Below are 72,089 nucleotides of genomic sequence, written 5' to 3'. Positions count from 1 at the left end.
CAAAACAACCATGTCAACCAACCTCTGTGAGACTTCCAGGACAACCACCTGTTTCAGTCATGGCCTCCATTTCGCTGAACCCTTCAAAGAGCTCTTTTTGCTTCTTATAGTACTCTGTAACCCTGGATCGTTTCCCTGAGATCAAGAATAAATGAAAAAAATAAGTAAATCAATGAACGAGATTAGTTGGGAGATTCTTCAGCAAGGCTCACAGACAGATGGAAATAACCCAAATTATCATTTATGAAGCCATTTTTATAAATAAATTAAACATCAGGCAAGAAAAGCATTAGGAAAAATTAAGAGCATTAACAAATTAATTTCAAACTGCTGTCTTAAGAAGAAAATATTCTCTTAAGGGCAGAAGAGCAATGCAAGTATATAGACTATAGTGATTCAACTGATATATGCAATACAAAACAAGTTGGAAATGATCTTTCTTCTAGCAATAAAATAATGAATATCCAATCAGTTATTCATTTAAGGCTCTGCTACCTCAGGATCAGGCTAGCCATTCAAGGCTGAAAGCATTGGATACAATGGAAATCATACTTCTTTTTACAGCAATCTTAATGGCAATAATGTCACCTAGAGTTTCTTCATTAAATTAAATAAACTACCAATTTTGTATGCTTCTGTGGTAGAGACACAATTCCATTCTTAGACCATTTCGGATCAAAGGAAAATAGATTAGCATACTAGATGTAAACAACCTTGAAGATTGTTCACCAAATTGAACTTTGTGACAAAAAATTCAAAGACAACAAATTTTAACAACTGGCATTTCTCATTTTCTGAGATAAACAAAAAGCTTGACTAGAAAAACCTTGTCATAACTCATAACAGGCCTTGCATCACTACTCTTTCTTCTCATTATTCCATCTTTACCAAATATGAGTAGAAAGTGCATCACTCTAAAATTGTATACCCTCTTTCTTAACTTTTGATCATATAATAATAATAATAAAAATAATAATAATAATAATTTTTTCTGGAAGGGTATATGTTTATGTATGCACTTTCCATTCCTAATATGTGTTTATTTTGTAATCAACTTTTACACTGCTGAATCAAACCCAACTCAAATTCCAATGGAATCTTGTTAATGACCTCATCTATGCATATTTAAAACTCACCTTAGATATTTTAAAGCCTGGACCGAATGGATAGTTTTAGCCACTACGGACCAGATGCTAGAGTTCAAATCCAACTGTTTAAAAAAAAATTACAAAAAATGGAAAGCATTTCTGGGAACATACTTGTTGATGTCAAACTAAGTCACCTGAGCTAAAATCAAAATCACATTGAAAGATACGGTACCAGCCATGGAAAGGACAAAAAAAGAAGAATCATGTCTATACAAATATCATTGACAAATGAATTAAAAAGTGAAAATAGCTAAAATTATACCAGCAATTATATGTGCAAAATCTATCTGACACTCCCTTATTTGAAATTTCCATGAAAGGGAAGCATTTAAAGGACCTAAAAATAATGAATAACAAATAATGACATCATTTAGCAAACTCTAATATTTGGGACCAGAGGTTATTGTTGATGGTACAACTTTTCTTTGGGACTAGGAGGCAGGGGTGGGAGTTTTTCAGGGGAAACAAAAATGCCATGGCAATGTTAGTAGTTATTGATACAAGTCTTTTTGTAAAGCATAACAATTTACATGAACACAGTCACTTCCTTTAATTGTGAAGCTGTTTTCTGTGTGTCCCTTACCCGTTTGGTGAAACGGTTTCAAACCACACGTTTTCAAAGTACAATTTTTTAAATTCGATTTTTTTCAAGGTACAATTTTTCAAGCTACCTAGTTTTCAAAAAAGCTGAAAATTAAGCTGTATCAAACAGTCTATAAGTCTTTCAAATATATCATCTGCATCATAGAAAGCTTATCACTTTGTTAATTTTCTTACTTCAATTCTTTTATGCCTCACCCCTATAATAAATTTCCAGTGATTTTGTATACAGTGGAAAGCCCCTCTAAATTAATCCTAGTTAATTTTATACAATTGTTCACTTTATATTTCTGGTCACACAAGCCATGTTTTCATAAGGGTTCTGCTATATCTGAGTTTTGACAATAATGGTGATAGTCCTCTATAGAGTGTATATGTATAATATGAGTTTCATCCTCACATTCTTTGGTCTTCAATTTGCTATATCCGATTACCAAAAGTTTGTTTCATTTAGTGATAAACATATTAATAGCTCTACAGCCAATGATAACAAGGAACTAAGTTAGAAAGAGTTTGTTTGAGATAGAAACAAAAACAAAAGGCGATGAGAATGAAGAAGAGAAGGCTTACTAGCACAAAAAAGCTGTGGGAAAGTACTATGATGATGGTCATCATCATCTACGTTTTGCTGTGGCAGACAAAACTCCTTAATATTGAGTCTCCATGAAGATGTTGTCTGGCTTGACACTCTGGTACTTGTGTCAACTTCTGATGACCAAAAAGGCTCAATTCTGCCATTTTCACCTATCACAGTTCCACTCTCACCCATTAAATCTCTCTCAAAAACTCTCTTATTTGTATTTGAGCATTTTCTGAACCAATAATGCCTTGCAAAGTTTCCTTATATATAGAGCACAATCAACTACTACAACTACTGCTGCAAAGTTTGTAACTGCCCTTGCTTAATATGTGGAAGGACAGAGACAGATGAATCACTGTATATACTTATACCATTTTGCATGGCATTATGTGGTTTAGGACAGAAAATCTAGGACCACAACTAACCTTTTTGGCCACAACTTTACCTCAACTTGGTGAAAAAAAAAAAAAAAGTGGTGGGTCCATATAGTGTTAAAACAGCCAATTATAGTATGCCATATAAGATAGTTGCAGGAAAGAATTTGGTCTTAGAATAGCTCTTTTGAACATCAAGAATTCTAAATACACACTAAATTAGTAAATTTCACAACATGTCGAATTTGAGTGGATGACACTTTCCATCCACTCCTGTTTACACAAACTCATCACTTTTTGTCAATTACTTACAATCGACTACATCAACGTCGTGAGATTTGGTGTGTTCATACCATTGTTGTTTAACGTTCAACAAATGTTAGCCACATTACATTAATTGTAATCGATAAAAACAAGTAACGTCTTTGTTTCATATTGGATTTGAACAAGTATATATTGTCTCCTCATTCAACAAGGTTACAAGGTCGTAGAAGCAGTCAGCAACTGATATTAAGATTTAAGATGAGTACTATAAGTTAAAACTATTACCTATTAATTTTTTTAGCGATGTTTTTCTAACTAATAGTCAATTTATTTTTAGTTTTATTTTTGGGGTTGTTTTCTTTATGCATGGTTGTCTTACCATCAGTTTTTTTTTTTTTTTTCTTTAAAATTTGACCTTTGCTTTTAATCATACGGCAATAATACTACCTTTTCAGGGATAGTAACTAGTAAATATAATATTACACATATAGAACCATTTTTTGATTCATAAATTTTAAAAAATAATAATAAAAAAAGTGTACAGTTATTTTATTTTTTTAGCAAAAAGTTAACAAACTATATAACATTTCTTTTTCTTGATTTTTATTCCATAATTGCTTTATAATCACCTTTTTTTTGTTTTTTTTTTTTTTTGGTGGGGTGGCTGATTCCAGAGTTTGCAACAATGAATTTTGAGCATCTTTGGATTTATATTCTGAATGTGGACCTCCTTATTGCCTCCTTTCATGTAAATAATATTCCTTTTGATCATGCGGTTATGGTACTACCTTTCCCAAATAGTTTATTTATATAATTCAATTCATATAGAAAAAAGTCTAGTTCATCCCCTAAAAATAAAAAAAATAAATATCTCCGTGTTGAATAATTTTACATAATAGATATAAGAACAAGATAGTAAAGAGCCAAGAACCCAAAGAAAGCATCAAAAGCCATTGTTATTGTTTATTACAAATCAAAGATTTAGTTAAATCTTAATTGACTTTTATCCTTTAATGACTTAATCATGCTAATTTGGAAAGTGAAATACAATTTTTTTTCCTTGATTTTTATTAAAAAAAGCTTTATGATCATTGGTTTTTAATTTTATTTTATGGGTTGTTTAAGTGACACATTAACCCACATGCCCCATATGTTGTTGATTCTAGAGCTTTTATTCTTTTCTAGAATAATAAGTAGGTAGATTCCACAGCTTGCAGCAATGCATTTTTAGCACCTTTGAATTTTTATGTTTAATGGAATGGAATTAATGGAACTGCCCCTCCTGCCTCTTTTCTTCTATGTAATATATTCCTTTTGATCATACGGTAATAGTATTATTGAAAGTTCAAAAACGTGTAAAAACACCTTTGAACGTTTAGACCCCCAAATTAAAACTTAATCAATTCAAGCAATATGTCAAACAACAAGTGTGCGGAAACTTAACATATGCTAACATACGAAATTGATTAAATACTATCTAAGCCATAACAAATTAAAATCCACAGCAGATAATTTAAAGGCAGAGATAGAGGAAGGAAGATGCAAACACAAAGACAACACGCGATGTGTTATCGAAGAGGAAACCGAAGTCCTCGGCGAAAAACCTCTCCGCCGCCCTCCAAGCGGTAATCAATCCACTAGAAAATATAGTTGGGATACAAGGACAGCAATAGACCCTCCAAGCCTAATCTACCCAGTGCACCTAAGCCCTCCAAGCTTCTTGCTCCAACGAGGTTGCGCCGAACCTTTTTCTTTTCTAGCTTCCCGGATTCCGCTACTACACCGTAGCATCAACCAATGAAGATTGGCTCCTTCCTAACTGCTTCCCAGAAATCCAAACGACTGTCTCACACTGAAGATGATGGTGAGAACCAGGTCTGGTATAATGCCTCTCAAGGATTTTAACAATGGAGAGGAAGAGAGATGAGGAATTTGAAGAGATTCTAAGGTAGAGATTGTGGGTGAAACAATCTGGTTTTTCTTTAGGGTTTCTCTCTCAAAATTCTCTCTGGAAGCTCTCTTTCAATCGTGGGTAATAGGGGTATTTATACTGGAGTGGAGAGGAATGTGAAACGTCAGAATTCTACAAAACAGGGGTGGCTCGCGGCTTGACCTCGCGGCTTGACTGAGTCGCGAGATCCAGTCGCGAGATAACCGTATGCCAGTTGTCCTGTTTTGTCCTGTAGTGCACCAGCTAGCAGACTGTTCACCTTCCAGCATGCTTGGCACGTGAGGTTGCTTCTGGCGGCTTGAAGCCGCGAGTCACCCGCGAGACCCAGCCGCGAGACTCTGTTTTCTTGCACACTCTAGAGCAAACTTCACTCTATCTCACTCACTACCCTTACATCAAACCCACCTAAATACAGGGTTACTAAATGCTGAATTACAAGCAAATTTGGCACGGAATAAAGCCAATTAGATGGTTGAATAAATTCAACCTTACAATTATCTTTCTTGAATAACTTCATAAGGGAAAAATGTATTTTTCACTTTCTTGCCCCTTCATGATTTAAAATATACCCATTTAGTCATGTCTATTTTTCTTTTTTTATGTGACTAATAGAATATAGATGCATCCTCTTTTTTTTTTTTTTTTGGAAATGAAAACGTACGATAGAGAATTAATTTTATTCAATGTCACGACTTACAAAGAGAAAGAGACAGGATGGACCATTAATTCTTTAAACCAAACATTGGTTTAATTACTCATTCTATTTAGAAGCTAAATTAGCTCTAATACATATACTAGCTAGGAACACTAACAAAATAAAAAAGTCTAAAACCTAAAGTTTCGCATTTATTTTTTTGCTAATGATGACATTCTTATTTTCTGTGGAGCCACAAAAGAAGAGTGTTCTACTTTAATAACAATTTTGGAGAAGTATGAACAAGCCTTTGGGCATCAACTAAATCGTGAGAAAATTTCCCTCTTCTTCAATCAAAATACTCATCAAGCTATTTAAGATGATGTCAAAATTAGGTTTGGAGCAGAAATAATAAAGTAACATGAGAAGTATCTTAGACTACCATCTTTGGTTGGAAAAAATAAACATAATACTTTCCACAAATTACTTGAGCGATTGAACAATAAATTGTCTAGATGGAAGGAAAAATTGTTATCCAATGTCAGAAAGGAGATTCTTATAAAGACTGTTGCATAGGCAGTTCCAACATATACTATGAGTGTTTTTAAATTACCTAATACTCTTTGCGATGAAATGATGAGCATGGTGCGTCGCTTTTGGTGGGGTCAAGCTAATGAAAAAAAAAAGATGGCATTGCTAAGCTGGGATAAGATGTGTATGCCTAAAGAGGAAGGAGGCTTGGGGTTTCGTGAGTTAAAGGCTTTCAACTTAGCATTATTAGCAAAGCAAGGGTGGAGACTTCAGAATGAATCAAACTCTTTAGTGCACAGGGTCTTCAAAGCTCATTATTTTCTAGATGGGGATTTCTTATCAGCTTAAATGGGCAATCGCCTTTCTTATGCATGGCGAAGGATCATGGCGGCACAACATATTGTTCAACAAGGCTACCGGTGGCAGGTGGAGAACGGCCAAGCCACCACCATAGTAAAGGATAAATGGATCCCCAAGCCCTCTACTTTCAAACTTACTTCTAGACATCCCGAAATACCCACAGATGCGAAGGTCACTCTTCTCATTGATCCATGTACTCAAGCTTGGTAGTTTGATATGATCCATCAATTTTTTTTCCCCAGATGACGCTAAAGCTATATTAAGCATCCCTTTAAGTACTAAACTGCCTGGCAACCGATTAGTGTGGGCCTATACACCAAGGGGTAATTTCATAGTTCGCAGAGCATATAGACTGGCAGCGGCTTCGAGAATAGGTAACACCTTTGGGGGAGCATCGAAAGAAGAGAATGGAAAAATATTTTGGAAGACAATATGGAGGCTACAAAGGCGAATCTATGTCGAAGGAAAGTTCTGGTTAATCCAGTTTGTGAGGCCTGTGACACTGGAATTGAAAATAGTGCACATCTCTTTTGGGAATGTGATAAGGCTCGTGAGGTCTAGCAACGTTTTGGACTCACATTTGATACCCATGGTTTGGTCTTCCATGAGTTTGTTGACTTATTGTGGCACCTGAAATTTTCACAGCATGTGGGGGGATGATACTCTGGAATTAATACTCATGATAGCATGGAATATTTGGTATAACCGTAACCAGGTACAACATGGCAAAGCTCGACAACTTAGCAGGGCAATATTACACAAAGCACGAGTTTTGTTAGAAGAATTTCAAACAGCCAACTTCAGCATGCCTCACTTTGTGTCCGACTAGGCGACCCACTAGGTGGCTTCGCTTAGTCCTGGGTATAAGGTTAATGTCGACAGTGCAACTTTTACTAATTCTCAGTCATCCGGAATAGGGGTTATTATTCGGGACATTGTAGGTCAAGTGGAAGCAGCTATGTCTAGAAGGCTCCCTATTCCTTTGGGAACTTTTGAATCCGAAGCCAAAGCATTAGAGGAGGGAGACCTCTTTGCTTGGGATGTGGGGCCGTAGGGGTAAGGGAGGTAGTCTTTAAAAGTGACTCAAAGATAATCATTGATGCTTTACGGGAAGTCAGTGAAACACTTACTACAATTTGCAATATCATTGAGGGGATTTAGCAAAAGTTAATTACAAGACTTCGTAAGCATGCAAGTGAACCATGTCAAGTAGGAAGCAATCGTCTAGCACACAACTTGACACAACATGTCAATGATGATTGTTTTTGACTAACTTAGACAGAGGAAAATCCTAATATAGTTGAGTCTTCTTTGCCTCAAGATGTATTTTTTTTAATCTTCTTCTTAATAAAAGTTATAACTTTCTTATTATTTAAAAAAAAAAAAAAGTCTAAAACTTTCACAAATTATTGAAACATTCTCTACGAGTTCCAGAGGATATATCTAGTTCGAAGTCATTATATTGCCACAAGCTCACTGCAAGTACGTACATTGATTCAACAACTATATCTCTGAAAATCCACACTCTAAACATAACACTAAAGCTTCAAACATTCAACTCCTCGAGGGACCAAAACCGAACTGACCCTATATTTAAAGGACTAAAACCAAAAAAAAAAAAAAAAAATACAAACATATTAAATTATTATATTTTAAAATTTTAAATATCAAAATTGAACGATTTACAATCGAGGGACAAAAATCAAATAAACCCTATATTCGAAGGACAAAAAATCACATACCATTTATTTATATAGAAAAACAATTTCTACTCACCCATTAAAAGAAAAACCTTTTTTTGGATAATTAATATAGAAAAAAACTAATGAATTGATTTTATTGAAAATTTTTTTATTGTCATGGTTTATTTTTTAATTACTTATATTTATCCTATAAGTAGGGACAAAGTTTAGCTAAATTCGTAGCTAAATTTTGTTGTTATTTATATTTGTTTTGGGTAAGTGGTTGATTCCAGAACTTGTTGCAACATATTTTAAGCATCTTTGAATTTGTATGTTATTAATGTGAAGCTTCCTGCCTCCTTTTTATTGCAACTTACATTCCTTTTACTATTGTTTATTTTATGCTTCCTCCGATTGTGTCGATTTTTCATTAGATTTAGTAATGGGTGAAAGTGAAACCTTTGTCTAGGGACCAACATAAGATATTAAAGATTAAAGAAAAGCATCTTTGTATATCATACTCAATTTTGTAGAAGTTTGATTGTGTCATAAAAAAATAGCTAATTGTTGGCATCTCACGATCATTTTTATGAAAAGATGACCAGGACGTCAGTCATTATCTTACACGCTTTGTACACACGGCATCGAATGGTGATGAAACCAACGACTACCTAAATAACTTCAATCAAATATTCAAAAACAGGAAAGGTTTATTATATTTGTTTGTAATTTCCAATGGGAACAAAGTTCTCACGACTCCAACAATGGCTTTATTAGGTTGTTTCTCACAAGTTTCCAATGGCAACAAAATTGCTTTGACTCAAAGATGATGGCATTATTAGCTAGCTAGGCTCTTAATCCAGAGCCTGTGTTAATGTAATATTTTAGTGTCATGACTCATGAACCCTAACTCTAATACCATTAATCATGATTGGAAGATGTGCTACTTACATATGCGCTTTATTCTAGAAAGGCAAGACCTTCTCCTCTTTCTCCGTGTGTGTTAAAAATATTTAGTATTCTTAAAAAAAAAAAAAAAAAAAAAAGAGTAGTATTGAATAAGAAAAAAAACTTCAACAATAGCTGATTATTAGGCATGGCATATGGCTGTAGTTTCAGGGAAAATCTTGGCAATACTATACAAGAAAGTATGGTGGTACACTTTGTGGTTCAGATGAAGCATAAAATTTACCGTATAAGTTGGAGGCGTTTAGATGTGATACAATATAAGCATGCATCAAAATATACCAATTTTAAGACATAATAGTGAATGGAGCTTTAGTTTTGCTGAGGCATGCTACTTTGAATGGTGACTCCATTGGAGACGCATGGATATTGATCTGAGTCTGAGTGTACAATTTCCTTTTACCAATTCCGCAGCTCTGAGGCATGTTTTTTTTATATATAATTTAAGAGCCCAATAGTCTTTTATTTATTGTTTAAAAGTGAAGCGATTTAGGTATTTAATGACTTAATGGTCCTAAACCTAAATGAAAGAAACATAGAGGAGATTTCAAGTTTTCGACAGTAAAAACTGAGTCTAAATCTTTTATCCCACTTTTCCTGTTCCACTTTATACTCCATCAATAAAAACTTGCAACATGTTCACCTAATTAATTAAATACTACTATTAATTAATAATGGTAATATTAATAAGTTAATAATTATAACATTTAATTGATTAGGCGAACATGTGGTAAGTTTTTATTGATAGAGTATAGAATGGAGTAGGAAAAGTGGGACAGAAGATTTGGACTCGTAAAAACTGGGTCATATGAGAGAGCCAAGTCCTGGAAAATTTTGTTGATTATATGATAAAAATTCAAACTTATGGTGTCTACAACATAATAATTGTATTTTATCAATTGAGCTACTGGAACCCACGTGACATGGATGAAACTTTGATAATGATAAAGACAGACGTCTAAGCAAAATGGAAATACCGTGCAACATATATTCATAAACAAAGAAATCTTCCACCTTAGGGAAAAGTAGGGATTTAGTAAAGTGCAGCTAATATACTATACCTTGATCCTTATCTCACCTACATCACTAGAGAGGAAAAGCCACTTTTAAATTTTTAATCGTTCAAACAAGATTAAATTATAGAAATATCAGTTTGTTCACTTATACTTTCTCAAACATGGTCAACCCACTAGTCACCTTGGAGGATATATTAATGTAAATAAGATTTGATGGGGTATGTATTGTGGCATGCAAGGCATCTCTAACCAAATCAAATGCTTTACTCTTTCAGATACATCCTACAATTAGCTAAACTTTTAAGACTTATTCATGAAGAAAAGTGAGGACGACAAAAGTCCAATCCAGTCAAGGATGATAGCTTAAGGCAGTCAATTAGGTATCCAAGTAATAAGAAATAAGAAAATAAAGTGTTTTGGTGCAAAGGGAAATAAAATATATCAGAAAAGTTACATAATTAAGTAGCCTTTACAAAGGCAACAACGATTTTAATTTAAGACACTATCTCTAACAAGATATTTGCAAGTGCTTGGGATTAATAAGCTCAAGATATAAGTTCCTAATCACTGCATATGAGCCACTATTTCTAACAAAATATATAAATGCAAGTGTTTGGGATTACTAAGCTCAAGATATAAGTTCCTAATCACTACATTAATAGAAAAGAGTATGGAGCCCCGGGTTGTAGGGGTTGGAGGGATGCATCTATATATAAGAAGAAGAAAAAAAAAAAAGAGAATAAAAATATGTCCAGAAATTACCTGATTAGAAATAGTCTTTCTAGTGATACAACAAACATTCACAATAATTCTAAATTAGCCTATTATCTCACACATGGACTATTAAAAATTTTTAAATTACAGATTATAGTGACTCCATTATGTGTGAAGTGATAGGCTAATTTAAAAATATTATGAGATTATTGTCATGTCCAGAATTTTATCGTTAATATAATAATCAGCGGTGTCGATATTAATTGCCGCACTCAATACACCACTGTATCATTTGGATGAGTTGATACTTCTCCAAGCCTTAGCTTGCGGGGGAGCTGGGAAGGGTGTGAATTTGAACTGCAAGGATAGCATATTTTTGAAAGAGTAAGTGCTAAGTACGTATTGAAGTTGGAATCCAACTAATTATGTAAAAATTGATAACAAATTCATTATTGTACTAAGGAACAACAAATATTTCCACTTAAAAAAAAAAAAAAAAAAGAAGCAAAAAACAAATATTGAGGTGTCAATAACATCCCATAACACCTCAATAATTGTTGAATTATCACATAAGTACCTTCATCATCATGCCTTTTGCATGTTCCTCAAAAAAAGAAAATCATGCCTTTTGCTTTGCTGACGAATTTTAATAGGGATCGAAGACACAAAAAGTCTGCAATTCAACATCTTATTGCGTATCTGAGTCACTATTGATAGAGAAAGCATGCAGCACCAGCTCGATTAGATCATTTGAGGCTTAAGACAACAGCTTTAAAGCAAGTTATTCTTTGTATTTAAGTTTGGCTTACATCTTCCTTTCAATGCATAACATTATTAATTCGCTTAATATTTCTTATAACATACTTTATTTTAATTAGGATTTTATCAATTATAATTAGATCTTTGTCTTTTTTTTTTTCTTTTTTTTTTTAATTTAATTTTTTACAGAAACAATTGATTGATTGATTGATTTTTTTTTTCATAAAACTTCTTTTAAACCTTTTGATTTTAAAATAAAATTATCAATATTAAAATATAAAAAAAAAAGCCTTTATGTATAGGGGTTAATTTAGAAAATATCAATCATTTAGCAAAAATAATACATATATCATGTGATTATATCCATTAAACCCTTTGTTTTTAATCTAATGGAATGGTTAGTTTATCACAAACCTTATATCTGAAGGTTAATTTTTTTTTTTTTTTAAAATGAATTAAAGTCACGTCCAAGTTAACTTAGTTAAATGCTTAAATATTTAATTATTGATGGTTCTTCCTGAAGAAATTAATCCAAATTCCAGAGTCAGCAAGTAGTGAGGAGCTTAATTCATGATCACAATGGACTTTGGTAGTAGGTTCTCCAGACCCAATTACTTGGGCAATCAGTGTTTTAGTTGCATTATGGACTTGTGAGCAATTATAGATGATCTTCAATTAGCTTTCTCGCCCATTTGTTAGTTGAACCTATGCTAAACTTGTTATACACTTTCTGACTAATAGTGCCGGTTTATTAGGATCCTCTAAATTTGAAATGGATCCATTTCATGTTTCAGATTAACTATTATAAATAAGATGGTGTATCTAGTGTCATCTTATTTAAGATTAACATCATTTAAAATTTTAAATGACATGACATTTGGTACGGTTTTTAACTTAAAAAAAAAAAAAAAAAAAAGACTATTTCCATTTCAAGTGAAATGGAAAAGGCATCTTGTCTGTTCATGATTTCTATGCTTCTATTGTTATGGATTGCAAATCTCTCATGAGCTTGATATCTTATCTAGGGCTACTTCATTCCTAACATGAAAAAAATCAAACAACTGATTTCCTAGCAAAACTTGGTTACTCATAAGGCTTGTCTTTTGTTGTTCATAGCACTCCTCCAATACACAGATAAGAACGTAATATTTGTAACTAGCTACAACAAGTCTTTTGTTTAGTTTTTGGTTAAAATTTGATTCACTCCCTTGAATTTTACTTTAATTCTCAAATTAGTTTCAAAATTTTAATTTTTATCAATTTAGCCTCAGTCAAAATGAAGTCAATCTGGTTCTTTTGTGATGAATATTATTTCTATTAAAAAAAAAGTTGAAACATTAATTGTATTTGCTAAATGATTTGGATAGAAGAACCATACCTGCTTAATTTAACAAAGTGAAGGATTAAATTAACAAAAATCAACCATTAAGGATTAATTTGACAATTGACGTGAGAGTTAAGGGACTAAAGAATAATTCTAGAATAATTCTAAGACGAAATAATTCTAGATAAAAAGGTTCAACCACTAGTACTCATCATACACAGCACCTACATATGTAGAAACAAAGAAATGTAGGTAGTAAAGGAACATAATTTGACTTATGTAATCATGAGTTCCAATTACCTCAATCATCAAAATCTTAACATTAAAGGAAAAAAAGAAAAAAGAAAAAAAAAGAATAGCGTTTACTTGAATATTATAGAACAATAGGATTTGATTTGTTACATCCCTCATTCGTAGGGTTTTAGAGAGAGAAATTGATTGGAGAAAATATCTGAATCTTGTGTATTGAATTGATTATGTATACATTAACACTAACATTACTTATAGAAAGCTAACTAACTTAAACCAATTAGTTATAACACGTGTGAACTCATTCCACTTGTATGTACATGTGTGAAATACTCGAGCACTAAGCTACGTGAAGTTTACATCAGCTGCTGCACTACTCCTGTCGTTTAGTTGCTGCGTGTGTCGTTTAGGCTCGAATACGGTCTTCAACATCAGTTCTTGTTTCTGATCTTCTTTTCTTCTCTTATTCTAATGTTTAGAGCTTTGATACCCCCCCCCCCTCTCTCTCAAGATGAGGACCAGATCTGTGTATGTTAATAACACTCATCTTGGAAAGTAAAGAAGAAAATTGGTGAAAGCTAAGAGCCTTAGTGAACAAGTCTGCTAGTTGTGAATGTGTTGATGTGTAGAATAGTTTGATGGTATTGTCTTGTACTCTATCTTGAATCACATGACAATCTACCTCTATATGCTTAGTTCTCTCATGAAACATAAGATTTTCACCCATGTGCATTGCTGCTTGATTATCACAGAAAACAACACTGGTCTAGAATGAGAAACCTCTAAATCTTTGAGCATAGCTAGGAACCAAGCCACATCACGCACAGTTGCTACCATAGCTCTATATTCTGCCTCTGCAGATGACCTTGATACAATGGACTGCTTCTTAGACTTCCATGAGATCAATGAATCTCCCAAGAAAATGCAGTAACCAGTAGTGGACCTCCTAGTGTCCACACAAGCTGCCCAATCTGAGTCTGCGTAAGCCTTTAGATGAAGATCTGACTTAAAAGATAGGAAAACACCTTGACCTGGATTGCCTTTTATGTACTGTGGAACTTTGTGAGCTGCACCTAGATAAGGTTGCATTGGCTTATCCATATATTGGCTGAGCTTATGGACTGAGTAAGCTATATCAGGTCTAGTGATTGTGAGGTACAATAATCTGCCAACTAATCTTTTATACACACTGGGATCAGGTAAAATCTGCCAACATTAATATTTTTATTCATAGCAATATGGGAGGTCACTTAATATAAGATGGTTCTTTCCTTTTCACGGATTGGTAATTTGTTGAAGCTATATGTAAGTGAATGGTCTAATATTTTATAATGTACATTTGATAGATTAAGATACTGAATTGGAATGTAATTTCCTAATGTTCAATTTTAGATATTATGCAAAAGAAAATTAAAAGTATTTTAGAGTTGCTCTCTAATTTTTAAGGGCTCTTTTTGCAGATTCAAGAATTTTTGAAGTATTGACAAAATCTGTCATATGAAGGTCATCAAATATAGAAATATTATTTAATTATGTATTTTAAAATTGTTGAACTATAATTTAATACAGAAAAATACTGACAAAGTTTAGTGGTATATAATTTTACATATCATACAATTTAAACAAACAATAAAAACAATATTATTAACTTTTTACATGTTATTATATGGTATAATTTAGTTATATATCAATAATAATCCTACATATTGCATTAGAGCCATGCACATAATATATATATATATATATATATATATATATATATATAATAATGCAATAAAATTCAAATTTTAGATGATACTTAATATATTTCGTGGGATATACTTATTATGAAAAGTGTATTTCTGGGATTAAACTTGCAATATCTTTTCTGGTTAAGTTGGAGAGGCTTATTAATTCTTCGCTTTTGTACCTATTGGTTGAGTAACATTCTTCAATTTGTTCACGTTATTCTTCCTCTATCCTCACACTATCTGCTTCAGAAGCCTCATGCTTTCCCGCTGCTTCCATCAACGCCGTCCACGGCCACTCAAATCAGGCCCTACAAAGGAATTTGAATTATATTTTTGGATGGTCATATGAATTTGGTGATGGCATGTGCTTCTGCTAAGCATTTCTATAGTGGTTGTTTTCGTTTTACTTTAATTTAATGAATAGTAAAATACATTGGGGTTAGTATCCTAGATCAGGACCAAGACTAGGGTGCTTAAGTATGATCAAATAGTTGCTTTATATGAAGTTTTCAAGAAATGCATCATTTTAATCTCCCTAAAAGTTCTTAGGCGATCAGATAAGGCTTCTGTGGGTTTTTCATGTGTTTTTCATCATGTGGTTGCAGGTGTTTGCTGTTCTTTCGTGGTTGAGCTAAAGTTTTTATATGAATTATTTTTGTGACATTGACCTGCAACAACGTTATCTTTATGGTAGTAGTATTATAGTTTTTTGTATTTCAATATTCATATATATATTGAATTGTCAACCTTTAGGATTTGTTCTTGATTCTCTGGAAAAAGAAGATAATAATGATTTGATTCTCAATGTTTCGAACTTGAAGTTACCTATAAATAATAAATGATTTTTTTTTTTTCAAAACTTGAAGTTTCTTTATCTAGGGGGTCCTATTGCATCATCAAGTTTTAGTCTGTTGATATGCCGCGAATATAATGTCAGCATTGTGACCTTGAACATACTTTGATGCTTTTTCAGGTCACAAATACCCATTAGATATTGGATTCAAACCGATTGCATATAGTAAGAAGAGCATCCACTCAAATGGTACTTAACAAGAAGAGGATAGAATAATTAGTTGCGTGCTGCTATTGGAAGTCATGTATCTGCCGATTCTTGAAATTTCTTCTAGAAAGAAGAAACCAATAATGATACTTGTAGGCATGTTTCATCTAAAAACAGCAAGGAGTGTTTTTGGAAGTGAATTTTGGGAAATATTCACTTAGTTTTTGAATGCGCTTATGTCATCACTATTGAACATGTATTTGATGAAGTGTCTCATTTGTAAAACTTGAGAGTAATAAGATTACTTTTTTTTTCTGAATAGAATGGTATGTTTATTTCTTTTTGTTTTTGTTTTAATACAGGAGAGTTTCACTAACACAACCGGTAAGATAATGAAAACTTCAAAAGATAAAATTTGTTAAAATTTATTGTATAATTTGGAACTTACTCCCACATTGCGCAGGTTTGCAACTGGTTACAATAGAATCACATCACATATTAACTAAATCAGCAACTCACCCCTTTACTCTGGAAAGGCTTAGCTCTGATCGTTACTACTGTCATCATCATCATTGTCATCAAACCCCAATCTTGTGTTCAGGCCTATGAGAATACTCAAAATCTATATGTACAAAAGCTCGCTCAATTTCAGGGAGTTGCTCAAGTTTTTCTTGCAGCGACTCACCAATATCATGAGCTTTGTTCAAAAGCATGTCTTGTGGCAAAACTATGTCAACCTCCACAAAATAATTTGAACCAAAAGTGTATGCTCTTACTGTGTCAATGTGCTTGATATCTTCATGGTGGTTCCATATCAGATATGTTAGCTTTGCCAAAAATTCAGGCGGTGCTGTCCTTCCAATCAGTGCCCAGACATTCTCAATGACTATCTTCGTCCATGTATTCATTGTATATAGTGCTATCTGCATCACAGGTTCAACAAATCATTATGAAAAGATAGATTAAGACCAACTCCAAGAGGCCAATCACAAATAGTGGGCATTTCACTTAAAACATGAGAGATATAGAGTGAATGCCAATATTTGGACACGCAAAACATGGCTGCTAGTTATTTTGATAATTTTAGGAAAAGAAAGGAAACTAATGACTTGCAAAGTAGCTGAATTCAATTATCATTATTACTTTTGGATGAATAAAAACAACAAATGAACCCAATTATCGAAAGTATAGTAAACAAGAAGAAGAAAAAAGAGCTGCTTATGAACTCACCATAACAGCTCCAGTAGGATCAATCCACCAATAAAATCGAATGGCTAAGATGGCTGCTGCCAAACCAATTGAATTAGTAATAACATCGAAAAAATGATCTTGAGCATAGGCTCTAATGATATCATTTTTAAACCTTCGACAATAGACCACAAGCATAAACTTCACTATGGTTACACAGACCATTATCCCAATCATCCATTTCTCCTTCTCAGGATCCCTTTCAGGCTGGGTCTGTAATCAACACAAAAAACAAAAAACAATATTAAAGGACTCGCTGATACAGTAAATGACTACGGAAAATGAAAATATAGAACAGTCATGTTCAAATTTTGCATCCACCAACTCAGAATGTGATCTAACAAGGATCTCATACATTTAGGTAGTAGCTTTTCATGAAGTACAAAGAACCAAGGTCACACTGAACCTCAGACATTAAGAAGGGAGCTGATTTCAAATCCTTCTCAAAGCCAACTTTGATTAAAATATGTCTGTGTCGAGCCACGCTCACTGCCATCTACATCCTTAACTTAGATTGGAGCATGTGAAATAAAAACTGCATACCTTCGCCATGAATTGTCGACCAGACTCAAGCAGAATTTGTAATCCAAGAGTTGCCATTACCGAAGCAAAAACAATGATTCCCTGCAATCTCAAGCTAAATTAGTAAAACATTTGTTGCATTGAAGAATAAGTTGGGTCCACATCCCTGTAAGTCATAATCACTCTTGAAACTACACTCAAAATTCTATGCTCAAGAGTCAAAACCAATACTATTTATTCCCAAGAGTAGATTGTTTGATTACCTTTCCATTTGATCCCTGAAGTTTTTTATTCCTAAGACTAGATTGTGTCTATTCAATGCAGTTTCTAATTAAAATTTTTTTCCCAGAACCAATGCTACTTGTTTATAAACTCAGTAGACCCTAAGCTCAACATTTCGATAACAAAATGAGAGCCTAAAGCATGGACCTGATGAAATATTTAGTCTTGTATTGCATTAACATCAAACTTCTTGTAATAGAATAAACTGTGGCATGACATCATGAAATGTCTATCTATTGCCTTTGCCTCTAGCATTTGTGGAATAAGACATAGCTGAGCCAATAGAAGCAATGATGGAATAGCATTTCAGTTTATTTCTCTCATTGATTGCAGAAAGGATTGATGAAATCATGAAATGGAAAATAAAAACATAAAATCCGGACTTCTTTGGGGTTAACTTTTTTAATTAGTATAAGATGAATAATTTTCACTCCACCAACTTCTGAACAACCAAATGATCCACAGATGCAACACAAACCAAGTACACATATGAATGCTGATTATCAGCTTCAACAACTTCAATCCACCAGAATCTGAGTTTTCAAAGAATTATTTGATTGGATGACTTACCACTGGCTGCATACGGTTTTTTCCAATTGGATAACGATACTGGTTTGGGTTTCTCATGGCATGGGATGTGAACCACAATATAAACCCTGACAAGAGATCTAAGAGTGAATCCAATGTTGAGGCAATAACCGCCAATGATCTGCTTTGAATAGAAACATAGAGTTTTGCCGCAAAGAGCACAATGTTAGCTATGTTTGACAAATAGATAGCCATCCTCTCACTCTTCGCAAGCTGCTGCATCTCATCCTGAGAATAATAATTTGCAAAACAATTAACAATGAAAATATTATGGGTTTTTCTTTTTCTTTTTGGTTTGTGTGTACGTTTTGGGGGGGGGGGGGGGTTGTGCTTGTTCACCAGATGGTATATAATGGAAAATTGAACTTTTCATTAACTATTTTATATTGTCAAAAAAGAGAAATTATTCTCCTACTTTGTTCCACAAGTTGTCATTCAAAATCATCAAGTTGAACACAACCAACCTCTGTTAGACTTCCAGGCATACCACCATTTTCAGTCATGGTCTCAATCTCAGTAAACCCTTCAAGGAGTCTTTCTTGTTTCTTATAATAATCAGAAACCTTTCTTCGCTTCCCTATACAGTCAAAAGTACCAACTTTCGCATTATGTTCATCACTAGTCATGCATAAGAAGGTAATTGAAAGCATTCAAAGTCATCAAATATTGATGTTTCATTTTCCAAAAGAACCTAATATCATTCAAGTATGTTAACGAGTAACAATCCGTCGGATAATTATGCTATTAGAACTCCAAGCATAACATGAAAGGCCATATATATGTGAAGTCTATAGTTACTCTCTTTATGTATCATCTCCAAAGAATGTGAAAGGAGTAATTCCTTAAAGCCTTATGACTCCATCATTCACAAATTTTAAGTGCAAGAATTATAAGATGTCCCTTGCTGGTAATTGAGAGTTTCCAAAAAGCATCTAACAAGAATAAATTCTCTTCAAAATTCAAGGCCAAAAGATCAATGGATTATATTTTTTCTCCAGCTATTTATTTCTTGTTTGGTTGTTGCGGTAACAAAGTTGGGATGTCAAAATTCAACAATCAATTCATATGCATCAATAGAATGTCAATAATTGCCCCTTTTTTTTCACAAAATAAAGTAACAAACCATTGGATCAATAACTCGGTTGAGTCAACTTAGTTGTTAAGCCCAAAATCAGATTATAAGCTTGAAAAAATAAAAATAAAAATAAAAAAAGCTTTGAAATTTGTAGAAAGAAAACAGTAACTTGGCCGAGTCAACTCAGTTACCAAGCTAAATATCAAATTATACACCGAAAATAAAAGCACATCTTTGAAGTTTGTACTTTGTACAAAGAAATTAGTAACTCGTCTGAGTCAACTCAGTTATCAAGCCAACGTCTGTGTAGTAACTCAGCTGAGCGAGTCAACTCAGATATGAAGCGCAAAATCAGATTACATATTTTACATTAACAAAGAACATCTGTGTCCTCTTTTATTTTTATGGTAAATAGTTCTAGAATCTTGCTAAGAAAAGAAAGATTTATGGAATTAAAAAAAAAAAAATTCATTCTAGTATTGGCATTTCCTGGTCATTATTAAACTGTAGGTGCATCATAACTTTAACATAATATCATATTATATAATATAATTCATGCTAACATCCGTACATACATTTATATTGATAGATAAGGTTTTATCTTTTTCTTTTTTTTCTTTTTTCAAGTACCATTAAATTCAATTATATGACCAATTGGTCAAAACAACCACATGATTGAGCTAAATTATATGAGTAAAGAATTGTGTATATGCAATATATGTATGTTCATGAAAGAATACTTACTTGGGGCATGAAGAAAGCTGCTGAGAGTGAAGAAACCATGCTGATGATCACCACCTCTACTTTCACTAAGTGCTGGAAACTCTCGCACACTCAGCCTCCAAGACCCAGATGACATTTCACTTCTCGATGCTGATTCAACATCTTGTGGCACCAAATTCTCTCTTCTGCTCTCATGGGTCACTTCCATGATGAGCTTTCTCTCTCTCTCTCTCTCAAACAAGACTGTGTGGCCTTCTATGTTGAGCTTGAGCTTTTGCTAATGAAAAGCTGAAAACATAAACATGGCAAAGTCTTTGATAAATAATATATTATGTATAACAAGTCTAGTACTTTTCCGTACCACTAATAAGTCTTCACTGCAAAGACTGAGAATTTCTAAAGAAATGGACTGGATGGATCATAATAAAAGAAAAGAATAGCATAAAAGAGAGAGGAATAAGACTATAAAGTTAAAGTTATCACAGTTGTTTGTTGACATCTTCGAACTTGCAAAGAAATTTCCTAGAACAATTAATGCAAAGCTAAAAGCAACTTCCACGTATAAAGGTTTGGGTGCATAATAGAGTTTTTCCTTTCGGTAGGTCGAGTTCATATCTTGACTCGTATACATATTAATATTGCTATCATAGCTTCCTAGGGGCGAAGAAAAACCGGATTCTTTTAAGGGTGAGGGAAGTTTGTACGAAGCATAGCGGGAAAGGTGGATCAACCAAAACATGCATTTTATTTTTCAACAAATTTTCTCACATACTTTTTAATGTATTTCGATAATTTCATACATATGATATACCATTTTTTTTTAAATAAAAAAGAAAATAGTTTTGAGAAAAAAAAAAAAAATTAAGAACCATAAAAAAAAAAGAGAAATTAATAATATGACTATAAGAAAAAAAAAAAAATCTAACTTTTGAGAAGATGCAAAAACCAAACAATTTGACATGAAAGAAAGGCATACGAAAAAAGAAAAAGAAAATATGATTTACAAAACATAATATGTTCTCCATTCTCTTTGTTATATCAACACCCATAATATATAAACATGATTAGTCTATTTTTTAAATCCTAAAGTTTAGGCGTTTTCAATCAAATCAAGAAAACAAAAATATTACTAAGGTTGATCAAAAAAATATTCTTCATTCTTTTAAAAAATTAATTTCAAAAAGAGAGAGAGAGAGGGAGAGGAGGAGGAACCAATATTATCAATAACATTAAGGATCTCTAGGTATAGTGGTTTAAGAATAAGTTGACTATACTTCTTGGGATGCTTAACACTAAGGGTGTCCACAAGTTAATTAGGTTTATGCCCAACTTGCAACCAACTTGACCAAATAGGGTGGAGAAACTTCAAACCTGCCATCGGCCGAAGAGAGAATCAAATCAAACTGGTAAAAACCGTCAACAACAAAGAAACAACTAAAAATGTCTTCAAATCCAATAGATGTTTCACTTAATCTTGTGAAATCTCATCAAATCTGATGAGATCTCCACCAAATTTTTAGCATACCAACTTAAACTTAAAGTTTAAGTAAGTAAAGTTTAATTAAGTATGCTAAAAATTAATATTTTAGTTTCTATTTTAAAATAATAAAAGTAATTAATTAATTAAAAAGAAACCTTGCTAGTATATGTATTATTAAGAAAAAAAATTGGTGGGGGTGTCTCATAGTGGCTTTGTCTTTACATGTGTACTGTTGATTTTTTTTTTTTTTTTTTCAAGTTTACAAATTGATATATATGATGTGGGGACGAAAGAATACTAAAAGTACAATCAATTTTGTTTTATTATTAAAAGTTAATATTAATTAAGTTTTATATGACAATTGTTTTTTCTTTATTATTTTTGTAAGGACTCAATTTGTAACAATTCCAAATTGGTGTTGGGTTCGAACATTAAAGGCCCAAACAATAAATTTTGTAGACAGTGGGCTGAAAGGCTAGACCTTGGTTACTGGACAATGGTTAGTCATGGTGTTTATGGTGGACGCACAAAGGTGAACTAAGTTTGTCCATGGACCTTCTCCATTGAGCTTAATGTTCTTATTATTCCTTTCACTATTTGGGTACAATTGTTTCAGCCCCCACTTTTTTGGCGCATGAATCCTTACATTATATAGCCCTTCTCAGTTGATCCTGGCCTTCCATCTGTCGATCAGGCAGGTAACTACTCAAGTGTCTGTCCCATTAGCTACCTCCCCCCACTTTCTGTTAGTTGCAATAACCGAAGCCACACTATTCAAGGGTCTTTTCCTATCAATGTGGCCAGTTGGCGCATTCAATGCGGAGGTGATGTCTTTTCCTTGAACCACTCCCACACTGTACCCCCATGCGAGTCCCATTCTACTTGCCTTTTCTTTTGGGAGCGCTTTGGAAACTGCCTTTGATGACATGTCGTTCTTCCCTTTTAGACCTTGGGATGCCGAGGACAGGGTCATTCTCGGCTGCACCTCTAGGCCATTTGGACTTCCACTACTTGTCCTTGACAACTACTCTCCTCAGCGCGGGCCTTGGGCCCTAACAGAAAGTGGACCGGGACCACAAATTCTCTGGCCCCACAATAGCCCCTCAAAATCCTGCTATCCAGTCCCTCGGACGGAGAGGAGGGTTTTGGTGACGTCGGGCCTATGTCACGGCTTGCCAAACCTCGTCCTTCATCAACGCTAGTGCCTCTTCATTTGCTTGGGACATGCTCTTGGTTATGAGATATTCCCCTAGCTTTACTCACGCCGCGTTCTTGCCGTTTCGATGCACGAGACGCATCTTTAATAAATTCCCTTTACAAGGTGATGCAAATCCAATGGCTGAAGACGGCATTGGGAGTTGGGTGGGACTTATATCGTTTGTAGCTTTTCTTAGAGATTTGTACAGAGTAAATGCCACCAGGCTTGCCCCCCATATAAGAAGCGCGGTGGGAGGTCATTTTCTTTATTCGCAGACCCTTTAAGCCTTCTAAATCCCTAACTTTCCAGTTGTGCCCGTAGCCCTCGTTACCAGTGTGACTGAGCCCTAGGGAGTGATATGGTCAAGTCTGGGATGAGGGCAAAGGGACCACACCCTCTTCAGAAGCATTGGGTTTCCCCGAGACTCGAGATGGCCCGGTCAGGACAAGGGAGACAAAGACTCAAGACACTTCTTCCTCTTGACAAGGCAAGAAAGGAGCCTCTTCTTCCTTCAGCCAAAATCCGAAGCAGGTGGAGGTCGCATAAGATTTTTGGTGCAATAGCACTGAGGTTTCTCATCGTCAGTACCATACGCTCTCTCTTGAGTGCTGCTAATATGATACCTGCTTGATTGTAGTCAGAGCTGGTATGGGGGTTAGGCTCAACTACTTCTTCCTCTCTTCCATCACTAGGGCCACTTAGGTGCCTTCGCTTCTTCTTCTCTTCCATCATTGGTGCCACCTAGGTGCCTCTGCTTCTTCTTCTCTTCCATCAGTAGTACCATCCTGATGCGCTTAGTTGCTGCTAGGGAAAAATTTTGAAGGATTTATCGTTTCCTTGTATTCTTTTTCTTTTTGCTTTTCTTTTTTACTTCTGTATTTAGCTTCTGGTATAGGCTTGTTTAAGCCCCTTATTATACGTTGTACTACTTCTTTGTCTAATAAAAGATGACTTTATCTCATTTTGCGTGTTCTTTCATTTCTTCCATAATTATTTTGTGAATGGATGTGTTGGTATCCTTTTTTTTTTTTTTTTTTTTTAACAATACTTAGGGCCGAAACCCTTGTTAACAAAAAACTATCGCTTTGAACTTATTAAAACTGACAAACACAATAATGCTAACTAGAAGTAGGTTAGCCATATGAGACTGACCGAAATAACCGCTGAATGCTCTGTATTGCATATGGGGTGATCACCCGAGGATGAGTCACCTAAAATGAACCATCTGAGAGGATCGTCGAGCACTAGGAGGCTTTGCCACGAACAGTATTCATAGCCCCTATAGGTTTGAGTCTGATTGGTTTCCCCATAGGTTTGAGTCCGAGGAACATGCAATAACTTGGTTCTGTCCAAAATTTATAGTTTTTGCTTAAAGTAGTTGGTTTCCCCATAGGTTTGAGTTCGAGGACCATGCAATACCTTAGTTCTATCCAACACTTATAGTTTTTGCTTAAAGTAGTTGGTTTCCCCATAAGTTTGAGTCCGAGGACCATACAAGACCTTGGTTCTGTCCAAAACTTGTAGTTTCTTAAAGTAGTTGGTTTTCCCATAGGTTTGAGTCCGAGGACCATACAAGACCTTGGTTCTGTTCAAAACTTATATTTTCTTTAAAGTAGTTAGTTTCCCTATAGGTTTGAGTCCGAGGACCATGCAAGATCTTAGTTCTATCCAAAACTTATAGTTTCTCTTTAAGTAGTTGGTTTCCCTATAAGTTTGAGTCTTAAAACCATGCAAGACCTTAGTTCTCTCCAAAACTTATAGCTTTTCTCAAAGTAGTTGGTTTCCCCATAGGTTTGAGTCCGAGGACCATACAAGACCTTGGTTTTGTCAAAAACTTATAGTTTCTTAAAGTAGTTGGTTTCCCCAGAGGTTTGAGTCCGAGGACCATACAAGACCTTGGTTTTGTCCAAAACTTATATTTTCTTTAAAGTAGTTGGTTTCCCCATAGGTTTGAGTCTGAGAACCATGCAAGACTTTGGTTCTGTCCAAAACTTATATTTTCTTTAAGTTTCAAGGATTAGCCCCTCAACCAAGGTGTGGGGCGTTGACATGATGTTGGAAGCCCCTAGAACTGCCTGTGCCACTGGCGCTTCGAAGCATAGCCCCTAGTGGAACTTTATATTAGAGCAACAACGACGGGCTGTTGGTCATGATAGAAGGGCTTTCGCAGACCCTTGTTTGACAAGGGCTTGATCCTACCACCGCTTGTGCCAACACACAAGCCCTTCCCACAGACGGCGTCAATTGTAAAGACTCAATTTGTAACGATCTCAAATTAGTGTTGGGTTCGAATGTTAAAGGCCCAAATAATAAATTTTGTAAACAGTGGGCTGAAAGGCTAAGCCTTGGTCACCGGATAGTGGTTAGTCATGGTGTTCATGGTGGACGCATAGAGGTGAACTAAGTTTGTCCATGGACCTTCTCCATTGAGCTTAATGTTCTTATTATTCCTTTCACTTTTTTGGTGCAATTGTTTCAGCCCCTTTTTTTTTGGTGCATGAATCCTTACATTATATAGTCCTTCTTAGTTGATCCTGACCTTCCATCTGTCGATCAGGCAGGTAACTACTCGAGTGTTTGTCCCATTAGCTGCCTCCCCCCACTTTCTGTTAGTTGTAATAACTGAAGTCACACTATTCAAGGTTCTTTTCCCATCAATGTGGCCAGGACGTTTGTTGGCGCATTCAATGCGGAGGTGACGTCTTTTCCTTAAGCCACTCCCACACTGTACCCCCATGAGAGTCCCATTCTACTCGCCTTTTCTTTTGGGAGCACTTTGGAAGCTGCCTTTGATAACATGTCGTTTTTCCCTTTTAGGCCTTGGGATGCCGAGGACAAGGTCAACCTCGGCTGCACCTCTAGGCCATTTGGACTTCTGTTGCTTGTTTTCGGCAACTACTCTCCTCAACGCGGGCCTTGGGCTCTAATAAAAAGTGGGCCGGGACCACAAATTCTCTGGCCCCACAATTTTTTATATATGACAATTGTTGGGCTCTACAGGAGGAACCTTGTCAAGCCTAACTAACTGACAGTAGATACTATTCATGACGTGGTTGACCGTTGATGTCGTTTGTTAAAGACCAACTCAAAAGGCATCAATTCCCACCTTAAAACATAAATAAATAAATAAATAACCCTCAGCATCAATTGCATTTTTTTAAGACTTCGTTTAACGGGCATACATTAATAGTCTATTTTAATAAATTGTTAATGAAAAATTGAAAAAATTACTAAAAAATTTATATTTTCTTTTTTCATAATAAATTTCTTAAAATTTTTTACTAACATATTTCCCAAGGCATACATTAGTTTTCCTTTTTTAAATGCCGATATATACCAAACAAGGTGGCCGACTATTTTACAATTTATTTTATATATTTACAATATAAATTTTTTTTTTTTTAAATGAGTGAAAAGTTAACTACGCCTTTTCACTCAAAAAGTAATTGATTTTATGCCCAAATTGGCCTAACCCACTCGCTAGATCGAGCTCGGTAAAAACGACATATTGAACAGCTTTTACAGCTCTAATTGTTGGAGTGAATATCATGTCAATAACTAAATAAGTAAATTTGATATATATATATATATATATATGTGTGTGTGTGTGTGTGTGTGTGTGTGTGTGTGTGTGTGTGTATAAGTTTATAGAGGCTATGTAGTAAAATTTTATGTGGTTTATCTAACGTCAGAACTTATTTTTAGTTAACATGTAATTTATGCAAATGTCAAATCAATATTCAATATATATATATATATATATATATATATATATATATATAAAAGCAGAGACCTCATCTTAGAAAGCATGAGGTTGTGCCATGTAGAGCATTCTTTGAAGTTCTCTTTATTTAAGGTTCTAAATCAACAAAGTTTGCATTTATATCGAAAAATTAGTTCATTAAATTAGCCAATAGAGTAAATGCTTATATTAATTATCTATAGTTATGCATTAATTATTTATATCAAATAAATTTATATGATTATTTTTATAAATTCTATCTAAGAGAAAATTTTTAGTTGGAATAATAATAATAAATTTAGAATATGACATTCTTACTCATGTTTAGTTGCTTCGGCAACAATTGACACAAGAGCCATAAAAAAATGAAATATTTGTGAATTCACTTAAATAAATCTTAGTCCTTTAAATTTTCTAACTCCTTTCGGTCACATGTAATCTATATATCTATATAAAACCGAAGCTTTTAAAGTTCTCACAATTTTCCACATTAGCACAATATTTTTTTAAAAAAACATAAAAGCAAAATAAAGCTTTTTAAAAACCCGATAAAATTTTCTCCCCCAATCCTCCTTCCTCAGTCCCATGAAACCCAATAAACTTTTCTCCCCCAAGCAAAGCCCACCTTCCATCCAAACACACACAGCTTCTTCCATCAAAAACACAAATTCCTCAATCAAAACCCACCATACCCACAAAAAGTACGCTCTTCTCTCCCTCTCACTCTCTCTGAAATTATTTTTCTGTCCACAACTTTGAAACATTTCTTTGGTAGTCCAAGGCCAATTTACTCCAAACCACAAATCTCCATAACTTCCATTACCGAATGGCTTAACTAATTGAAGAGAACACAAGAGAAGGATAACAAAGAGCAATACTACAAGAGAAGGATCAATGTAGAAAAAAGCACTACTACAAGAGAGGGATAACAAAGGATTTAATTGTGTAGAAAAGAAAAAGAAAAATAAAGAGGCAAGAAGAGATAGTACAGAAGATACAGTGAGAAAGAGATGGAATTTTTAATACTGGTACCTTGACATTGTCCTGCCCTTCTTCTTCTTCTTTCTTTTTTTTTTTCTTCCTCTTTGTGTTGCTTTACCCAGATGTGTAGTTTGGGTTTCTTTTTTTAACTTTTTTAGTATGATGTTTTGTTAAACGTGCCCATACCTGTTTGACACACCATGTGAATTGATTCTAATTCAATTTTTTGCACATTACCAATGTTAATAGCATCTGGAAACAAGTGCTTTTAGCCTTTTGGTTTATAATGATAATAATTACAATTGTACATAAATTTTTATTGATAATATTGAAGTATATCAAGTATAATAAATCTTAAAGTTTTTAACAATTTATTTAAGTTTTGCCTAATAAACACATAAATGCATAAATAAATATTTATATCTATTTATTTATATATAAAATTAGCGGTTACTTCAAAACAATTCAAAGGTATTATCAAAATGTGTTTCTATTCAGTATTGACTCTCTTGAAATAGTCCCGTGGGTAGTGGTATACTTTTGCAAAAGTGAAAAATGAAGCTTTTGGGAAGGTGCTTGGTTTACAAACACCATTCCATACTTATTTACAAAGGTACCTTTTCATTCAATAAACACATTTTTAGTTAATAAGTACATTTTCATTCAATATGCACCTTTTGGTATATCTAATACTAAGAGTTATGACATTTCAATAAGCACCTTTTAGTATATATATTACAATATATATTTTATATACCTATATATACAACGCAAATTAAATTAGAGATTCAACATTCTCTCTCTTATTCCTTCCCATAAAAAACTAATAAATAAAACAACATTTCTTTCTTTTGTCTAACTAATAAAACTTTGAGCTATTTCTTTCAATATATATATATATATATATATATATATATATATATATATATTTTTTTTTTTTTAAAAAAAATTTATGCATTTTTGCTTGGTAATCCAACTCAAAAATAATGATTTTTTTCCCTAAAACTTATCCAAAATCTATTCCTGTGCATCGCACGGGTTAGCGACTAGTAGATATATATGTGTGTGTGTGTGTTTAATATAATTTTTCTACATTTATATGAGAAACAATAATTGAAGGATATATACATTTTTTTAGTAGGCATGAAACATGCTAATCTATATTAACCACTATATCATGTAATTTTCAATTTGAACACACATATATATAGTATGATTTCTATTTTGTCTATAAAATAACTAAAGACTACAATTTTTTACAATGAAATTTATTCAAAATTTATTTTATACATCGATAGTTTGGAGATATGAATCATAAATATCTCTATTGGAAATTGAGATGCCAACCAATTAACCAACAATATTCTTGACAAACTTATTGAAATATTAGAAAAAACTAATAATAAATTACACCGCACATCGTGCAAGAATTGAGGGCCATCAATTTTCGCTTCAATTTTAGAATAGTATAATCTAATCATCCAATTAAAATATATAGATTTGATAGGTTTTCCTTACATAAAAGCAAGTCACATTGTTTTTTTCTTTAATAGAATTAACTTGAAGCAACATTTTAGGCTTGCCTTGCTTTTTGGTATTGTTAGGATGGAGCATTGATGCTACTAACTCTGATGAGTGTTTTGATTAGCCCTCATAATGCATTTTTTGCGATGACGACTTCCAGGTTCTACTCCCTACAATGGAGGCCGTGGGGAGCCTGTTTTATCCAAGTAGCTTGGCACCGGTATTGTAAGAGAAAGCTTGATAAGTCTTTGCATGAAGTAGAAGACAGACTGCAAGATGCTTTGGCAAATGAAGCTGGGACCTCACCGAGTCTTGGTGCTACTATTTATGCATCAAGGTTTTTTGCAAATGCACTTCGAACCTTACGACAAAATGGTGTACGCAAGACTAGAGTGCCACAAAGATTGCTACCACTGCTGCCACAGAAGCCCGCTGAACCCAATTTTGATGCTGAAAAGCATTAGTAGCATGGCGTTTCAAGTGAATTATACTATAAGTTTGTGTTATACATGCACAGTTCATATGTGAGAGTTTTCTGTACATAGATATAGCACGTGTAACATGTTTTATAAGCAAAAATGATTTATAAGCTGGCATCAATAATTCTCTGTTCTCAATAGACAATGAAAGGCACCCGTTATCAACAATGATTCTCCAAACTTTAAAATCCTATTGGTGCCTTAAGAACTTTAAAGTTTGAAGAGATGTTTAGAGATAAGTATGTGTGACATAATCTCACACTATCATCTTCATAAAAAAGAAGTCAGCAAAAAAACAAAAACTACATATAAAGAGAATAGTGATTCAATAGACTATTTGAAAGCTGGATTCCACAAAGTAGGCCAGAGCATATGATATTTTTGCTAGTTAAAACTAGTTTGTTGTGATAACATGCATATGAGAAAACTAAAATTAAAATAAATAAAAAAATTAATCTTGGAAGGGATGTGTGTTTTAAAATTTTGAGTTTGGAAGGGATGTAGTTTGCTGCGACAATATGTATTTTATTGTCAGCTAGCTTGATTTTGTGGTTTACTAAACACTTTCCTATAACTCACTGTTTTTTAAAGAAAGCAAGCATTTTCCTAGTGATTTCTAATTCATACGACAATATCTCGCCTTGTAAGAATTAGATGAGGAGTTATTCTATAATTACAACTTTTATTGGACTCTTTTCCACAATTATTTTGTAGCAAATTGTGAGTAGCTGTCTATCACTTTCACATTTACTTACTATTTTTTCTCCACTGCTCACAATTAGCCACAAATGATAATTGTAACAAATGGTGTGGAAAACGGTATATGGTCTTAGAATTTTTGTGAGATAAAAAAATATGATAGTTTTTCATCTTGAAACAACAAGATAGATTGGATGTTTTGTAGATGGATAAGACTTTAGATCCTCTTATTCTATAATAATTGCTACTTATTATTAGGACAAGACAGCAATCAGTTCTTTACTTTATAAGATAATTTATTAGTTAAGCTAACACAAACCCAAAAGATTTATTAGATTCAAAATCTATTAAATGTGTGTTAGGTTCTAAAGTTTAGGATTCTATGTATTTAGAACTCTAATGTGTATTGTTGGCAAACCATGATCAAAACAATGTGTTTAGAAGTATTTAAAGCTAGTTCAAAGTTGTATGTCAATGTAAAGTTGGAATCGAGTTTAAAGCAGGAAGCACTGTGGCTTTCGACCTGGCTCGATCGATCGAAGCTTAGGCTCAACTGATCGAAGCTCGGGTAGATTGCTTTTCTGCAGATTCGTCCAACTCAGCCCTAGTTGTTTTAAAACATTTTTAGGGTTTCTTATTTGTCCTAAGTATAAAAGGCAAACCCTAGCCACGTTTTAGTGCTGCTCATATTTGCGGTTTGTGTAAATCTCTTGTGAGATCTAGAGGAGCTTTCCTTTACACAAATTTAGGGTTTTCAAGGAGAAGATATTCTCTACAACTTGATGATCAATTCAGTTGCTGCCATTGAAACTTAAAGAATACACAAACGGGTGTGCTTGTAGCTGGTGGGAATCCAAGAAAGAAGGAGTCCGTGGATTCGGAGCTTGCATGTGGTCGTGTCAGTAAGTTCTACTGGTTGGTAGCATTAGGAAGTCAAGCGGGGGTGCTTGTAAGTCCTTTTGTATGAACTTCGATTCTTTCAAGATAGTGGATTCAAGTTTACCTTAAGGATAGCTAAGTCAAATCCTCCCTAGGTTTTTACTGGTTTGGTTTCCTAGGTGATCATATCTTGTGTTATTTATTTTCCGCTGCTTTGCATAATTTGATCTTGTTATTGTGATAACCTAGACTTGTTTAATTGGACTAAGTAACAACTTGGCTAATTACCTAGGTTAAATCAATTGTTTAAGGGGTCTAAAAACTGTCAAGTGGTATCAAAGCAGGTAGCTCTTTTGTTGTTAATCCTTTGATCACTGAGTTGATCATTGACCCCTGTTGTCATGGAACACGGACACTCTCTAGTTATTCCTCCTCACTTTGATGAGAATAATTATGCTTACTAGAAAGTAAGGATGAAAGCTTTCCTGAAATCCATTGATGAGAGAGTGTGGAACTCCGTTGAACACAGATGGGAGAAGCCCACTACTCCGGTTAGTGAGTAGGAAACTTCTCAGAAAGAAGCAGCTTCGTTTAATAGCAAAGCTATGAATGCAGTTTTTAACGCTGTTTTTATGGAGGAATTTAAGAGAATCTCGAATGTTGAGAGCGCTCATACTGCTTGGAATATCCTTCAGATTGTGCATGAAGGCACAAAGGCTATCAAAATAAATAAATTGCAGCAATTGACTTCTAAATTTGAAAGCATTAGGATGTCTGACAATGAACCTTTTGATGAATTCTATACTAAACTGAATGACATTGTTAATTCTGCTTTTAACTTGGGTGAAATTTATAATCAACCTAAAATTGTTAGGAAGATTCTTAGATCTTTGATTGAAAACTTTAGACCCAAGGTGACAGCCATTACTGAAAGCAAGGATGTTGACTCCATCCCTATTGATGAGCTTGTAGGATCTCTTCAATCTTATGAGTTGGATCTACCCAAAACTACCAAATCCAAATCAATGGCTCTTAAGTCAGTTGATGATGTTGATAGTGGTGGATTTGATGATAAGCTCTCTGCTACAGCGATTGCCTATCTTGCCAAGAACTTTAGAAACTTTCTCAAGAATAACAATAGAAAGGCAAGAGGCACAAGCACTGCTGAACCTAGAAATTTTAGGAAGTATGATCTCACTAAGGTTAACAACAATGATAAGCCTAGAGAAAGAGTAGGTCAAGCTTCTAATAATTCCTTGGGCTCTCAGTGTTTTGGGTGTCAAGGGTATGGACACATGAAATCTGAATGTCCAACCTATTTGAAGTCTAAGGGTAAGGCTATGGCTATAACCCTTAGTGATGGTAAAGTTTCTGATCATGAGTCTGATTGTGATGAGGATGGAAACTTCATTACTTTCATTGCTACTGCTGTAGTTGATGAGAGCATATCTGTTGAAGAGAACCCTTCTGATGGGGAACTCTCTAAAGATGCAGATCTTCAAGAGGCCTATAACAAACTTTGCAAAGTTGCTGCAAAGGATGCTATGAATGTTGAACTTGGCCTGAAGAAAATTGAATCTCTTGAGCTTGAAAAGAAAAATTTGCTTATTAAATTTTTTGATGCTAATGATCTTTTTAACAATGTGAAAACTGAAAACATGCTTTTGCTTGATAAAGTTAAATTTTTGGAACTTGATTTATCTGTTGCTAGATCTACTAGTTCTAAACTTGATCAAATGCTGAGTGTTCAAAAGTCATCTTCTGACAAAACTGGTTTAGGTTATGTTGATAGCATCTTTGTATCCGCTCCCCATTCCACTAAGTTTGTTTCTTCATCTTCATCTTCTGAACCTTCAGTGAGTGAAACTATCAAACCCTCTGTGAGTGAGATTGCTAAACCCTTAGAAGGTTCATCATCTAGGAAGATTAGGGTTGATCTGAAAGAATCTAAGCCTAAGAAGCCTACCCTATCTAAGGACAAGACATATGATAAACCTGCATGGGTTTGTTATTTTTGTGGAAAGACTGGACACATCCATCCAAATTGCTACAAGCTGCAAACTGCAAAGAGAGCAAACAAACCAAAAGTACCTGTGCCTCAAGCACTTGATCCTATGGTACTTATTGGTGATTTGGTAAAAGCTTTAAACCTTTATTCCAATCCTGGAGTTGGTAATCATTCTCAAGTGAATAAAAACTCCAATACTCGTGGTGTATCTAAAAAGTTTTGGATGCAAAAGACTCGATCTAACTGAGTCTTTTTGACATGGTCCTTATGCTTCATTGTTCTATCATTTGTAACCATTGTTCTTTTTTTCCTCCTTGTTTCTAGGATTTGCATAGCATAATATTCATGCATTTCATTCTAGGTGTTTTTTTTTTATTAAAAAAAAGGGGGAAAAGGAAGCACATTTTGTTTTGCACTATTCTTCTTGGTTTTTGAAAACAAGGTTAGTCAATTTATTTTCACATAACATGTCTTTTGTACCTTGTTTAGCTTTGATGAGCTTATTAATTGCACTCTACTAGTTGAAGATTTGTAGTGCATGTTATGTGGGAAAGCTGTTTATGGTTTTTGATTACTATGTCTTAATCTTAAAGTCACATGTTTTTTAAATGTTGGACTTGAACTTTTAGAGAAAGGCATAAATAACCATCTCACCATTGTTCACTATCCAATCATGAACACCTTAGTGCATATCATAAGATTTTGTGCTCGAGAAAGTGTAACACATGTACAAAAAGATCATAAGGTGAAGCCTCGGTTAAAGTGGTAAATTCTTAAAATCAAATTGGTGTGTATTATTAGGCTTGATGCCAAACTCACATAACTTAAAATTGGTATGTATATTATGAGGCATAAATACAAGAAATTTACATGATTGCAAGCTTATGATCTAGGAGATGTGGGAGTTATATGATGTAACTCTTTAGGTGATAGTCTCTTTTAAAATTCTTTGTAATGAATTTTGTAGACTTTGTGATTGATTGCTATTCACATATCACCTCACATGTATCTCAAGTTTTTGCTAGTTGCACACACTACACAAATTATTCTTTGCTAAACTTCGTACATGTTATTGTGTGTGTTCATGGTCTGACCAACCACGTTTTTGCAATTACTTTGAATTATGTGTAAACTAAATTTGTTGCTTGAAAAATTTGTCAAGAATGCAAAATTTTGTTTTTGGGAATTTTGGGCTTAAAATTCTTGATTTGAAAAACATACCATCTCATACTCATGCATTTTTGTTCTTAAAATTAAATGCTTTGAGTCAAATCATCTCGTTTTTTTTCAAAACTTGGTTTTTTTTTTCAAAAGATGGTGAGCCACTGCCTGATTCGATCGGTCCATTCTGTTTTTCGACTGATCGAAATTTTTAAAAATTTTTAAATTTTGAGAGAGGGAGTCTCTGTCTATTTCGACCGGTCGAGGCTGATTTTCGACCGATCGAAACTCGTATATCAGGTTTTTTAAAAAGCTGAACTGGACTTTTTCAAAGTCATTATTCAAACTTTTTCAAGTTTTTCTCTCTCTCCGCGTTGGCTTAAGGCTCCACCACTCAAGTTTTTGTCGTTTTCCTTCAAATTCTTTACTAGGTTTTTGTCCTTGGAAGTTGGTAAGTCCATTTTGCCCTTCTTTTTCAAGTTTTGTTCTCTTTTTCATGCATTCTCATGGCTATTTTTGGCATCTTCACACTTATTGGGGTTTTTGATGATTCAAGCCTATTCTTGTGAAATTGATCAATGGGTTTTTGTGCCATGATGTTGTATTGATGTTCCCTATAATTTAATTTGATCAATTTTGTGGTTTTTGAAAAATTGAAAATTCTAGGGTTTTGAATTTGATCCGAATTGGGGATTTTGTCAAATTGGCTCAAATTGATGAAATTGGCTTATCCAATTAATGTAATTGGTCATTATTGTTGTTATTATATCATGTGTCATGATCAATTCATCAATTTTTTTTAAAAATTGATCAAGTGGTTTCTAAAATTTTGGGGTTTTGTGTTAAAACTCTTAATGTTCAAGCCAATTTGTGTAATTTGAACCTCTTTTGGACTTAATTCACTGCATTAGAACATGCATCATGCAATTTACACTTGTTCATGCATCATATAAATTTTTGTTCTATATTTTGTTTTTGTGCTAACTTGCAGTCTGCCCTTGGTTTTTGTTTGTTTTTTTTTGTTGTTCTTTCGCTCTGTGTTTTGATCCTTATCTTAGCACCATGCCTAGGAAAACTAGAGCTCATAAGACCACTTCCACTTCCTCTGAGTCTCCACCTAGGGTTGAGCTGTTTAAAAATGATAAGTGTAGAAAAGCCTATGACTCTTTGAACTGTAAGCGTAAAATATGGTCTGAGCGAGCAGTTATTTTAGATCAACTTGATCCGGCCATTAGGGCCAATTTTGAGTCTAGAGGTTGGTTGCCTCTCTTAGAGATAGATCATCCACCCCCGACCACCCTGATTAGAGAGTTCTACTCGACCCTCTCTTGTCACGTCTATGATTCCAAAACTCTTGTTAGGAGTTGGATATGAGGTGTAAAGTTCACCATTACCCCTCGGGTAGTGGCTGAGGCTCTTAGGGTGCCGGTTGTTCGGGATGCTAACTATCCCTATGATGAGTCACCCTCTTTAGATGTTGTCATGTCTTACATCACTGGGTTATCTATCCAGTGGGGTACTGATCCTCGGATCACGTCCGCTGAGCTTACTGAGACCACCTATCTCCTATTTAGGATAGCGTGTCACTCTGTGTGGCCTATCTCTTACTTCCACACCATCCCTTTAGAGCGATGTGTGTTTTTGTACGCTTTTGCTTTTGGAGCGTCCATCAGTTTTCCTCACTTGTTCCTTTATTATTTGAACGAGGTTCATAGGAGTTCTGCCGTAGGGCATGTGTTGATTCATCCTATTTTTATTCATAGGATTCTGCTCTACTTAGGTCTAGATGGTTTTCCGTCGGGTGAGCCTGTTTATGTGATAGCTCCCATAGGTGCCACCTTCCTTCATCAGAGGGCTGCTCAGTTGAGAGTTGCTCTTCCTCATACTAGAGGTGTGTCATCTAGTAGTGTTTCCCTTCCTCCCTTTTCTACAAGTACAGCTGCTGCTGAGACTTTCGGTACTGCTGTTGCTGCTGAGGCTGATGTTCCTCCACCGACTGGTTTGGATGATTCAGACATTCGTTGCACGTTGGATCATGTCTTGACCGTTTAGGCGGCTCAATGACAGATTTTGGTGGACATACTTGATGAGATCCGTGCTTTGCGTGCAGAGTTGGCGCAGTTTATACCACCTCCTTTTTTATAATGGATATCTTGTTTGCCCTTTGACATTTCGTCACAAAAAGGGGGAGTACTTGTAGGATTTTTGTTTTCAGGGGGAGTTTATTTGATTTTGGTTGGAGCTTGTGGAGTGTTTAGATTGTATCTAGGTGCTTCGCTGTGTACTTAACATTTTTAGCTCTTACCTTGTTTTTGATGGGATATTCATGTTAGGGGGAGTTTTATGTTTTGTTGGTACTCTATTTGTTTCTTGTTTCAAACTGCTTACTGATTTATATTTTTGAGGTATTCATTGATATATGTCTTTATTTGTGTGTTGTTTGAAATCAAGAAGTTATTTTGTTTACTTGTATTATTTCCACACATGCGGTTATGCATTTTGTTTAGTGTTTCAGGAAATATACAGGTTGATTCAATTGAGCTGTTGTCTATACTTGCAACTGATGGATAGTAGTTAGGATTGAATTTGGTTTATGAGCATTATTTTTTAAAGGGCTTTTCATTTTGTAAACTTTGAGCTTTTAAGTTGTGTTTTGTCACGGATTGCCAAAGGGGGAGTTTGTTAGGTTCTAAAGTTTAGGATTCTATATATTTAGAACTCTAATGTGTATTGTTGGCAAACCATGATCAAAACAATGTGTTTAGAAGTATTTAAAACTAGCTCAAAATTGTATGTCAATGTAAAGTTGGAATCGAGTTTAAAGCAGGAAGCACTGTGGCTTTCGGCCTAGCTCGATCGATCAAAGCTTAGGCTCGACCGATCGAAGCTCGGGCAGATTGCTTTTCTGCAGATTCGTCCAACTCAGCCCTAGTTGTTTTAAAACGTTTTTAGGGTTTCTTATTTGTCCTAAGTATAAAAGGCAAACCCTAGCCATGTTTTAGTGTTGCTCATATTTGCGGTTTGTGTAAATCTCTTGTGAGATCTAGAGGAGCTTTCCTTTACACAAACTTAGGGTTTTCAAGGAGAAAATATTCTCTACACCTCAATGATCAATTCAGTTGCTGCCATTGAAGCTTAAAGAATACACAAGCGGGTGTGCTTGTAGCTGGTAGGAATCCCAAAAAGAAGGAGTCCATGGATTCGGAGCTTGCATGTGGTCGTATCAATAAGTTCTACTGGTTGGTAGCATTAGGAAGTCAAGTGGGGGTGCTTGTAAGTCCTTTTGTATGAATTTCGATTCTTTCAAGAAAGTGGATTCAAGTTTACCTTGAGGATAGTTAGGTCAAATCCTCCCCAGGTTTTTACCAGTTTGGTTTCCTGGTGATCATATCTTGTGTTATTTATTTTCCGATGCTTTGCATGATTTGATCTTGTTATTGTGATAACCTAGACTTGTTTAATTGGACTAAGTAACAACTTGGCTAATTACCTAGATTAAATCAATTGTTTAAGGGGTCTAAAAACTGTCAATGTGTATTAAAATAAAATACATATAAATATATATATATATATATATATATATATATATATATATATTGCTGAAATAATAATACCAACTACTCGTCAAAGGTAATAAATATTGCTGAAATAATACTCATAAGCACCAAACTTTCTCGTACCATGATGTCTGGTGTGGGGTGTGTTGCTGCCATTGCCAACAAGGTCAAACGTTGGATTGCATGATATGAGTGCTCAATTATAATTATTCTCTTAGACTTCATCCTTAAAATAAAAAATTATCTTAGACTTAAAAAATAAAAAAGGCCAAGTTTTGTAAGGTTTGAATCATATTAAATTTATAGAGCAGATATATAAAACTATTAAAAAAAAAAATCTAAGATAACAGTACTCCAACAAAAGGTGTCTGTATATCTGTGTCAAATTGTATTTAACACAATAAGATTTGCCCCTTTGTAAAGGAATTAGGAATTTTTGGCCTGGTGGTGACTACTAGTGAGGACTTTGCTTGGTATCTCGTCTATATTTTGCACCACCTGATAATGACTGGTGGGCGTTTGGACCTTATCTACAATGGTGATGGAGATATTTCAACTTTATAGACGTATATATCTTGGTAAAGATATTCAAACCAATTTCTAGATTCTTATTAAGGAGAAGGCATACCTTGTTACGAGTATATGTATCTTCTCATTCACAGAAGATACATATAACCGTAACAAGTTGTATTTTTCCGTTATTAAGACCTCTGTATAACTTCTTCAACATATGTTAGAATATGTTTCTCAAGTTCTAAAGTTTCTTCTCAAAGAAAAAATATATATAAAATTGTTAGAAAAATTTATCATTGGCCATGTGGTGTTAGTTAAGCTGGTAGGGTTTTTGTTTTTGTTTTTTTTTTTTTTTAATGAATAAGAAGAGATGGTCTTCAATGTGAATTCATCAATCCTATGTCATGTGATAGTAAAGGCAATACCATGTAAAACATCGAGGCCTTTGTGAAGATATTGTTGTGAGCACAACACATTAGTTGAAGAGTCAGTATTTGAACCAATCAACTTCTGCAAGCATCATATGAAACAATACAAGAACTCGTACCACCAAGTGAGCTACTCATGCCTTGTGTCTGTTTCCCAAAGTTCATGCATTTCACTCCTCATAGCTATCTCTTTTTATGTGGGTATGAGACAGCTCATATGAACCATTAAAGTAAGATAACACACCCACCACCCAAAAAAAAAAAAAAAATCTTTAAACCTTTGAAAAATCTAGGACCACACATTTTTGGGCCACAACTTTAATGTGTTAGGTTGTAAGTGATGGAGAAAAAATTGTAAATTTATGTGAAAGTAACAAATAGTCAGTCACATAAAATAGTTGTGAAATGTGTGGTTTTAGAATTTCTCTAAACCTTCACATTCCCTTTATAATAAAAAAACCAAAATTATACCACACCACCACTCCACCAAGTAGCCTTACAAGTACTAAAAGTTACCAATCACACTTTTTTTTTTTTTTAATATATGAACCAATCACATTCTTTGTTACATAATTTGTAAATTTTATGTAATATAACTTGTAATATTTTTAGCATTTTCCATTTACCTTAATTAATTCCATTAAACTAAAATAAATGATGAAAGGAAAGAAGTCAAAGAATCCCAAAAAAAAAAAAAAAAAAAAAACCTCGTCTCCCCCATCCTACGGCTAATCTCCGACTCCCTAATCATAGTGACCACTGGAAGGAAGAAGCAAAAAAAAAAAAAAAAAAAAATCTCACTAGAAAAAGAAACCAAATAGTTAATATTATGCATTTAAATCAATACCCACCTGGAAAACTTTCAGAATATGAAATACCCACTATGAATTATTTGGACTAGCTCAATTGTGACTATTGTTTGTTAATCAAACTCTCTTCTTTTTTGGGTTCCAGTTAACCTAATTAGTAAAGTTTCTAAGAATTGAATAAGAGATTTAGGATTCAATCCCTGCATACACCAAAAATTGATTAGTGTCTTTGTCTGATGACAAAAAACTATCATTAAAAGTGGAAACTACAAAATTAGTTTTGTCCTTCAGAAAATATCAATCATTTAGCAAAAATCATTTATCACAAACCTTATATCTGGAGGTTAATTTTTTAAAATGAATTAAAGTCACGTCCAAGTTAACTGAGTTAAATGCTCATATATTTAATTATTGATGGTTCTTCCTGAAAAAATCCAGACTCCAGAGCCAGCAAGTAGTGAGGAGCTTAATTCATGATCACAATGGACGTTGCATTAAGGACTTATGAGCAGTTATAGATGATCTTCAATTAGCTTTCTAGCCCATTTGTTAGTTGAACCTCTGCTAAACTTGTTATACACTTTTTGACTAATAGTACCAATCTATTAGGATCCTCCCCATATGAAATTGATTCATTTCGTGGTTCAGATTAACTATTATAAATAAGATAGTGAATCCAGTGTCATATCATTTAAGATTAACATCATTTAAAATTTTAAATGACGTGACATTCGGTACGGTTTTTTACCATTAAAAAAAAAAAAAAAAGACTATTACCATTTCAAGTGAAATGGAAAATGCATCTTGTCTGCTCATGATTTCTATTCCTCTATTGTTATAGATTGCAAATCTCTCATGAGCTTGATATATTATCTAGAGCTACTTCATTCCTACCATGAAGGAAATCAAACAACTGATTTCCTAGCAAAACTTGGTTACTCATAAGGCTTGTCTTTTGTTGTTCATTCTTCATAGCACTCCTCCAATACACAGCTAAGAACTTTCTAAGATTTTGATATGTCAAAATTCGTATTCAACCTGTTATGTAATATTTGTAACTACAACAAGTCTTTTGTTTAGTTTTTGGTTAAAATTTGATTCACTCCCTTGAGTTTTACTTTAATTCTCAAATTGTTTTCAAAATTTTAATTTTTATCAGTTTAGCCTCACTCATACGCAGTCAAAATGAAGTCAATCTGGTTCTTCTGTGGAAATCTTGTCGTTCGATGAATATTATTTCTATTAAAAAAAAAAAGTTGAAACTATTGTATTTGCTAAATGATTTTTATAGAAGAACCATATCTGCTTACTTTTACAAAGTGAAGGACTAAATTAACAAAAATCAAACATTAAGGATTAATTTGACAATTGACGTGAAAGTTAAGGGATTAAAGAATAATTCTAGAGTAATTCTAAGACGAAATAATTCTAGATATAAAGGTTCAACCACTAGTACTCATCATCATACACTGCACCTACATATGTAGGAACAAAGAAATGTAGGTAGTAAAGGAACATAATTTGACTTATGCAATCATGAGTTCCAATCAGCTCAATTATTAAAATCTTAACATTAAAAGAAAAGAAAAAAGAATAGCGTTTACTTGAATATTTATAGAACAATAGGATTTGATTTGTTACATCCCTCATCTGTAGGGTTTCAAATGTAATTTTTCCTTTTTATAATTGTGAATAATTTGCTGGTTATTTTTTCAATTTAGATCAGTTGTGGAATTCAAAATGCAATTAAGTTATCCACAAGTACGTAGAGCCACAGAGAAAGAGAGTTGGACAAGGACGCACCCCCTCTATTCATTCATATTTTGTGAGTGAATATTAAGAGTAATAAACTCTCACTTCCAATTAAGGGATAAACTCTAGCACACTTTTTAGACAATCAATTGATATTGATACCCCAGAAAAGATGAAATTTGTAGAAAAGATATTAAAAAAAAGAAAAAAAAAAAAAGAAAAGACAACACAAACACAAAACACAAAACAAAATAAAACAAAACAAAGCTTTTGTCCTAATCTCATAATCGCTTTTGTCCTAATCTCATAATCTGTTTGTTTTTGCTGCACAACTTCTGTTTCACTGTTAACATGAACATACTTGCTACCAAATCATACAATGCTTCATATACTTCATGCCAAAAAAGACTTTTTCCAGGTGTAATATCTACCTGCAGCCAAAGTCAAAATGACATTTTTTGGTGTTTTTAACAAAGACATCAAGGGTTCGAATCACTCTCTGCCACTTAAAATTTGTGTTGTGTGTGTGTATAAAACATGTGATTTTTCATGTCTTTGCTCAGTTTTCAATGTACCCTTTTGGTATGTGCGTGTGAGAATACCATAAGCTAGACTTCGTCACTGCATTTCATCAAATACCCATTGTATGTGAAGTTATCTGCATTGTAGTTACACTAAAATTTTGTATGAAATAGAACAATGGATTAACAATTGTGAAGAAGATAAGAGTTAAGATCTTGAACTTATGAATCTGGCAGCCTAAATGGATGTTGTTAGACTAATAAATTGGAAGAAGATTGGAGGGAACTGAAAGATAGGTAGTCTAGACTAAGTCATGCTAGAACAAACACTGTTGGCAGCCACAAGTGGAGAATCAGTAGTGACACCATAGTAAAGAAAATGCCTCAAGTAAAGCTAGAGGTTATTGCTTCCATAACTTTCATAATTAAATTGACAAGAAAAATAAATGACAAATTTTGTACTTGTCATTACAAAATGGTTGCATATTAAGGACAAAATCAACTGTTTAATGAATCTCCATCTACTAAATAAATAAGAGGGATACTTCATGATTAGTGGAGTTAAGCCATCAGATGGTAAATTTTGTACTTGTCATCACAAAAATATTGCATCACATGTTAACTAAATCAGCAACCCATTTGAATTTTGAAGGCCCTTGTGCTCTGGCAAGGCTGAGCTCTGACATTTCAATTGCCATCATCATCATCGTTGAAGGCTGAGCTCTGATCAGTACAATTGTCATCGTCATCAAACTGTGGTCTTGTGTTCAGGCCTAGCAAATAAATAAGAGGGATAGTTCATGATTAGTGGAGTTAAGCCATCAGCAACCCATTTGAATTTTGAAGGCCCTTGTGCTCTGGCAAGGCTGAGCTCCGATCATTACAATTGTCATCGTCATCATTGTCGAAGGCTGAGCTCTGATCAGTACAATTGTCATCTTCATAAAACCGTGGTCTTGTGTTCAGGCCAACTAAATAAATAAGAGAGATACTTCATGATTAGTGGATTTAAGCCATCAGATGGTAAATTGTATACTTGTCATTACAATAAAATATTGCATCTCATATTAATTAAATCAGCAACTCATGTGAAGGCCCTTGTGCTCTACCAAGGCTGAGCTCTGATCATTGCACTTGTCATCATCATCTTTGTCATCAAACCATGGTCTTGTGTTCAGGCCTGTGAGTATACTCGGAATCTATATGCACAAAAGCTCTCGCAACTTCAGGGAGTTGCTCCAGCTTCTCTTGCAGTGTCTCACCAATGTCATGCGTTTTGCTCAGAACCATGTCCTGTGGCAAAACTATGTCAACCTCCACAAAATAATGATCAGAACCAAATGTGTATGCTCTTACCGTATCAATTTTCTTGACATCTTCATGGTGGTTCCATATCAGATATGTTAGCTTTCCCAAAAATTCAGGTGGTGCTGTCCTTCCAATTAGGGCAAATAAATTCTCAATGAACGTCTTCTTCCATGTATTCATTGTATATAATAGTATCTGCATCACAGGTTCAAGAAATCATTGTAATAAGATAAGAGTAAGGTTCAATTCCAAGGAGCCAAGAAGAATTCCATCCTCATGCCACTTATAGATCCATGTCAAGGCATAGAATGGAAGTGGAATATCACTTGAGAGAGAGAGAGTGGAAATACCAAATTTTTTTAATACAAAACACAGTAAGTGGTAATTGTGATGGTTTTAAGAAAGAAAAGATATTAAAACCCAGTAGTGTAGCTGAACCCAATTATCTACAGTACAGTAAAAAGGGGAGATGGGTCAGATATTTTAAAAAAAAAGTTAATTGCATTTGAACTCACTATAATAGCTCCAGTAGGATCAATCCACCAATAGTATCGACTGGCCAGGACAACTGCTGCCAAACTGATCAAATTGGTTTTAACATCAGAAAAATGATGTTCAGCATAGGCTCTAACAATTTTATTTTTAAACCTTCGACAATAGACCACGAGCATAAACTTCACCAAAGTTACAGATGTCATTATTCCAATTATCCATTTCTCCTTCTGAGGATCCTTTTCAGGCACAGACTGTAATCAGCACATGAAATGAAGATTATATTAATCACTGATATTGTAAATGAATACAATATAGAACTTTAGAACGGTAAGTGTATCCACCAACTCAGACTGCGATATAACTAGGACCTCATACATTTGGGTAGTACCTCAAAACCTATGCCAACCTTTTTGTAAAGTACCAATGACTAAGGAAACATTGGAGCTCTGAGTTCTGACAAGACATCAAGAAGGGTGCTAATCTTTAAAACCTTCTCAATTTCAACGGCTAAAATGTGTCCTAGTCCTGTGCTCACCGCCGTCTATATCCTTAATTAACTTAGGTTGAAGCTAATATTATCAGAGTTGCATACCTTTGTAATGAATTGTTGAGCTGCCTGAAATAGTACTTGTAATCCGAAAGATCCAAAAATAATGATTCCCTGCAAGTTCAATATATGATGCATTATAGCAAAAGGGTTAAAACAGAGTCTGGGCATATCTGATGCGATTATTAGCTTGCCTTGGGTCCATATCCCCATAAATCATTGTCCCCTTGATCCAACATTCAAAAACTAAGCCCAAAACCAATGCTATTGGTTCCTTAGTGTAGATTGTTTGACCACTTTTCCAATTTATCACCCACAAAAAAAAAAAAAAAAAAAGTTATTCCAAAGTGTCTATTCCTAGCTTGGTATGCAGAAGCAAAAAGCCAATGGTCCCTGCATTTTCTCAATTAACAAGTTCTGCCAAAAACCTTTTTCTCTTTTTAACAAACTCAAAAGACTTTGAGCTCAATATTTTCATAACAAAATGAGAGTCTAAAGCATGACCTGATGGAATCTTTAGGCAAGCATTTACATTAATTTCAAACTGCTTGTAATAGAATAAAAGTAAAACTGTACCCTAACACCATTAAATGTTTCCTTATTGCTTTTCCCTCTAGCATTTGTGGAATAAGATACAATTGAGGCAACACTAGTAATGGTTGGAAATATTTATTTACCTTATTGATCACAAGAAGTGTAAGGTTGAATTTAATCAACCATTCTGTTGGCTTTATTCTGTGCCAATTTGCTTATAATTCAGCATTTAGAAATCCTGTATTTAGATGGGAATCATGTAAAGGTAGTGTGTGAGAGAGTGTGAAGAAAAAGCTTAAAAGTGTGCATTCAGTAAGGCCTCGTGACTAGATCTTGCGACTAGTTCATGGCTAGCAAGTTGCCAAAGGAGGCACACATGTGAAGCATGTAGAGGAGGTGAAGAGTCACGCCAGCTGGAGTACTACAAGACAAAACTTCTAGTTTGGTCAGGCAGTTAGCTCGCGACTCAGTCAAGTCATCCACAATCTTCATCCTTATTTCTCCAAATTCTTCTACTCTCACCCTCTCCATTGTTACATCCTTGAAAGGTACATTGGCCAAATCCTTATCTCACCATACCCATATATATGAGAAGGTTATTTGGTACTTGGGAAGCAGTTAGGAAGGGACCAATTGATATTGGTTGATGCTATGGGCTATAGCGGAATCCGATAAGCTAGAGAAGACAAAAGTTCGTTGTAACCTCGTTGGAGTAAGAAGCTTGGAGGACTTAGGTACACTGGGTAGATTAGGTTTGGGAGTCTTCTACTATTCATGTATCCCAATTTTATTCTCTAGTGGATTATTGACCGTTTGGAGGGCAGCGGAGAGATTTTACGCTAAGAACTTTGTTTTTCTCTTCGATAACACATTGCTGTGTTGTCTTTGTATTTGCATCTTTCTTCCCTTAATCTTTGCCATTTAGTTTCTACTGGCGTTGTGATTTTATTTTGTTTAAATTGTTTTATCAATTCTGTTTTAGCTTATTTTCATATTCCGCATATACATTGTTTGATAATAAGCTTGAATTGGTAATTTGTAATTTGGGGGTTTAAACGTTTAAGGTGTTTTACACACTATTTGAATATTCAAGAAGGATTGCTGAAAGTGAAATGAAAGAAAGGGAAGCATGCAACCTATTAAACTGTTTGCAGGAAGGGAGAGACTTAAATTCAAATATACATTAAGGTGTTTCCAAATGCAGCCTCACAATTGTTGGGTTGAATGACTTACCACTGGCTGCATTCGTTTCTTTCCAATTGGATATCGACGCTGGTTTGGGTTTTGCATAGCATGAGATGTAAACCACAATATAAATCCCCACAAGAGATCAAAGAGTGGAGCCAAGATTGACGCAATGACCGCCAATGATTTCCTCTCAATAGAATCAAAAACCTTTGCGGCAAAGAGCACGATGTTAGCTGTGTTTGTTACATAGATAGCCATCCTCACACTCTTCGGCAACTGCTTCGTCTCATCCTCATAAAAAGTAAATAGATTAACAAAAAAACAGAAAATCAGTTTCTGTTTTCCGAGACAGATTTTAGTTGAATAGATTTTTTATTTTTGTTTTTTTAGGGGGTTTTAGGAACCCATTGGTTCCTAAAACGGATAAATGGGAATTGTATGGAAATGGATGGGGAATTGCATTGAATTTGACCATATTCAAGGTAGTCACCTTCCAAAAAATTTATTCAGAGGGAAAGAGAGAGAAAGTATTGCAAAAGCAACAATTTGGTTTATTTATTTAGCGCCTAATTTTGAATTAAAATCATGTATTAATAGGAGACTAACTCTAATCTAATTGGCCCATGTGGCTTAAGATGGTTGGCTAACTATTTTAGCATATGTGTTCTTAGAACTAGTCATGTGGTAAGTGTGTTACATGTGCTTAATCCCTAATTAACTAACTAACTATTTGAAAAGATGAAATTACAACAATTATTAGAAGATTTTGAGAATCATACCAATATTCCTAATTCCTATAACATAATTTGGGGTTCCTAACATTTATCTCCCCATCAAAACACTAGCTAAGAAAATGGTGTTATTGAGTGGCATCTTCATGAGGGGTGACCGGCCACTAAACCAATATTCCAAGAACATCTTGACCATCCTATTCACACATTGCTTCTTCTTAAGTTGGCACCAAACATCATCTTGAGCCCTTAGCTCATCTTCCAATATTCCAATGACATCTTGACCATCCTATTCACACATTACTTCTTCTTAAGTTGGAACCAAACATCATCTTGAACCCTTAGCTCATCTTCCAATGATGAATTGCAACGTGTTCGCTGTCCATTCTCATCAATCTGATTAAAAGGATTTCCATAAACTTGCTTGAAATAAACCATCAGTTGATGGCTTCATGCAAAGCCCACTGCATAATTAGATAATCAAGTAAAGATATATTATTTTGAATGGAAATCAAATTTATTGCCATGCTTGCATCAAAGCTTCTGACTTCCTTGTTTAGTTTTTTGGAGTCATCCTTAACGTACAATGAGTTGTAGTAATTTGCTCCTACGAAGTCAAATGAACCCTTAACCTGATTTAATTCAAGATCGGTGAAGACTGGAATTCTTGAGCCTACGATTATTTTATTACATTAGGATTGTCTCCATAAATCTAGGAATCCACATACCAACCAATTAAGAAGTCCTTAGCTCGCTTAGTGGTGATTGCATCTTCAACCGTAAAGCACACATTTGCATATCTATACAAACTTCCTCCAATAACAATATGTGAAACTTGTTAGGTTCTAAGAATTAGGAACTAATGTATTAGAACTTCATTTTATAATATTGGCAAACCATGATCAAAACGTTTTAGTCTTCTTTAAACTTGCTCAAAGTATATGCTTTTTATATAAAGTTGGAACCAAGTTGTTGCAAGATTTACTGTGTAAATCTGTCTGGCTCGATCGATCGAGAATTAGACTCGATCGATCGAAAGTCGTGCAAATTGTTTTTTCAGTAGAATTTTCAACTCAGCCCAAACCCATTTGACGTGTAGGATTTTATGTTTTACTCTTAGTATAAAAGGGAAAACCCTAGCCATGTTTTTAGGTTGCTCTTTATGCTGTGTGTGTGAATTTTCTGTGAGATCTAGAGGTGTTTACCTTCACACATACTTAGGGTTTCCAACATTCAAGTCAAGAACTAGGTGATCATTCAGTTGCAGATTCAAGAGCTTAAAGATATATAAGTGAGAGTTTTTGTACTTGCTGGGAATCCAAGAAAGAAGTAGTCTGTGGACTCAGAGCTATCATGAGGTTATGGTAGTAAGTTTCCCACTCGAGATAGTAATAGGATGTTAGTGGTCTGAGTTTCTATTGTGTAAACTTCAATTCTTTCATAGTGAATTCAGGTTTACCTTGAGGATAGCTAGGTTAAATCCTCCCCAGGTTTTTTTCGGTTTGGTTTTCCTGGGTCATCATATCTTTGTATTCTTTATTTTTTGCGCTTTACATTGATATGATTTATCTATGTTAACCTAGAATTGCATAATTTGACCAAGTAATCACTTGGCTAATTAATAGGTTAATCTGGTTGTGTTTTGAGGGGTCTAAAAATGTATAAGTGGTATCAGAGTAGGTAGCTCTATGTTTGTAGATCCTTTGATCTAAGAGTTGATCCTTGACCCCTGTTGTCATGGAACATAGACACTCTCTTGTTATTCCACCTCACTTTGATTAGAATAATTATGCTTATTGGAAAGTAAGGATGAAAGCATTCCTAAAATCTATTGATGAGAGAGTCTGGAACTCCATTGAATACAGATGGGAGAAGCCCACTACTCCTGTGAGTGAGTGGAAAACTTCTCAGAAAAAAGCAGCCACTTTCAATAGCAAAGCTATGAATGCTATATTTAATGCTATTTCTATGGAAGAATTTAAGAGAATTTCTAATGTTGAGATTGTTCATACTGCTTAGAATATCCTCCAGATTGTGCATGAAGGCAAAAAGACAATTAAGATAAGTAAATTGCAGCAATTAACTTCTATATTTGAAAGCATTAGGATGTCTAATGATGAATCTTTTGATGAATTCTATGCTAAGCTTAATGATATTGTTAATTCTGCTTATAATCTGGGTGAAATCTATGATCAACCTAAAATTGTTAAGAAGATTTTTAGATCTTTGACTGAAAATTTTAGACCCAAAGTGACTGCCATCACTGAAAGTAAGGATGTGGACTCCATCCCTGTTGATGAACCTATAGGATCACTTCAGTCCTATAAGTTGGACCTACCTAAGACTAACAAATCCAAATCAATGGCTCTTAAGTCTATTGATGATGTTGATGTGAGTGGATTTGATGATGAGCTCTCTGCTACAGAGATTGCTTACCTTGCCAAGAACTTTAAAAATTTTCTTAAGAACAATAATAGAAGGATAAGAGGTAAGAACACTACTAAACCTAGAAATTTTAGAAAGAATGATTCCACTAAGGTTAATAACGCTGAGAAACCTAAAGAGAAAATAGGTCAACCTTTAAATAATTCTATGGGGCAATAATGTTTTGGGTGTCAAGAGTATAGTCATATGAAATCTAAATGTCCTACATACTTGAGGTCTACGGGTAAGGCTATGATTGTAACCCTTAGTGATGATGAAGTTTTCGATGATGAGTCTGGTTGTGATAAGGATGAAAATTTTATTGCTTTCACTGCTACTGCTATAGTTGATGAAAGTATTGCTGTTGAAGAGAACCCTTTTGATGGAGAACTCTCTGAGGATGTAGATTTACAAGAAGCCTACAATAAATTTTGCAAAGTTGCTGCAAAGGATGCTATGAGTGTTGATTTAGGCTTAAAGAAAATTTCATCTCTTGAACTTGAAAAAAAAAATTTTCTTGTAAAACTGTTTGATGCTAATGAGTTATTAAATAATGTGAAGACTGAGAACATGTTTTTACTTGATAAAGTTAAAAAATTGGAACTTGAATTATCTGTTGCTAGAGAACAAACTAATAGGTCTACAAGCTCCAAACTTGATCACATACTAAGTGTTCAAAAGTCTCCATCTGACAAAAATGGCTTCGGTTTTGTAGAAAGCATCACTGTGCCTGAATCCCATTCCACAAATTTTATTCCTTCTATTGAACCCTCTCTGAGTGAGGCTACTAAACTTGTAGATGTCGTACCTTCTAGGAAGATTAGGGTTGATCTTCATAAGTCTAAACCTAAGTCTCCTAATCCTCCTAAGGGCAAGTTACAAGTTAAGCCTGCTTGGGTTTGTCATTTTTGTGGAAAGTCTGGGCACATTCGTCCAAACTGTTTCAAGTTGCAAGTTGCTAAGCGAGCAAACAAATCAAAAGTACCTGTGCCTCAAGTACAAGATCCTATGGTACTTATTGGTGAATTGGTAAATGCTCTAAACCTTTATTCCAATCTTGGAGTTGGTCAAACCTTTATTCCAATTCTGGAGTTGGTCATCATTCTAATGTGAATAAGAACTCTAATGCTTAAGGTACATCTAAAAAGCTTTGGATGCAAAATGCTCAATCTAATTGAGTCTTTCTGATATGATCCTTGTGCTTCATCGCTCTACTCTTTGTGACCATTTTTCTTGTTGTTTTGTTTTTTTTTTTTTTTAGGATTTGCATTGCATAACATTCATGCATTTCATTCTTGGTTTATTTTTGTTATTTTTTAAATAAATAAAAAACAAAGAAAAGGGGGGGAAAAAGGAAGCATAATGTGTTTTGCAATATTTTTTCTTGGATTTGAAATCGAGGTTGGCCAATTTATTTTTACGTAACATGTTTATGTACCTTGTTTAGCTTTGATGAGCTTATTTCTTGCACTTTACTAGTTTGACCTTAGTAGTGCATGTTGTATGGGAAGATGTTTATAGTTTTTGATCACGTTGTCTTGATCTTGAAATCACATGCCTTTGATTGTTGGACTTGATCTTATTGAGAAAGGCATAAATAACCATCTCACCACTGTTTACTAGCCAATCATGAATACCTTAGTGCATATCGTAAGATATTGTGCTCCAGAAAGTGTAGCATATGCATAAAAAGAGCATAAGGTGTACCCTCGATTTAAATGCTAAAATTGAAGTGTACATTATTGGACTTTAAGTTAAATCAATCAAATAAAATTGGTGTGTACATTATCCCGGCTATTTTAATAAGGTTCTGCTCAAATTAAAATTGGTGTGTACAATATGAGGCAAATCAAGAAACTTACATGATTGCAAGCTTTTATTCTAGGAGATGTGAGAGTTATATGTTGTAACTCTTTAGGTGATAGTCTCTTTCAAATTCTATGTGATGAATTTTGTAGACTTTGTGTTTGATTTCTATTTACATATCACCTCACATGTATTTCAAGTTTTTGCTAGTAGCACACACTACACAAGTTACTCTTTGCTAAACTTTGTTCATGTTATTGTGTGTGATTTTGGTTTGGCCAACCAAGTTTGAAAATTCCTTGAGTTTTATACAAAACATGTTTGCTATTTGGGAATTTAAGGTGAATTGATTGAAAATCTTAATTTTGGGAAAACTGGTTTCAAAACATGTGTTTTTGAAAAGCATTTCATCTCATACTCATGCATTTTATTCCTAAAATTCAATGCTTTGAGGAGTTTTTGCATAAAATTGCTTTGTTTTTCAAAAATGTGATTTTTTCAAAATTTCTATCAATCGAACCTGTTTTTCAACTGATCAAAATTGCAATTAAAATTTTGGTCAGCCTTTGTCTGTTTCGATTGGTGCTCCATTGCTAATGGATTGATCGAAGCATTTTCGACCGATCGAACCTATTTTTCGATCAATCAAAAATAGTATAGAGAGTTTTTTAAAAACTGAGCTTCTCATGTGTTCATACACTATTTCAAAAGTTTCAAAACTCTTTCTCTCTCTATTCAATTGGTCTAAAGGTCAAAGCAAGATTTTTGTCGTTTTCTATCAAAATTGTTCAAGGGTTTTTCTCATCTAAAGCCAGTTAGACCTTTTTACCCTTCCTTTTTAATTTATTTTCATATTTCATGCATTAAATCATGCATTTTGGGGAAAATTTCGAACCAATGGATGTTTGGGATTTTTGATGATTCAAGCTGTTTTTCTTAAGATTGATCAATGGGTTTTTGTTATACGATGCTATATAACTGTTCTTGGTGGCTTAATTTGATCAATTTGGTGATTTTTAAGAATTTGAAATTTCTAGGGCTTGAATATACCTGAATTGGGGATTTTGTTAAATTGATGAAATTGGCTTGTTTGATTGATTGATTTGGTTGTTATAATTTGTTATCTATCTTGTTTAATGATCAATTGGTCCAATTTCTTGAAAATTCTACAAGTGGTTTTCCAAATTTTGGGATTTTTGATATAAACTCTATGCTCAAGCCAATTTTGTTATTTTAAAGTTCATTTGAACATATTCTCACTGCATTAGAGCATGCATCATTTGCTTTCACTGTTCATGCATCATATAGAATTGTTATTTCTATATTTTTGTGCTAACTTGCAGTCTGCCCTTGGGTTTTCTTGTTTTCTCTTTCCTTGGTTCTTTTCTGTTTGCCCTATTCCAACCATAGATCATGGTTAGGAAGACTAGAGCCCATAGGACACCTACCTCCACCTCTGCTCCTTCTTTTGATAGAGAGAGGTTTCCGAGTGAGAAAAACCAAGAGATGTTTGAGAAGCTAAACATTAAGAGAAACATTTGGGCTAAGAGAAAGGTTTTGTTAGATAAGCTTGATCCTGTCATTAGGGCTAACTTTGAGCATAGGGGCTGGCTACCATTGTTAGATATTGATCATCCACCTCCAGCTACCCTAATTAGAGAGTTCTACTCGAACCTCTCTATCCATGTTTATGATTCCCTTACACTCTGGTTAAGAGTTGGATACGAGGAGTAGAGTACACCATTACTCCTTTAGTAGTAGCTGATGCTCTTGGGGTACTAGTGGTCCAACATCCTGTCTAACCTTATGATAAGTCTCCTCCCCTAGATGACATCATGTTTTACATCACTAGGTCTTCTATCCAGTGGGGTTCTGATCCTCGAATCACTCCTGTTGAGCTCACTGAGATCCACTATCTTTTCTTTAGGATTGCTTGTCATTCCTTGTGGCCTATCTCTCATCTGCACACCATTCCTTTGGAGCGTTGTGCATTTTTGAATGCCTTAGTTACTGATGCTCCTATGAGTTTTCCTCATTTTTTACTCATACTCTTTTCTTCCCCATTTTTATTCATCGGATTTTGTTACATCTAGGTTTAGATGAGTTTCTGGCATCTGAGCCTATCCATGTTATCGCTCTCATAGGTGTCACAGTGCCACCTTTCTTAGGTAAAGGGCTGCTCAGTTGAGACCGAGCTCTAATCACCCTAGGGTTGGGTCTTCTGGTGTCACACCTCCTCCTCCATCTTCTGCAGGTACTACTTCTGTTAAGGCATTTGTTGATCCTACTGATGATGCTGTTCCTCCACCATCTACTTCAGATGATTCAGACATTCGACGTATGTTGGAGACTGTCATGACCGTTCAGGCAGCTCATGGTCAGCTTTTGGTGGACATGCTTGATGAGCTTCGTGCTTTGCAAGTAGATTTGAAGCATTTTAGAAGATCACCTTTGCCACCTCCTTTTGATGATGAGTGAGTGCCCTTTGCCAATTCGTCACAAAAAGGGGAAGTACTTTGTAGAGGATTAGGGGGAGATTTTTGTTTTTGTGAAGCTTGTGGAGTTTTTAGATTGTATCTAGCTGCTTCATTGTGTATTTATCATTTTTGGCTCATGATGTATTTTTTTTAGGTTGTCAATGATAGAGGGAGATACATTGTTGATATATGTTTCTATTTCACATTACTTATTGATTTATATTTATGAGTTATTCATGATATATGTCTTTATTTTGTGTTATGTGAAATCAAGAAGTTATTTTGTTTTACTTGTATTTTCCACACATGCATTTATGCGTTTGTTAAGTGTTTCAGGAAATATACAGATTGATTTAGTCGTGCTTCTGCCTATACTTGCAACTGATAGGTAGTAGTTAGGATGGATTTGTTTTGTTGGGCAATGTTTTTGTAATGGGCTGTTTGTGTAAACTTTGAGCATTTTGTTAGTTTGTATTTTGTCATAAATTGCCAAAGTGGGAGTTTGTTAGGTTCTAAGAATTAGGAACTAATGTATTAGAACTTCATTTTGTAATGTTGGCAAACCTTGATCAAAAAGTTTTAGCCTTGTTTAGACTTGCTTAAAGTATATACTTTTTATGTAAAGTTGGAATCGAGTTGCTGTAGAATTTACTGTGTAAATCTGCCTAACTTGATCAATCGAGAATTAGACTTGACCGATCGAAAATCATGCAGATTGTTTTTTCTACAGAATTTCCAATTCAGCCCAAGCCCGTTTGATGTGTAAGATTTTATGTTTTACTCTTAGTATAAAAGGGAAAACCCTAGCCACATTTTTAGGTTGCTTTTTATGCTGTGTGTGTGAATCTTCTGTGAGATCTAGAGGTGTTTACCTTCACACATACTTAGGGTTTCCAAGATTCAAGATTATATCAAGAACTTGGTGATCATTCAGTTGCAGATTCAAGAGTTTAAAGATATACAAGCGGGAGTGCTTATGCTTGCTGGGAATCCAAGAAAGAAGTAGTCCGTAGACTCTGAGCTATCATGGGGCCAAAGTAGTAAGTTTCCTACTCGAGGTAGCAAAAAGATGTTAGTGGTCTAAGTTGCTATTGTGTAAACTTTAATTCTTTCATAGTGGATTCAGGTTTACCTTGAGGATAGCTAAGTTAATCCTCCCCAGGTTTTTTACTGGTTTGGTTTTCCTGGGTCATCATATCTTTGTGTTCTTTATTTTCCACACTTTATATTGATATGATTTATCTGTGTTAACCTAGAACTACATAATTTGACTAAGTAATCACTTGGCTAATTAACTAGATTAATCTGGTTGTGTTTTGAGGTGTCTAAAAATATACAAAACTTACACACTCCGATAGCACTCAGACACCCCAAGACAGTTCTAGGAAGCAATCAGGAGTTAATGGATATAAATCCTAAACCACCACGCTGACAGTCAATTGTGTGCCACCAACGTGCATGTCTGTTTGGTCCATGTCTTCATCCTTAATTACATGAGTAGCCCCATTTAGTGAAGCATGAGTTTGGCTAATGTCAATGACCAGTCAAGCAGTGTGTTGTTCAATGGTAGCCTCTCCATTGGTGCATTAAGGATTGGTGTTTGAAACCAATCTTATAGACTACATAAAACTCCATCCAATTGGTGTAGAATCCCAATGCCTTCAGTGGTATCCTCTCCATTGGTGTATTAAGGACTGGTGTTCAAATCCAATTTTGTAGGCTACATAAAACTCCATCCAATTGATGCAAAAATACCTGTGCCTCAAGCACAAGATCCTATGGTACTTATTGGTGAGTTGGTAAAGGCAATAAACCTTTATTCTAATCTTGAAGTTGCTCATCATTCTAATATGAATAATAACTCCAATACAAGAGTTGTATATAAAAAGTTTTGGATGCAAAAGGCTTAATCTAATTGAGTCTTTATGACGTGGTCCTTGTGCTTTATCTCTCTACTCTTTGTGACCATTCTTCTTTGTTGGTTTGTTTTCTTTGTTTTTAGGATTTGCATTGCATAATATTCATGCATTTCATGATAGGTTGTTTTTGTTATTTTTTTCAAAAATAATAATAAAAAAAGAGGAAAAGGAAGGAAAAAATGTGTTTTGCATTATTTTTCTTGGACTTGTTATCAATGCTAGCCATATTATCTTTACATAACATGTTTATGTACCTTGTTTAGCTTGGATGAGCTTATTGTACTGCACCTTGTTAGTTTTAGCTTTGTAATGCATGTTGTGTGGGAGTTGTTTATAGTTTTGATCACATGATCTTGATCTTGAAGTCACCTGCTTTTGATTGTAAGGACTAAAAGATCCAAAGAGAAAGGCATAAATAACCATCTCACTATTGTTTACTAGCCAATCACAAAAACCTTAGTGCATATCATATGATTTTGTGCTCGAAAAAGTGTAGCACATGCACAAAAAGAATATAAGGTGCAGCCTCGACTTATAATAATAAAATTGTTGTGTATATTATTGGGATATAATAAATTAAAATTGAAATAAAATTGGTGTGTACATTATAAGACAAAACAAGAAACTTACATGATTGCAAGCTTGATTTCTAGGAGATGTGAGAGTTATATGATGTAACTCTTTAGGTGATAGTCACTTTCAAACTTATGTGCTGAATTTTGTAGAATTTGTGATTAATCACTATTTACTTATCACCTCACATGTATCTCAAGTTATTGCTAGTTGCACATACTACACAAGTTATTATTTGCTAAACTTAGTACATGATATTGTGTGTGATCTTGTTATGGCCATCCAAGACTAAAAATTCCTTGATTTTAATAAAAAAATGTGTTTAATGTTTGAGGTTTAAGGACAAATTGATTGGAAATCTTCTTTTTGGAAGATCTGGGTTGAATTCAAGTATTTTTGAAAAACTTTTCATCTCATACTCATGCATTTTATTCATAAAAAAAATGTGTTTTAAGGAGTTTCTGCATTAAAATGCCCAATTTTTCAAAAATCTTTTTTTTTTAGGTTTTCGATTGATCGAACTTGTTGCTCGACCGATCAAAAATGCGATAAAAACTTTGGTTACAATTTGCTTAGCTCGATCGGTGCTCGATTGGTGCTGGATCAATTGAAAGTGCTTTTCGATTAATCGAATCTAATTTTTGACCGATCGAAAATTGGTTAGTGAGTTTTTAAAAAGGGTTTACTCACATGTTCTTCACACTTTTCAAACATTTTCAAAAGTTTTTTAACTTCTCTTGCTCGACCAATCCAATCTCATCAAAGTTTGTCCTTTTTTTCCAAAATTTTCTCAAGGTTTTTGTCTTCAAGTGGTGGTAAGACCTTCTTACCTTCTTTTTCTTTTTCTTTTTTCACAATTTTCATGCATTTTAGTTGAAATTGTTGAACTCAATCTTTTTGGGTTTTTTGTTTTTTGTGTTGTTTTCTTTCATATTTGATTCATGGGTTTTTGTCTCTAGATACTATTAACTTGATTCTCATACTTTAATTTGATTAAATTTGTGCTTCAAGAAGAATTTGAAATTCTAGGGCTTGAAACTACATGAAATTGGGGATTTTGTTTAGTTGGGTTTAATTTGGTAAAATTGACTTGTGTAATTGATTAATTATGTCATTATATGATGATTTCTATCTTGTGTAATGATTAATTACTCAATTTGGTTAAATTTTTGAAATTGGGTATTACAAAATTTGGGGTTTTTGATCTAAAACTCTATGTTCAAGTCAATTGTTGGTTTCTAAAGTTAAATTGAACAAATTTCTTTGCATTAGAGCATGCATCATATAGATTGTTATTTATTGTGATTTTTGTGCTCTAACTCTCTCCAATGCAGTCTACCCTTGGTTTCTTTTTTCTTTGGTTTCATTTCTGTCTATCCTTTCCATCCCTTAGCATCATGGTTAGGAAGCCTAGAGCCAATAAGAACACCACCTCCACCTGTACCCCAGCCTTCGATAGTGAGAGGTTTCGGTTTGAGAAAAACCAAGAAACGTATGAGAAGCTGAACATATTTAGGTTTGTCTGGGCTAAGAGAAAAGTCATTTTAGATGAGTTAGATCTGGAGATTAGGAGGAACTTTCAGCATAGGGGTTGGTTGTCTTTGTTGGATATTTCTTATCCTCCTCAGGCTGCCTTGATTAGAGAGTTCTACTTGAACCTCTCTGTCCACTTCGATGATTCCAACACTCAATATGTGATGAGTTGGATAAGGGGTGAAGAGTATACCATTACTCCTTCAGTAGTGGCCTCTACTCTTGGGGTACCTTTGGTACCATAGCTAGTCTACCCTTATGATGAGACCCCTCCTCTTGATGTCATTATGTCATATCTCACCGGTACTTCTATTTAGTGGGGTATTGATCCTCGTATTACCTCCCGTGAGCTTACTAAAATTCATTATTTGTTTTTTTAGATTTCTTGTCATTCTATCTGGCCCATCTCTCACTTGCACACCATTCCTATTCAGAGATGTGCATTTTTGTATGCCCTTATGACTGATGCTCCTATGAGTTTTCCTACTCTTTTAATTCGTTTCTTGGTTGAGGTTCATTAGAGTAGTTCCACAACACATGATCTTTTCTTCCCTGTTTTTATACATAGGATTTTGTTACACCTAGGTTTAGAGGATTTTCCCGCATTTGAGCCCGTACATATTACAGCTCCCATAGGTGCCACCTTTCTTCAGCAAAGAGCAGCTCAGATGAAAGCTAGTTGTAGATGCCCTCGTGTAGAGTCTTCCACAGGTGTAGCATCTCATCCTCCTCCTTCAGGTGACCCCACAGTTGAGGAGTTTGTCGATCCCATTGCCGCAGTTGATCCTCCACCTTCTGCTTCGGGTGATTCATCCATTCGAAGTATATTAGATACTGTCATGACCGTTCAGGTGGTGCATGGACAGCTTTTGGTAGATGTGCTCACTGAGCTTCAGGCATTGCGTGCAGATTTGGCGAGCATTTGGTGGTCTTCTCCACCATGTATGTATATATATATATATATATATATATATGTATGTGTGTGTGTGTGTGTGTGTGTGTGTGTGTCTATATATATATATATAAGTCTATAGAGGTTATGTAGTAAAATTTTATGTGGTTTATCTAATATCAGAACGTATTTTTAGTTAATATGTAATTTATGCAAATGTCAAATCAATATATATATATATATATATATATATATATATATATAAAAATAAATAAATAAAAGCAAAGATCTCATGTTAGAGAGTATGAGATTGTGCCATGTTAAACAGTCCTTGAAGTTCTCTTTATTTAGGGTTCTAAATCAACAAAGTTTGCATTTATATCGAAGAATTAGTTCATTAAATTAGCCAATAGAGGAAATGCTTATACTAATTATCTATAGTTGTGCATTAATTATTTATATCAAATGAATTTATATGAATATTTTTATAAATTCTATCTAAGAGATAATTTTTAGTTGAAATAATAATAATAAATTTAGCATATGACATTTTTACTCATGTTTAGTTGCTTTGACAACAATTGATACGAGCAATAAAAAAATTAAAGTGTGTGTGTGTGTGTGCGTGTGTGTTTTTAATACAATTTTTCTACATTTATATGAGAAACAATAATTGAAGGATATATGCATTTTTTTAGTAGGCATGAAACATACTTATCTATATTAACCACTATATCATGCAATTTTCAATTTGAACACACACACATATATATAGTATAATTTCGATTTTGTCTATAAAATAACTAAAGATTACAACTTTTTACAAGGAAATTTATTCAAAAAAAATTTATACATCGATAGTTTGGAGATATGAATCAAAAATATCTCTATTGGAAATTGAGGTGTCAACCAATTAACCTACAATATTCTTGGCAAACTTATTGAAATATTGGAAAAAACTAATAATAAATTGCACCGCACATAGTGCAAGAATTGAGGGCCATCTCGCTTAAATTTTAGAACAGTATAATCTAATCATCCAAATTAAAATCTATAGATTTGATAAAAGCAAGTCACATTGTTTTTTTTCTTTAATAGAATTAACTCGAAGCAACATTTTAGGCTTGCCTTGCTTTTTGGTATTGTTAGGATGGAGCATTGATGCTAATAGCTTGGAAGAAATTTGAAAATGTATAATCAAAAGAAAGCAATAATGGCTATTAAAACTCTGATGAGCACTTTGATTAGCCCTCATAATGCCTTTTTGCGATGATGACTTCTAGGTTCTACTCCCTACAATGGAGGACGTGGGGAGCTTGTTTTGTCCAAGTAGCTTGGTGCTGGTATTGTAAGAGAAAGCTTGATAAGTCTTTGCATGAAGCAAAAGATAGACTGCAAGATGCTTTGGCAAATGAAGCTAGGACCTCGCCAAGTCTTGGTGCTACTATTTATGCATCAAGGTTTGCTGCAAATGCACTTCGAACTTTGCGACAAAATGGTGCCCGCAAGACTACAGTGCCACAAAGATTGCTACCACTGCTGCCACAAAAGCCTGCTGAACCCAATTTTGATGCCGAAAATCATTAGTAGCATGGCGTTTCAAGTGAATTACACTGTAAGTTTGTGTTATACATGCATAGTTCATATGTGAGAGTTTTCTGTACATATATATAGCACGTGTAACATGTATTATAAGCAAACCTCCTACTTCAAATTATCTAAATGATTTATAAGCTGGCATCAATAATTCTCTGTTCTCAATAGACAATGAAAGTCACCCTTTATCAACAATGATTCTCCAAACTTTTAAATCCTATTGGTGCCTTAAGAACTTTAAAGTTTGAAGAGATTTTTAGAGATAAATCTCACACTATCATCTTCATAAAAAAGAAGTCAGCAAAAAAACAAGAACTACATATAAAGAGAACGGTTAAAACTAGTTTGTTGTGATAACATGCATATGAGAATACTAAAATTAAAATAAAAAAAAAATTTAAAAAAAAAATCTTGGAAGTGATGTGTGTCTTAAAATTTTGAGTTTGGAAGGGATGTAGTTTGCTGCGACAATATGTATTTTATTGTTAGCTAGCTCGATTTTGTGGTTTACTAAACACTTTCCTATAAGTCACTGTTTTTAAAAGAAAGCAAGCATTTTCCTAGTGATTTCTGATTCATACGAGAATATCTCGCCTTGTAAGAATTAGATAAAGAGTTATTCTATAATTACAACTTTTACTGGACTCTTTTCCACAATTATTTTGTAGCAAATTGTGACTAGCTATCTGTCACTTTCATATTTACTCATAATTTTTTCTCCATTGCTCACAATTAGCCACAAATGATAATTGTAACAAATGGTGTGGAAAACAGTATATGGTCTTAGAATTTTTGTGAGATAAAAATATGATAGTTTTTCATCTTGAAACAACAAGATAGATCGGATGTTTAGTAGATGGATAAGACTTTAGATCCTCTTGTTCTATAATAATTACTACTTATTATTAGGACAAGACAACAATCAGTTCTTTACTTTATAAGATAATTTATCAGTTGAGCTAACACAAATCCAAAAGATTTATTGAATTCAAAATCTATTAAATGTGTAATAAAAAAAATACAAATATATATATATATATATATATATATATATATATACTAGTTATAGCCCGTGCGTTGTACAGTTTTATGAAAAAACTTATAAAATAAATGTATAAATAATTATATATTTTAATAGATTCAATAAAGATAAAAGAAAAAATTATCAAAAAATTATCAAGTGTAAATAATTATCTCATTAAAATAAGGGGTAAGATTTCTTCCTAAAACTAAATTAAATTGATAATTCCAAATTGAATTTTAAATTGATAATTATTTAAAAAAAAAATGTACTAAACAATTGATAAATCTAAAATTAATATAATATTGATAATATTATAAATTAAAATTAAAGTTGATAATTCAAGAATACATGTGTAGAACATCTTGATAATTTGATGTAACATAAAAATCAAATTAGAAAATTGCTAAAATTAATCTATTAATTCTAACCATATTTAATCATTAATTCTAAGACTCTAACCCTATGCATATAAATTAGATCAAAGCTAAGAAAATTTGTTTAAACAAAAGGCAACCAATACACAAAACCTAATCAATTTAATAAAAACAAAATACAAAAACAAAGAAGGAGCCTTTAGAAACTTGACAATGTTTTCGAATGTTTTGAATTCATTAATTAAAATCACATGAAGACAAAAAACCAATAATAACACTAAAGAAAATAAACAAAATGAAAATAATAATAATAAAAGAAGAAAGAATGCATACATGCATTGTCATGGGATTTAGGCATTCACATATTGATATAAGCTTCACTCCAAAAAGGATATATAGGGTCATATATATTAGTAGAGTTCCATTTGAAATATAATTCATTTAAATCTTATTGAAATTAAAAATATCTAGTCAATGTGTTTGTTTTTATCCCATAAAAATTGGAATTAAAAAAAGGTCATATAAAAAAAAAAAAAAAAAAATTGATTCAACATAACGTAATATATAAAAAAAATTAAAAAAGAAAAAAAGAAAGAGAAAGAGAACGTTGTTGATAGCTATATGGAATTTTGATATACATATACAAATATATATATATAAATATATATATATATATATATATATATATATATTTAAATGTCATCAACGTAGAAATTATCAAATTAACGAAGATATATACTATTTTTTGAAATAGATAGAGATTATCAAATTATTGGAGATGTATACTGTTTCTTGGAATAGATTTATATTAATCACCTCTTGAAAAATTTGGATTGTGCTTATCCCTTAATAATCAAGTTTTGTAGCTTGATATTCTGATAAAATAATATTAATTTAATAATATTAAAATTTTGAAAATTTAGATGATAAATATTATCTAAATTAAATTTTTGTATGTTAAATATTATCCCCTAATTTAAAAAATATATCTTAACAAATAAAAAAATAATGTTAATTACATGATAAATATTATCTAAATGATTTTTTTTTATGTTAAATATTATGTCTTAATTTAAGAAATATATCCTAACAAATAAAAAAATAATTTTAATCTAATTTTTTTAATGATAAGAATGAATTAGAATCTTGGTAGTATACCATTCATTTTTAGTCCTTTAAAAATATAAAAATATAAAAATTTAATAAAATTTCTGCAATTTGGTGAAGCCACGTGACGCAACCACGGCGTCTAAATCCAACTTTTATTATATATAATATGATATGATATGATTTAAACACTAAAAGTGGTTATTTATGTAAAATGGCTTTACCAAATTGCAACAAATTTTTTCTAAACATAACTCATTTTCACATTAGCCACAAAATTGTAGATATGGTCAGATTGTATAATGCTTATCTAAATAGTTATTGGGCACAAAATAATAATAATAATAATAATAAAAAAAACAATAACGAAAACATATCAAGTCGGTTAATGTTTTCTCAAAAAAAAAAAAAAAAAGTTGGTTAATGGATAATATATATCTACCGAGTACCAACAGAGTAAAAAAAAAAAATAAATAAATAAAAAAAATAAAAAAAACCGTAGTTCTCTTCACCCATGAATGTTGAGTATGTGTAAGTGAAGTGAATTTATGGCTATCCATAAAAGATATAGTGAATTTGTGGAAAATCTAAAATTTAACAATAATATAATTTATGTAAAATTTTATCATTTAAATTTTAACATATTTAAATTTTATTCAAATTAAGGGATAAAATTTTAAAATAGTATAATTATGTAAAACTTTATCATTTAAATTTTAACAAATTTAAATTATATTCAAACTAAAAGTCTTTTATAATTTTTTTTAAAACAATCCACGTTTTTCCCTTTCAAATTGTATCTATGTGTAGTAATATAATTTTAAAAAAATAATAATAATAAGGATTAGCTGAAGATTTTGAATTGTAATCAAATTGATATTTTTTATTAACTTAAAAATTATAACAAAAAAAAGATTAGATGAAGAATTTGGATTGTAACCAAATTAATATTTTTTATTGAAATTATAGTACAAGATGAGAACAAAAAAAAAAAAAATATTATATCTGTTTTTTTTAATTCTAAAAAAATTTCTGCAATTTGATGAAGCTACTTGGCACAACCACGACTTCTAAACTCAACTTTTATTATATAGTATATGATATGATATGATATGATATGATATATATATATAGATATTGCTGAAATAATAATCCCAACTACTCATCAAAGGTAATAAATATTGCTGAAATAATACTCATAAGCACCAAGCTTTCTCGTACCATGATGTCTGGTGTGGGGTGTGTTGCTGCCATTGCCAACAAGGTCAAACGTTGGATGGCATGATATGAGTGCTCAATTATAATTATTCTCTTAGACTTCATCCTTAAAATAAAAAAATTATCTTAGACTTAAAAAATAAAAAAAAGGCCAAGTTTTGTAAGGTTTGAATCATATTAAATTTATAGAGCAGATATATTAAACTATAAAATAAAATAAAATAAATCTAAGATAACAGTACTCAAACAAAAGGTGTCTGTATATGTGTCAAATTGTATATAACCGAACCGAATATATTATGCTTCTTTGTATGACAAGTACTTGAAATCCTGGAGACTTATGGTAGAAGTTCTGGCCAGCATATAAATAAGAATAAAACTACCACATTTTTTAGCAAGCTCACCTCAGAAGATATGAGAAACCACATAAAGCATGCTCTGGGAGTCCCTAAAATCAAGCAATATGAAAAGTATTTGGGATTACCCGCATTTGTGGGTAGGAGAAAGAAGGTCAGTTTCAACTTGATCAAGGAAATGGTGTGGAGGAAACTACAAGGATGGGAAGAGAAGCTACTTTCACAAGTAGGGAGGAAGGTATTAATTAAAGCTGTGGTTCAAACAATACCCACCTATTCCATGAATTGTTTTAAACTCCCAGTAGGTCTATGCTCTGAGATTGAAAGCCTTGTCAAGAAATTTTGGTGGGGACAAAGAGCAGGGCCGGCTCTACGGTGGAGCAAGAAATGCGACCGCCTAAGGCCCCAAGTAAAAAAAAGGCCCCCAAATTTTAACCAATAAGATTATTTATAATCAATAAATAAAATAATTTTTTTTATTAGACAAAAAACAAATAAAAAAATAGAGAAAAATGCAACGTCGTCCACAATATTTTTCACAATACTTTTACAATTAATACTAAGTAGCAGGTTGTTACAGCCTATTGTTGATGGCAAAAAAATAATTATAGTGATATTTTCAAATAAAAAACAAAAAACAGTTTAAAATCTAAGATTTGTTGTAAAAAATATTGTGAATGTTGCACTTCTAAAAAAAAAAAGAATAATAATAAGAGTTTAATTAGCAAACTTTTACTAGTTTTCATCTAAATCTACCACTAACACCACTGTTTTACTTACCACTATCAATCTACCACATCAACAAGTATGAAAAATTTTGTCAAATTTTTTTTGTCTTAAAAATTCCAAAAAAAAAAAAAAAAAAATTCTATGTAGTTCATGTTAATTAGTAGTAATTTTGCATCTAAATTAAGATGATCAATTTTCGCCTTAGACCCCTAAATGCATCAAGCCGCCCCTGACAAAGAGGTGAGCATAGAAAAATCCATTGGGTGAAGTGGGAGAGTCTTTGCCAACCAAAAAAAGAAGGAAGTATGGGTTTTAAGGATTTTGCCTTATTTAATGATGCTCTCTTAGCAAAACAGGCATGTCACCTTCTTCACAATAAAAATTCTTTGTTTTATCGAATCTTCAAGGCAAAATTTTTTCCTAATTGTTCCATCATGGAGGCTACTCAATCTTCTAGTGGATCTTATGCTTGGTAGAGTATAATGAAAGGAAGAGATGTGTTGAAGAGAGGAGCAAGATGGAGGATAGGATGTGGGGAGAATGTTAGTGTGTGGAACGATGCTTGGTTACCATCCCGATATAGGCCTACAATGCAATCACCAGTGGTGGAAGCCTTTCAAGATGCCAAAGTGAGGGACCTCATCAACCCGGATCTTCACATGTGGGAGATAGATTTGATTAAGGATTTGTTCACTCCCTAAGAAGCTGAACTGATTTTGAGTATTCCCTTGAGTCAGAGGAGGATTGAAGATAAAATAATCTGGCCATTTGTCCCTTCAGATAATTATACGGTCAAGTCAGGTTATAATTTTCTAATTAAAGAAAATTCATCTCAAGTCACAAGCTCAACCAATCCGAGCCTTAACCAAGCTCTCTGGAAAAATATATGGGATGCTTTTGTTCCAAACAAAGTGAGAAATTTCTTGTGGAGAGTGTGTAAAAATGCAATCCCAACAAAGATGAATTTGGTGCAAAGGAAAATTCTGACTGAGGGAACTTGTGATCACTGCCATGCAGCTCCAAAAACAGCCCTTCACGTGCTTTGGGAGTGTCCAAAATTGTCGGTGGTGTGGGAGCAAGACAACCAGTGGAGTTTCAAGGGAAATACAAGCTTCACAACCTTCCAGGCATTAGTTCAACATGTTATAGCTAAAGGCAAGGATCTAGAGAGTTTTGCCATCCTAGTTTGGGTGATATGGTACTGAAGGAACCAAGTGAGGGTCAGCCAAAAAGAGTTCACTTAAAACCAAATCGGTCCGTTGGCCATCCAAATGTTACACAACTTTGTGCAAGTGCTTCCAGAAAGACAATGTCAGCCAACGAAAACAGAGGATCAGCAAGTCCGTTGGCAACCTCCTCCAACAACGAAGTTTAAAGTAAACTTCAATGGGGCTGTATTTAAAGAAGGAAAAAGAGCGAGGTTGGGTGTCGTGATACGAAACCACCAAGGTCAGGTCATCGCATCTTTGTCTGAAAAGGTAGCACTCCCACCATCCATCGTGGATGTTGAAGCTCTAGTAGCTATCTGAGCGATGTCTTTTGCAGCTGAGTTAGGCGTGCCTTCTATTATCATTGAGGGAGATTCTGAAGTAGTTATCAAAGCCATGAGGAGCGAGGAGGAATCACTGTCAACATATGGTCATCTGATTGCTGTAGCAAGACAGATTATGGATGGCTTCAGCAGCTTGAGTTTCACGCACACTCATAGACATGTTAGGCATGTTAGTGGTTATCTTGTGTGGATGGAGGATGTTCCACAACAACTACAAAGTGCACTTCAAGCCGATTTTGGCTAGTTTGATTTAATGAAAGCTTATGATCTTGTTTCTCCCCAATAAAAAAAGGCTACAATAAGATTTGCCCCATTTGTAAAGGAACTAGGAATTTTTGGCTTGGTGGTGACTAGACTTTGCTTGGTATCTCGGCTATATTTTGCACCACCTGATAATGACTGGTGGGCATTTGGACCTTACCTACAATGGTGATGGAGATATTTCAACTTTATAGACGCAAATATCTTGGTAAAGATATTCAGACCAATTTCTAGATTGTTATTAAAGAGAAAGTATACATTGTTACGAGTATATGTATCTTCTCACTCACAGCAGATAGGTCCTACAACCCACCTACTATAAGGGAGAAGATACATATAACCTTTGTATAACTTCTTCAACATATGTTAGAATATGTCTCTCAAGTTCTAAAGTTTATTCTCAAAGAAAAAAGAAATAATAATAAACTTGTTAGAAAAATGTATCATTGGCCATGTGGTGTTAGTTAAGCTGGTAGGGTAAAACATCAAGGCCTTTATGAAGTTATTGTTGTGGGCACAACACATTAGTTGAAATGTCACTATTTGAACCAATCAACTCCTACAGACATCATATGAAACGATATAAGAAATTCTACCACCAAGTGAGCTAGTCATGCCTTGTGTATGTATCCCAAAGGTCATGCATTTCACTCCTCATAGCTATCTCTTTTTATGTGGGTATGAGACGGCTCATAACCATTAGAGTAAGATAAAACACCCAAAACCCCCCACAAAAAAAAAAAAAAAAAAAAAAAAAAAAGCCTTTAAACCTTCAAAAAATCTAGGACCACACATTTTTGGGCCACAACTTTAATGTGTTATGTTGTAAGGGATGGAGAAAAAATTGTAAATCTATGTGAAAGTAACAAATAGTCTGTCACATAAAATAGTTGTGAATTGTGTGGTTTTAGAATTTTTCTAAACCTTCACATTTCCTTTATAATTAAAAAAAAAAAAAAAAAAAACCAAAATTATGCCACACCATCATTCCACCAAGTAGCCTTTCAGGTACTAAAGTTACCAATCACATTTTTTTATTTATTTTTTTATGTTTTATATATGAACCAATCATATTCTTTGTTACATTAATTTGTAAATTTTATGTAATATAACTTGTAATGTTTTTAGCATTTTCCATTCACCTTAATTAATTCCATTAAACTAATATAAATGATGAAAGGAAAGAAGTCAAAGAATCCCAAAAAAAAAATCCCCGTCTCCCTAATCATAGTGACCACCGGAAGAAAGAAGTCAAAAAAAAAAAAAAAATCTCACTAGAAAAATAAACCAAATGATTAATATTATGCATTTAAATCAATACCCACCTAGAAAACTTTCAGAATATGAAATACCCAGCATGAATTATTTGGACCAGCTCAACGACTATTGTTTGTTAATCAAACTCTCTTCTTGTGTAGGTTCCAATTAGCTCAATTAGTAAAGTCTCTAAGACTTGAATAAGAGATTTGGGTTCAATCCCCGCTTACATCAAAAACTGATTAATATCTTAATTTGATGATAAAGAACTATCATTAAAAGTGAATGCTACAAAATTAGTTGTAGCCTTAGGCTACAACTAATTTTGTAACTAGAATTTGTCCTTTAGAAAGTATCAATCATTTAGCAAAAATCATTTATCACAAACCTTATATCTGGAGGTGAATTTTTTAAAATGAATTAAAGTCACGTCCAGGTTTACTTAGTTAAATGCTTATATATTTAATTATTGATGGTTCTTCCTGAAGAAATCCAAATTCCAGAGTCAGCAAGTAGTGAGGAGCTTAATTCATGATCACAATGGATGTTGGTAGTAGGTTCTCCAGACCCAATTACTTGGCCAATCAATGTTTTAGTTGCATTATGGACTTATGAACAGTTATAGATGATCTTCAATTAGCTTTCTCACCCATTTGTTAGTTGAACCTATGCTAAACTTGTCGTACACTTTTTGACTAATAGTACCAGTCTATTAGGATCCTCTCCATATGAAATTGATTCATTTCATGGTTCAAATTAATTATTGTAAATAAGATAATAAATCCAGTGCCATATCATTTAAGATTAAAATCATTTAAAATTTTAAATAACGTGACATTCGGTACGGTTTTTAAACATTAAAAAAAAAAGGCATTTCAAGTGAAGGCATCTTGTCTGCTTATGATTTCTATTCTTCTATTGTTATAGATTGCAAATCTCTCATGAGCTTGATATATTATCTAGAGCTACTTCATTCCTACCATGAAGGAAATCAAACAACTGATTTCCTAGCAAAACTTGGTTACTCATAGCACACCTCCAATACACAGCTAAGAACTTTTTAAGATTTTGATATGTCAGAATTCATATTTGGCCTGTTATGTAATATTTGCAACTACAACAAGTCTTTTGTTTAGTTTTTGGTTAAAATTTGATTCACTCCCTTGAGTTTTACTTTAATTCTCAAATTGTTTTCAAAATTTTAATTTTTATCAGTTTAGCCTCACTCGGTCAAAATGAAGTCAATCTGGTTCTTTTGTGAAAATCTTGTTGTTCAATGAATATTATTTCTATTAAAAGAAAAAGTTGAAACAATTGTATTTGCTAAATGATTTGGATAGAAGAACCATATCTGCTTAATTTAACAAAGTGAAGGACTACATTGACAAAAATCAAACACTAAGGATTAATTTGACAATTGACGTGAAAGTTATGGGACTAAAGAATAATTCTAAGACGAAATAATTCTAGAAATAAAGGTTCAACCACTAGTACTCGTCATCATACACAGCACCTACATATGTAGGAACAAAGAAATGTAGGTAGTAAAGGAACATAATTTGGCTTATGTAATTGTGAGTTCCAATCAGCTTAATTATTAAAATCTTAACATTAAAAGAAAAAAAAAAAAGAAAAAAGAAAAGAAAGAGAGAGAAAAGAATAGCGTTTACTTGAATATTTATAGAACAATAGGATTTGATTTGTTACATCCCTCATCAGTAGGGTTTCAATTGTAATTCTTCCTTTTTATAATTGTAAATAATTTGCTGGTTATTTTATCAATATAGATCAAAGAGTTATCCACAAGTACGTAGAGCCACAGAGAGAGATTTGGGCAAGGATGCACCCCCTCTGTTCATTCATATTTTGTGAGTGAATATTAATAGTAATAAACTCTCACTTGAACTTTATGGATAAACTCTAGCACACTTTTTAGACAATCAATTGATAATGATACCACCAGAAAAGATGAAATTTGTAAAAAAGATATTAAAAAAAAAAAAAAAAGCTTTTGTCCTAATCTCAAAATCTGTTTGTTTTTGTTGCACGACTTCTGTTTCACTGTTAACATGGACATACCTGCAACCAAATCATACAATGCTTCATATACTTCATGCCAATAAAGACTATATTTCCAGGCGTAACTTCTACTTCTGCCAATGTCAAATGACATTTTTTGGTGTTTTTAACAAAGACATTGAAGTTTAGAATCCCTCTTTCCCACTTAAAATGTGTGTTGTGTGTGTATAAAACATGTGATTTTTCATGTCTTCGCTCAGTCCTCAATGTACCCTTTTGGTATGTGCATGTGAGAATACCATAAGCTAGACATTCTCTGTCACTGCATTTCATCAAATACTCATTGTATGTGAAGTTATCTGCACTGTAGTTTCACTAAATTTTTTTATATGAAATAGAACACGGCACCTACTCACCAAATACACTTGCACACACCTTACTTCTAGACACCTACACACACTAGCTCTTGACTCTATTTCACTCTACACACTTGCTACCTATGGCACACACTTCACCACCTCATACAACTTCACACATCTCTCACTTGATGCTTTATGGCACTCTTCACTTCACACACATCTCTCACTCACCTCGTTACATCTATTTATACTAGATGCATGTTGGTTAGGAAACCAACTTGAAGCTTCTAGCTTCTTCCTTTTTATTGGCATTAAATTAATGCCTTTCTCCAACCTTCTTGACACCTTATAAATTTGTGGCTAAAATTCACTAGTTTAGGGAAGCTTCTAGAGAAAATATGAAAACTATCTTGGAGAGAATTCCAAAAAGAGAGCAAGAAAGAAATGTCCGGAATTAGAGAGAAACTTCTAGAAAGAGAGAGATTGTGTGAGATCATTGTCATCAAACCGTGGTCTTGTGTTCAGGCTTGTGAGTATACTCATAATCTATATGCACAAAAGCTCTTTCAACTTCAGGCAGTTGCTCCAGCTTCACTTGCAGTGTCTCACCAATATCATGTGTTTCTCTGAGAACCATGTCTTGTGGCAAAACTATGTCAACCTCCACAATATAATGATCAGAACCATGTGCGTATGCTTTTACTGTGTCAATGTGCTCGATATCTTTATGGTGGTTCCATATCAGAACTGTCAGCTTTGCCAAAAATTCAGGTGGTGCTGTCCTTCCAATTAGGGCAAAAAAATTCTCAATGAACGTCTTCTTCCATGTATTCATTGTATATAATAGTATCTGCATCACAGGTTCATGAAATTATTGTAACAAGATAAGAGTAAGGTTTAATTCCAAGGAGCCAAGAAAACTTCCATCCTCATGCCACTTATAGATCCACATCAAGGCACAGAGTGGAAGTGGAATATCACTTGAGAGAGAGTGGAAATACCAATTTTTTTTTTATACAAAACACAGTAAGTAGTAATTGTGATGTTTTTGAGAGAAAATATATTAAAAACCAGTGGAGTAGCTAAACCCAATTATCTACAGTACAGTAAAAAGTGGAGGAAAAAAAGAAAGTCAGTTGCATTTGAACTCACTATAATAGCTCCAGTAGGATCAATCCACCAATAATATCGAATAGCCAGGACAGCTGCTGCCAAACTAATTAAATTAGTTTTAACGTTGGAAGAATGATGTTCTGCATAGGCTCTAACAATTTTATTTTCAAATCTTCGACAATAGAATGCGAGCATAAACTGCACCATAGTTACAAAGGTCATTACTCCAATCATCCATTTCTCCTTCTGAGGATCCTTTTCAGGCTCGGACTGTAATCAACACATGAAATGAAGATTATATTAATCACTGATATTGTAAACGACTACAATATAGAACTTTAGAACAATCATGCTCAAGTGTATCCACTAACTCAGACTGATCTAACTAGGACCTCATTCATTTGGGTAGTAACTCTAAACCTATGCCAACCTTTTTGTAAAGTACCAATGACTAAGGAAACATCGGAGCTGTGAGTTCTGACAAAACATCAAGGAGGGTGCTTTAAAACCTTCTCAAATCAACTTTGGTTATGATGTATCCTAGTCCTTTGCTCACCACCATCTATATCCCTAACTTAGGTTGAAGCTAATATGATCAAAGTTGCATACCTTTGTAATGAATTGTTTAGCTGCCAGAAACAGTAAT

The 72,089-nt window shown here is 33.7% G+C and overlaps 5 protein-coding genes across 7 annotated transcripts in view; all 5 read right to left on the bottom strand.

Annotated features, from left to right (window-relative positions):
- The window catches only part of LOC115984086 (metal tolerance protein 10-like), a 4,568-nt gene extending 3,098 nt beyond the window's left edge, over positions 1-1,470 (bottom strand). The window contains exons 1-2 of the mRNA XM_031106990.1: positions 1,411-1,470; positions 23-135 (exon numbers count right to left, since the gene is read on the bottom strand). Coding sequence (XP_030962850.1) covers positions 23-70 — 48 coding nt within the window. The 5' untranslated portion in view covers positions 71-135; positions 1,411-1,470. The remainder of the gene's footprint in view (positions 1-22; positions 136-1,410) is intronic.
- Positions 1,471-13,836: 12,366 nt separating this feature from the next.
- Positions 13,837-15,159, bottom strand: LOC115986177 (uncharacterized mitochondrial protein AtMg00810-like). The gene is made up of 2 exons (XM_031109034.1): positions 15,118-15,159; positions 13,837-14,358 (listed from the first exon to the last, which is right to left on the bottom strand). The coding sequence occupies exons 1-2, from the start codon at positions 15,157-15,159 to the stop codon at positions 13,837-13,839; spliced, it is 564 nt and encodes a 187-aa protein (XP_030964894.1).
- A 1,179-nt stretch (positions 15,160-16,338) lies between these two features.
- Positions 16,339-20,941, bottom strand: LOC115983618 (metal tolerance protein 10-like). 3 transcript variants are annotated; one of them, XM_031106345.1, is made up of 7 exons: positions 20,804-20,941; positions 20,342-20,608; positions 18,987-19,099; positions 18,505-18,750; positions 17,674-17,754; positions 17,113-17,343; positions 16,339-16,805 (listed from the first exon to the last, which is right to left on the bottom strand). In XM_031106345.1, the coding sequence occupies exons 2-7, from the start codon at positions 20,526-20,528 to the stop codon at positions 16,461-16,463; spliced, it is 1,203 nt and encodes a 400-aa protein (XP_030962205.1). In that variant the 5' UTR covers positions 20,529-20,608; positions 20,804-20,941; the 3' UTR covers positions 16,339-16,460. The 3 variants fall into 3 exon arrangements, with proteins under 3 accessions (XP_030962205.1, XP_030962207.1, XP_030962206.1); XM_031106347.1 differs by having other exon boundaries at positions 20,818-20,941; XM_031106346.1 differs by lacking the exon at positions 20,804-20,941 and having other exon boundaries at positions 20,342-20,797.
- A 22,252-nt stretch (positions 20,942-43,193) lies between these two features.
- Positions 43,194-53,417, bottom strand: LOC115986176 (metal tolerance protein 10-like). Its single transcript, XM_031109033.1, has 6 exons — positions 53,290-53,417; positions 47,182-47,302; positions 46,169-46,414; positions 44,447-44,515; positions 43,875-44,105; positions 43,194-43,554 (listed from the first exon to the last, which is right to left on the bottom strand). Exons 1-6 carry the CDS (start codon positions 53,415-53,417, stop codon positions 43,207-43,209), a joined length of 1,143 nt encoding a protein of 380 aa, XP_030964893.1. The 3' UTR covers positions 43,194-43,206.
- A 17,389-nt stretch (positions 53,418-70,806) lies between these two features.
- The window catches only part of LOC115986175 (metal tolerance protein 9-like), a 5,451-nt gene continuing 4,168 nt past the window's right edge, over positions 70,807-72,089 (bottom strand). The window contains exons 4-6 of the mRNA XM_031109032.1: positions 72,053-72,089; positions 71,483-71,713; positions 70,807-71,180 (exon numbers count right to left, since the gene is read on the bottom strand). The exon at positions 72,053-72,089 is cut by the window's right edge and continues 32 nt beyond it. Of these exons, the coding sequence (XP_030964892.1) occupies positions 70,833-71,180; positions 71,483-71,713; positions 72,053-72,089 (616 nt within the window). The 3' untranslated portion in view covers positions 70,807-70,832. The remainder of the gene's footprint in view (positions 71,181-71,482; positions 71,714-72,052) is intronic.

This window comes from Quercus lobata, chromosome 4 (assembly GCF_001633185.2).
Source record: "Quercus lobata isolate SW786 chromosome 4, ValleyOak3.0 Primary Assembly, whole genome shotgun sequence".
In the NCBI taxonomy this organism is placed as follows: Eukaryota; Viridiplantae; Streptophyta; class Magnoliopsida; order Fagales; family Fagaceae; genus Quercus; species Quercus lobata.
This window is presented reverse-complemented; position numbering and strand designations above follow the sequence as displayed.

Bases quoted from the DNA above. Each gene is read 5' to 3' on its own strand.
- LOC115986177 (XM_031109034.1), bottom strand. From the start codon at position 15,159: ATGGAAGCAGCGGGAAAGCATGAGGCTTCTGAAGCAGATAGT. The intron at 14,359-15,117 runs GTGAGGATAGAG...TAATGTTGGCAG, and splicing joins AGGCTTCTGAAGCAGATAGT to ATTTTACCTGATCCCAGTGT.
- LOC115983618 (XM_031106345.1), bottom strand. From the start codon at position 20,528: ATGGAAGTGACCCATGAGAGCAGAAGAGAGAATTTGGTGCCACAAGAT. The intron at 17,755-18,504 runs GTAAGTCATCCA...TTGAGATTGCAG, and splicing joins AAAACCGTATGCAGCCAGTG to GGAATCATTGTTTTTGCTTC. The intron at 16,806-17,112 runs GTGAGTTCATAA...CCTGTGATGCAG, and splicing joins ATCCTACTGGAGCTGTTATG to ATAGCACTATATACAATGAA.
- LOC115986176 (XM_031109033.1), bottom strand. From the start codon at position 53,417: ATGTCTGAATCATCTGAAGTAGATGGTGGAGGAACAGCATCATCAGTA. The intron at 47,303-53,289 runs GTGATTAGAGCT...CTTTGCATGAAG, and splicing joins CCAGAAGACCCAACCCTAGG to CCATCAACTGATGGTTTATT. The intron at 43,555-43,874 runs GTGAGTTCAAAT...CCTGTGATGCAG, and splicing joins ATCCTACTGGAGCTATTATA to ATACTATTATATACAATGAA.